The 72,089-nt window shown below is 45.7% G+C and overlaps 2 long non-coding RNA genes across 3 annotated transcripts; both read right to left on the reverse strand.

Moving 5' to 3' along the window:
• Positions 1–5,798: 5,798 nt before the first annotated feature.
• LOC148756834 (uncharacterized) lies at positions 5,799–26,682 on the reverse strand. The gene is made up of 3 exons (XR_016022567.1): positions 26,433–26,682; positions 21,154–23,992; positions 5,799–6,644 (listed from the first exon to the last, which is right to left on the reverse strand). It is a non-coding gene; the product is annotated as an uncharacterized LOC148756834 (long non-coding RNA).
• Positions 26,683–26,740: 58 nt separating this feature from the next.
• Positions 26,741–60,300, reverse strand: LOC141569461 (uncharacterized). 2 transcript variants are annotated; one of them, XR_016022569.1, is made up of 6 exons: positions 59,523–60,300; positions 56,956–57,179; positions 52,335–52,421; positions 50,577–50,678; positions 29,752–30,343; positions 26,741–27,570 (listed from the first exon to the last, which is right to left on the reverse strand). It is a non-coding gene; the product is annotated as an uncharacterized LOC141569461 (long non-coding RNA). The 2 variants fall into 2 exon arrangements; XR_016022568.1 differs by having other exon boundaries at positions 26,741–27,768.
• Between the last annotated feature and the right edge of the window lie 11,789 nt (positions 60,301–72,089).

The raw sequence follows: 72,089 nt of genomic DNA on the forward strand, positions 1-72,089 counted from the left end.
CAATGGAATTGTAACAGCTATATACGATGTCAGAGGGGTAGTAGATTGGGGGGTGGGTTATCACTTTGTGAGGGGTGTAAATGTCTAACTATTATGTTGCTTTGTACACCTGAAACTAAAATTAAAAAAAAAAAAAAAAAAAGTGTGTTTTCTACCAGGCAAGGGCTTTCTGTGCTGTGGGAACAGAGGTTGGCAATAAGAGGTAGTATTGAGGCAAAATGCATCAAAAGCTGTATCCTCAAGAACCAAAGAGGGTACAGTACAGTTCACTCAGCCTCATGGAATAGACACCCAATACCACCTCCCCTCCCCCAAGGAAGTTTGGCTTCCGTTATAGGACCTTGAGTAGGTCCCACCTCCTCTCCCAGCCTCAGTTTCCTCTTCTGTGAAGTGGGTTGCTTTGAGGGATGACTGATTTCCAAGCACAGACTAAGTACTACAGAAATGTTTTTTGAATCGGAACAATGACCACCAAGGAACTGAATTTTAAGAATGGCTTTTGGGTCTGGTCCTACCCGAGAACCCACAGCCTTTTTGGCCTTCTGTACAAATCGGAGCGTTGTTGGGTCTGCACTCTCTGAGAAGCAGAAAGCTCACTGCCTCTTTGGGCTGGAGTGTGGCCCTTTAATTTGCTAATCTTTGCAAATGAGGATTCCAGAGCTTTGCAAAGATGTGGAACCATCCGAGGTCTATACAAGAGACAATCAATTCCTTGATTAAAATCTGACAGCTTAATTAATTAGTGCTTAATAGCTCAACCTTAATTATACTCTACATCATTATTTGATAATATTCGTAGATTTCCCACATGGGTGCCCACACATGTCTTTTATCAACTGATTACAAATGCCTGAACTTGACCTCCATACTCGGGAAAGTGTCGTTGAATAAAAGACTTCATTAACTCTAATGCCACCTCACCAAGGCCTGCTCACAACCAAGAATTCTCTGATTTCAAAGTTCTTTGTGATCCACTGTAACGAGTTCTCTGTGTGATTTGTTCCCTCCCCACTCAGTATTTTTGCAAGTTTTATGAAGTAGTAAATCATATCATTGAAGCTTACTTTCACCTGAAAAAGATACTCATGGATGTTTTTTCTTTTTTTTAAACCCAGAGAACGGGTTGGTTTCTAAACTAGAGTAAGCGTCACCGAAGTTCTTTGGCCATGATGGGAAATACATGAGGAGCACTATATAAACACAGAAAAGGATATGAGCCTTGAAGCCACAAAGACCTGGGCTTGAATCTACGATACTTTTTTTTAGGTTCCTTTTTTTGAGATATAATCAACATATAACATTATATTAATTTCAGGCGTACACCATAATGATTCGATAAATCTCTGGTACTTTCAAGTTGTGTGATCTTGGTTGACCTTCTTCACCTCTCTGAGCCTCGGTTTTGCAAAAGGGGCCTCTTCATTTGTAAAAAGGCATTAATAAGTCCTAATGCTTGGGATGTAGGTGTGAAGTTCTTAGAGATAGAAAGGTGCCTGCCACGTAGTTAATGCTCCATAAATGTTACATGATAAACCATCAGCTGCAAAAAAAAAAAGGGGGGGGGCTTCATCCAGTTGCCATGGCGACCACTCAGTGGGAGGAGGGGATGATACCTCTGCATTTAGGAGCTTCTGGGGAGTGCCTGTTTAAAGGGCTATCAAAGTTGATAATACCGTTACAATCTGCCAAATAAGCCAGCTCTTCCATAGTGTTTTTTGGGCTTTGTGAAGAGTGGCGTAAAACTTTTGCAGAAGTTTCCAGAACTGCTTCACAAGCTGTGGCCTGGCCTGGAGCAGAAGGTCCTACCCTTTGAGTCTAGACACAAGCCTCTAGTTATGGCCTTGTGCGGGTGGCAGTAAGCAAGTCCCTTGCATCAAGGGACTCAGTTTTCTTGCTTGTAAAAGAGACTAGCCCCATTTTCCCAAAGACCTGCTCCTTCTAGAGCATCACCTGGAATGTCTATTTAAATTGAAATATAACATACAGTATACCTATATCACACACACGCAGACACACACACACACACACACCACGTAGGTAATGACTACTTTGACATAGGAAATCTTTTTTTATATACTGATTTCTGGGCCTCAACCTCAAAGACATTGATTTAGTAGGTCTGAAGGAATTTCTAATCATCTCAAAATTTTTTCAATTTTCTAAGAAATTCTGAGGGGCAGCCAGGTTAGAAAACAAATGGGATTGCCAAGCTCCAGTTTCCCATACAACTGGAAATCTTGACTCTGATTCTTTGCCTGAGACTAACCCACACACTATCCCCCTCAACTCACAGAACCTGCCAAGGGAGTGACATAAGGTAATTAGCTGAGCTGCTAAAAAAGGCGGGAATGGTTTACCCACAATCCCCCTCTTCCTAGGCTCTGTGACTAGACAACTATTTAGACTTCTTTGGCATTCCCAATTACTGTCCGTGTTAACCATATTAATCATTGACATTATGGAAAAAATCTACCCAACACAGCCATTTCCAGAACATGAGATCTCACTTATCGGGGATTATTTTACTCCCCAATATTATTTCCCATTAATTTTGAAAAGCATTTTTACCAGATTTTTTTTCCATTGTTTTCCCAGCATGGACCTAATAACCAAGAAGTAACTTTAAAAATCCCATTAACTTTATCTAATGGAAATTCTCACAATATCACAATTGCCAAAGGTCTTTTTTCTTCTGGAATTAACCTTGGGGAGCTTTTAGGTGTTCTCTGGGGCATGCACAGAGGACTGAGGAAAGCTTTCATTTCTGCGTCCTCGGAGGGCTCGACACGCTTGGCTAAGTACGAACGGCTCATTCCTAATTTGTTTCTTTGGGTGAATATTGATTTGATTCCTGTTGTGTATCACAAATGCACACCAACCTCCAGCAATGTGGGGCGCTGAGAGTTTTTGTTTAATATCCAGCTTTGAGCAACTAGAGCACTCACACACACAACAAAAAAAATTTCTTTTTTTTTGGTTGCTTTACCTGTTGCTCCCCCAAATGCCTGAGTTGTAAACGTTGTGTAAAGTCATGACTGTGGCTGTTCAACAATGCAGGGCCACTTCCCCTGTGCTCGGCCAGGTATCTTCAAAATCCCTTGGAAGTCAAGCTTGGAGAAGTTGCCAAGGGGAAGCGCTCATTTGGAACCAGGCACATACAATGACCTCTTTGGGTTTGTAGCAAAGCTGTCTAGGTGTTTCTGATATACTTGTTCTTTTGTGCTTTTGCACTGGTTCAGTCAACACCCGGGGACAGCTGGTGTGCCTTTTTCTCTTTTTCAGCATTCTCCATGTTTACTAGGCAGCCGTCTGTGCTGCATATTGGAGAGAACCTGTGTAGTTCTGAACAGCGTCTCTGGTGCCTAGATGTTTGCAGTCCTGTGATCTGAGTGGAGGTTTTGAAATGATAACGGTCAGGGACATTCTAGTTTAAGAATCCAAGAATGTATTTTTTTTAAAAAGGTGAGATCCTTAAGGACAAACACGTTTGATTTTGGGTGGGGGGAAGATGGGAAATCCCTTGGATATTAGGTACTCCCATCTTCCCTGTCAATATCCTATTATCACGATGGTTCAGTTTTTAGGGTGATGGGAGGGATCCAGCAAAGATGTCACAGTAAGGAGAAGGCGTTGCCTACTTCCCTGGTGCTACTGGGAGGTATTAAGAGGACAGTAAGTTTCCTAAAAGTCTGAAAACCAGGTGGGATTCCTACTTTGTTCCTTCCTCCCAGGGACCCCAAGGAGATCTCAGCTATTGGGGTGGAGGCAGGGAATTCCAGCACCAGTGGCCGTCTGCAGTGCCATGGACATCTCCAAAGTGGAACAAACGAGATGCTGACAGCACCCAGGATTGCACAGGCAAGAAGGAAGCAAAAAGGCAGGTGTCAGGAATTGAAGAGGGCGCAGGATGCGGGGACACTCCTTTTCTGATTGGGGAAGCGAGAGGCGTCTGAGATGTTGGGTGGGGCCTGAGGTGAGGAGGCTCAGGTTGGGGTCAAATGACAAACCATCCTACCTTCCCCGGGATGGGGTGATTTCATAGGATGCTGGACTTTCCATTTTAAAACCAGGAAAATCCCCCAGAAAACAAGCTTGAGTTGGTCACCTTAGGTAAGGGAGACAGTTTAACACAGTTTCTAAACCATGTACTTTAAAGTCAGACAGACTGGGCTTGAACCCCTCTTGTCCTGTGCTAGCTAAGTGACCTTGGGCAGGCTACTTCACCCCCCCTTGTCTGTTACAGGGGCATAAGTCACTTGCCCCCTTAATCAGGGGAGCGAAATTTGCCACCCTGAGATGTATTTGTTTGGCATGAGAATTATTTTAGTCTGATTATTTTTAGGAAACAAAGACTCAGGAAGAACCTTTGACCTTCCACTTGCCCTAAAAGAATTTAGACAGAGGATCTGTTCCTGGAAGGGAGCTATTACCATTGATAACTATCATATAATACGAACTAGGGTGTGATAGACAGAGAGGAACCTAGCAAGTCTGTTTGTTAAAATTCCTCTCTGTGTCCCACTGTTTCTGATGGCACAGCAAACATTTGTTTATGAACCGTTTCCTCTTTTCATCTTCCTGTTCCCATGTGGGATGGTGGGCTGTGCCCCCGGCAACTAAAGATTGAAAACAGTGACTGGACTTGGAGCTGGGCTGCGCCCTCCACAACTAGATTGAAGGACAACGACTTGGAGCTGATGGGCCCTGGAGAAGCACACTGTTCCCCAGTATATTCCCAAAAAAAAAAAAAAATTATAAAAACAATGCATAATTTATAATTAATAGGAGATTTTGTGGCAAAAAAGGGAAACAAAAAGGGCTTGCCTGAGGTCACTCATCTGCTGAGTTCCAGAGCCAGAAATGAAAACAGCTCCATTTTTAACTCAAAACCCATCTTCCTGTGCGCCTCACACCAGGCCACCTAAGACAACGCCAAATCTGCCAATACCCAAGGTTGTCACTATATTTCAGGAGGGCTAACAGGACAGGTCTGGGCAGCAGATAGCAAAGCCAAACTCCTCCACGTCCAGGCCAACCAAACAAAATCACAGCCCAATAGGAAATTAGTGTCACATGAAAGCTGAGGCAGAAGAGTAAACCTCATAAAAGACACGACAGTGTTGAAAACAATGAGAGACGTGAAAATGAGCAAAGCTGGAGTTGCCAAAGTAAGATTTATGGAAGAAAAACAAAACCCATTTACAGCCGATAATCCTTTATCAGATGGGCAATAGAAGTTATTAGCGGGGGGTAATTTGGGAAAAGATAAAGACCTAATAGACGTTCTCTCTCAGGAAATTGTACTTGTTTGGTTTATTTTAAACATCACAAGAGACGCATGCAACTCAACAACAACAGAAAACAAACAACCCAATTGAAAAATGGGCAGAGGACCTGCAGAGACATTTCTCCAAAGAGGACATACAAATGGCAAATAGACATATGAAAAAATGCTCAACATCACTAATCATCAGGGAAATGCAAATAAAAACCACAATGAGATATCACCTCACCCCAGTCAGAATGGCTATCATCAACAAGACAAATAGTCACAAGTGTTAGAGAGGCTGTGAAGAAAAAGGAACCCTCATACACTGCTGGTGGGAATGCAGACTGGTGCAGCCGCTATGGAAGGCGGTGTGGAGGTTCCTCAAAGAATTACAAATAGAATCACCATATGACCCAGCAATCCCTCTCCTGGGTATCTACCCAAAAAATCTGAAAACATTTATACATAAAGACACGTGTGCTCCAGTGTTCACTGCAGCTTTGTTTACGGTGGCCAAGACATGGAAACAACCAAAATGTCCTTTGATAGATGAAAGGATAAAGAAGTTGTGGTATATATATACAATGGAATACTATTCGGCGGTAAGAAAAGATGAAATAGGACCATTTGTGACAACATGGATGGATCTTGAGATTATAATGCAAAGCGAAGTCAGACAGAAAAAGCAGAGAACCATATGATTTCACTGATATGTGGTACATAAACCAAAAACAACAAAAGAACAAGACAAACAAATGAGAAACAAAAACTCATAGACACAGACAATAGTTTAGTGGTTACCAGAGGGTAAGGGGGGTGGGGGGTGGGAGATGAGGGTAAAGGGGATCAAATACATGGTGATGGAAGGAGAACTGACTCTGGGTGGTGAACACACAATGGGATTTATAGACGATGTAATACAGAATTGTACACTTGGAATCTATGTAATTTTACTAACAATTGTCACCCCGATAAACTTTAATTAAAAAAAAAATCACAAGAGAAAGTCAGGGCTGGCTTTTAGGTTTTGTCACAGCAACTGATGGGGAAACTGACCTTAAAATGGTTCCCTGCCACGTGGAACTGACCTAAAATGGTGGCCCCACTTCCACATAACCCCCTCCAAGCCACACCCCAAGCCAATCACCAGACGACACCTACCCCTCCCCCAACTCAAGAAGTCCCCAACCCATAAAAACTTGCTCAAAACCTTGCTAGGGGCTCAGTGTTTGGGGAAGGATCCTGCTGAGCCCGCCGGTGTAATAAAGCCTAACTCTCTGAGTGCCGCTTGGGTTCTTTCCGGTCTTGGATTCTGCAACACAACCACAGACTAAAGGATTCTGAGCAGTAAGGTCCCACAGGGCAGCTCCCTAACCTGTTAAAAAAAAAAATTAAACCATTTAATCAAATGGAAAAAGAAATTGCAGAGCATAGCAGAGCGGTTCCAATAAGAAGTAAATAGACACTCTCCGAAACCTGTTAGACAGGTCGGTAGGAAGTCAGGGGTGTCTGTATACACATTTGTTCTTTGTTGTAAGTCATTCTACACACACATACACACACACACACACACACACACACACACACACACACACACACACACACATAATCATGAAATGTACAATGCAATGCCCAGCACACACAAAAGTACACATGCAGAGGCACATAAACATTCACTGAGACACTTGCATAGCCTCTTATCCAAAAGCACACGGGATCACCTACGCGTGCAAACACATTTACTCCTGCACACATGCACACACACTCACCCTCATCAACCCCAGGCAGGCAGAGGGAAATCCTCCTGCTACTGGGAATAGGTTTTCCCTTCCAGGATTTGTCCTCAGAATTAGAGCTTTTCACCTGCAAATTCTGCCAGGAAAGAATCTTCAAGTTGATAGTTTGACCCCAGCAAGAAAGCTCAGCCCTTCCCCCACCTCCCACCCAAGTCAGGGCCAGTCCCGACTTTGGCAAGAAGGGATTTAAAGAGCCCTGGGCCCACAGCTGGGGCTAATCATGAATTCAGCACTTTGGGCTCCCCTTGGGAAATTATGCTTGCACCCCATCCTTGGGCTGAAATGGGAACAAAAGCAGTTGTGATATCAGGAAGATCAGGGTTCAAATTCTGCCTCTGCTACTTCCTGTCTGTTTGAACTCGGGGCTTATTACAGAATTAAGCTGAACTTCAGTGTTCTCAGTTGTAAAATGTGTTGAGGGATTTGTAAGGATTAAGGGGTGTAAGGGCTTGATTCAGTACCCGGCACATAGTAGGTGTCAGTAATTGCTGGAAAAGGGAGAGGAAATTTTCAAGGACACACGCTCCACCCATTGAAAGTCTTAGTTTTTTATTTCCTCTTCTTCCAAGTATAACATAAACCCAGGCTACTTTGCATTTATATTCAATAACTTTTTATGTATCATTATTACACATTTCATCCAAAACGATTCTTTTTCCTTCAATCCTCTCCACATAAATGTCTCTGGTATGAACAAAGGCTAATTTCTTCTCCTGTCTTTGGGCGCCATCTTTTCCAGGGGAACCATGTATCTGGCTATGATCATTTACACCATTCAGCAAATCGATTTTGTTAAACCCAAATTCTCCGTATAGGCAATGTTTCAAGGCCCAAAGCCTCCTGAAAACAAGAGCTAAAAAGCTGCCATCTCAAAGTCAGAATCAGACTTTGCTCTTAAGAGAAATCTGCATTTAAAGGTGGACCTTGAAAGGGCTGATTGTGAGTTTCCATTTTAATTCTCATTCATTCCGCACCACAAACATTTCTGAGCACCTACTACGCACGGTACCGTGATTGGAAGCCAGCTCACAAAGACAGAGTCAAGTGCAAAAGCAAAGTACCTAAAAAAATTGTAATTCAACACGGCCCGAGAAATTATTTGCCAGATAGTAATCTTTTTTTTTTGTATTACGAGCCCTCCTTTATTTTTAGTACTACCATAAAAAAGAACTTATGAATGTTCATAGCAGAATTATAGCCAAAAGGGGGAAGCATTCCAAATACTCATCAACTGACGAACAGATAAATAAAAGTGATCTATCCATACAGTGGAATATACTTTAATAGTCCAAAGAACTACAGCGCGGATGAACCTTGAACACACTATGCCAAGTGAAAGAAGCTGTCCAAAAGACCATATATTGTATGATTCCCTTCATATAAAATGTCTAGAGTAGGCGTATTCATAGGGACAGAGTGTATTAGTGTTTGCCTAGGGCTAGGGGTGGGGTGGGGTGGGGTGAGGTGGGGTGGGGTGGGGTGGGGTGGGGTGGGGTGGGGTGGAAAAGTGGGTAATGATAGCTAATGGTATGGGGTTTCCTTTTGGATGGGAAAAGTTTGCTAAAATTGGATTGTAGTGATGTTTGCAGAACTCTGTGACTATACTAAAAACCATTGAATATATATATTTTAAAAGTCTGAATTATATGATATGTGAATTATATTGCAATAACGTTGTTAAAAATAACTCATTTCTTTTAGCAGATAAAACATGTTCTTTGTAGAAATTTAGAAAATTCAGATAAAAAAAATTAAAAATTACTAATAATCTAACCACCCTGAAATAGATACAAACTCTACTATATATAGATTTATGTACGTGTGTATACATATATGTATTCTATGTATATCTGTATACATATCCTTCCCATCTTTTTTATTTGCATGTATATATTTTTATTTTATTACAGTGGATCATTCTGTACCTACTACCTTATAACCCAGATATTAATCTTTTAAATGTGCAAAGACCAGAGGAAGAAATCATTAATTCAGCAGCAGAGGTCAAAAAGGTATGGGAGGCGTGTTATCTTTGTTTGCCCAGAATCATTTTCCCTCTTCATTTGTAAAAGAATCGTCATCTCCCGTGGAGAATTCTCCCTCCCTGATTTCCCGAAGTCTTTCTGAGGCTGTCAGTCAGGAGGCATTCCCCAGGGGCGGGCACTTGACTCAAGTCTAACCATCAGTCTCTCACGCCTGGGAATGTTAAACAAAGTGAATAGACAAGGTGACGGAAAAGCAACAAATAGCTGGCAGATGGCAGAGACTCATCCTTAAATCTCTTTCCTAAGATGCCCCAGAGTGGCCCTGGCTCTGTTATTCCAGGTTTTCCAACCCATAGTCTTCTAGTAAATTCACTTTTCTCCTCACATTATGCAGAGTTAAATGATTGTTAACAAAGACATAGAAATCTCCACAGCGGGAGCAATCTGACTTGGGTTTTGAAGAATGAAACGGCACTGGCTGGATGGAGAAGGGGAAGAAAGAGCAGAAAGACTGGTACACAGGGGTGAAGGAAGGCGGTGAAATCCCATTGCAGCCATTAGCATACAGAAGTTGTCTCTGCACGACTGAAAAACGGAAGACGAGAGCTGGCTGCACCTAGAAAACAAAGACCACTTCCCTCCGTATCCCCAGCACCCGACAGAGAGCCTAGCACACAGAGGTACACAGTAAATGTTTGTGGAATGAAAAAGACTGATGGAATGGCAGAAACAGGGCCAGATAGAGCGTCTTGGAACCCACACGGGACTTTGCAATACCCACCAAGGTGGAACGACCCGAGATCCTTTTAGTCAGGGCAGAGACGTAATTCAGAAACAAATTTCTTAAATATTCATTTTTAATTATATGACAGGATAGAGGAGTTAGCGAATGCTATGTTGGCCATCATTTTGTAATCTATAAGTCTATCAAATTAACATGTCATCCACCTTACACTTACACATGACATAGGTCATTGTGTCTCAATAAAGCTAGAAAAAAAATAAAAGTTCCTTTTTAAATCCAACTCTGGTTTCTGAGTGAAGAGCAGATTGGACATGACCAGGGCTGGAAGCAGGGATCCCAACTAGGACAAAGGCAAGAGGGCCTGAAAATTGGCCCCTGGCCGTGGAGATGGACTTGACCGGTCTTAGTGATTGTTTGGATGTGGGTGGAGACGGGGAGGGAAAAATACAAAGATGACCCAAAATTTCTCTCCTGGATGAGTGACAGTGCCATTCACTGGCAAACAGAGAGTGAGAGGAGAAACAAGTAGGGCAGAAATGAAGACCGGGTCTTATATTAATTTTTGCTCCAAAAGACGCATTAGAGCTGGCGGTCCAGCTAGGTCTTATTTTCGGGGAAACACGGTAGTTGTTGCAACATTATTGACTAGATTCTCTATGTTTTATTCCATTGACTTTTAGAGCTGGACTTCTCTGTGGGAGGGGCTCTCCCGGGCACTGTAGGATGTTTAGCAGCCCCTCTGGCCTCCACCCACCAGATGCCAGTGGCAACTCCCCCAAGCGGTGTCAACCAAAAATGTCTGCAAGCATGACCAAGTGTCCCCTGGGAAAGGGGTCGCAAAATCACCTGGGTTGAGACCCAGTGCAATAAACCAAAGATTTGATATCCAGGCAGCCTGACCCCAGAACCATCTCCTCTAATTACATGACACAAAGTCCTTATTGCAAATCCCCACTCTTCAGCCTGAAACAGAGGTTCGAGAAGAAAGCCAGTCCCCACTGTCACACAACATGTGTGGGGCCCAGCGGATGTGAATTCAGGTCTGACCCCAAACCAAGGTCTCCTTCAACCCACCATGCAGCAGCATGTACTTCAAAAGAGGGCTCCTTGGTGCCTTTACCAAATCCTGGGTTTGAATTTGGGCAGGAGCTGTGAAGGCCTCACTCCTTTAGCTATGCTCCAAGTCACGTGGCCAGGAAGTGGCCAGTCCTGGATCCACACCCAGGTCTGGCTCCAGTACACAAACAGATTACACTCTGCTCCCCTGCCCCCCACCATCCCATTTCCTTCTAAGGCCAATTACAGTCAAGTTTCGCATCTAGCAATGCTGCAATCGTCTTTTCTTGTGCAACAGCTAGTTCCAATTGGCAGTACCTGATGTGGGTGGTAAAAGAGGGTGACACGTGGCTGCAGAGATTCAAGTATGGCAGATTGGAAACTTCAATGCTTTGGTGGGTTTTTAGCCATGGTCTGCGCAGGAGGAAATCTGTGGCTTATCAGCTCACCCTGAAGATGGTGATGGATAAGAAAAACGGGCTTGACAGTTCAGTTAGCTCTTTAATTACATGGAAAGCAGAGCCCTCACAAGTCAGTCAGTCAGTTGGGGAAGAAAGAAACAAGTCTGGCTTCTAATCAATGGCTGTTCCAGTCTCTTTCATCAAAGGCTTCATCTGTCATTTTCTATTGTGTGGAGGTAATGAGTCCGTTTGAATTAGACCTTCCAAGGGCTATCTTGGATGACAAGAATTTGCTTAACTCTGGGGACTGCTGTCTCCATGACAATGTTGCTCTGTATATTTTCGGGAGCAGTTGTAACTACAATGGTTGCCATTTACTGAGTATCTACTATGAGTTGGCAGGGCATCAGGAACTCTGCTTGTCTTAGCCATTCTGATCTTCATGTCATCTCCAGGAGAGAGGTTCTTCTGGCCTCCTGGCCCTGCCACTTATCAGCTGCAAGGCTTTCAGCCTCTGTGTACCTCTGCTTTCTCATCCGTAAAATGGGGATACTAATAGTATCAACCTCATAGAGTTGTTGTAAAGATTCCATGAGTGATTTTTGTAAAGTGTGTAGAACAGTGCCTATAAATGTTGGCAACTTGTATTATTGTCCCCATTTACAAGCAAGGAGCCGAGCCAAGGTTCAGAGTTGGCAGCAACAAAGCGAGGACTTAGCCCTGGTCTGTTTGGCTCCAAAGCTAACTTCTTACCACTGGACTGTGAAAGACAGAGGGAGGGGAGAGAGGGAGGGATAAAAGAGCGGGCTATATGCCATGCCAAGGAAGTGGGGACAACAGAACTGGCTGTCACACAGAAGCTACGAGCAGATTCCCAGCAGTTGGTACTGCACCCAACTAACTGGGAGGTTTGTAGCCCAGAGGAGGGCACCCCCACCCCAGGGTCAGGGTGACCAAAAGGGCTGCCACAGGAGCTCCACATCCCCCGAATAAAGTCTGAACCCCAGCTTGGCATGAAGCTTCTCCTGGATGCCTCAACCTTCCTAGCTTCATCCTAGGTACCTCCAAACACACACATACACACACACACTGGACCTGCCTTCTGTAGTCAATTTCCACCAGTCTTTTGAGCTCTAGGTCTGTTTGTACATCCTCTCCATTCCATCTGAAATGCCTTCCTCTTCCCCATCCCCACCTCTCACCCATCCTCTGAAACTCAGCTCGTGTCACCTCCTCCAGGAAGCCTTCTGTGACCACCACCACCCCCAGTTTGGCTAGGCACTGCTTCGGGGCTCCCACAGTGCTCCCCTTATCTGTTCAGACTGTAATTGCAAATTGTAATTGCACTTCTAGATTTCAATTGTCTGTCTCCTCAACAGGCCCTGGAATACCTCCAAGTCCCAGCCCAGAGGCCAGCCCCTAGGAGGTGCTCAGGAAGTGTTTGTAGATGAATGCATGAATGAGTTCTTAAGGGATGAGTAGCCTACCTGGGTGCCCTTCTGTGTGAAAGAGAGACTTCACTAATTCTGTGGCTCCATTCAGAGCATAAAACCCAGCCGTAGCTAGAGTCTCCCAGGAAATACACTGACACATAGTAGGTACACTCGACCACATTTAAAAAGAGGAGGGGCTGCCACAGCAGTCAGTGAGCTCCCTAAGAATGGGGGTATCCAAGCAGAAGGGACACTTGTCAGAGAATTCAGTGAACTTCTGAATTACCAGGATGATGGCTGACGTTCTAATGCCTTCAATCTATACTCAATTAACTCTAAATCTTCTGAGACAAACTTATGGATGAAGATGAGGGTGATGATGGTGGTGATGGTGATGATGGTGATGATAGTGATGGTGATGGTGGTGATGGTGATGATGATGGTGATGGTGGTGATGATGGTGATGGTGGTGATGATGGTGATGGTGGTGATGATGGTGATGGTGGTGATGATGGTGGTGATGGTGATGATGATAGTGATGGTGGTGATGATGGTGATGATGGTGATGATGGTGATGGTGATGGTGGTGATGATGGTGATGATGGTGATGACGATGGTGATGTTGGTGGTGATGGTGGTGGTGATGATGATGGCCATCACTTAAGAGACACCTGTACGTCTCATGCCCTGTGATGGGCCCTTTACATACAGAGCAATCACCATCCCTCCTTACATATGATACACCACTGCAAGCACGCAGGAAAGTTAAATAATCAGTTCCTACGGGGTTGAGGGAAAGATCATCTGTACATACTATCTTTAATGAAACATGATTTTTTTCTGATGCTATCTTCAACCATATATTTCTGGCATCTTCAGGCACTTCTTCCATTTTATTCTTTTATTTCCCAGCTGAGTGACAGGCAGTCAGCTAAGGCCAAAACGTCTTCCAGCTGAAGTGAACGATTTGCTGTGCAAGGTGGCTTTTATCATTTCACCTTCTTTTTTTTTCTCTCTTTCTTTGGCTCAGTTGTATTTGGTTTATGAGACTTGCGCTCCTTCCGGAGTCGTATCAGCAGTTCTTCTGTCCTCTTGGTTTTTGTGCAGTGATCACAGCAATGCAATAAAACAGTCAAGTCCTTCGCACAGACATTGCTGCACAGACCAAGGTGGAGACCCTCCTGGAGAGGAATTACTTGCCAAGAGGCCTCATCATACGCATGTTAAAATGACCTTCCATCAGTTGGTGTACAAAGTCACCTAGAAGAAGCAGCGCACGGGTTGCAGTGTAAATGCCCCAAAAGCACAATTTGCCCCCAAGATGGCTACGTGAAAACCAGAACTTCCAGTATTGTTCTTACATTCGTCTCATTGGATATTGTAGTGCAGAACAGTCAAATAACTTATCCCAAGTCACACACGCAAGGAGAAACACAGCTAGGGGATGAATCAAGGTGAAATCCAGCACCTGCATTTACTAAAGAGAGATGTTGTTTATTGAGCACTTACTATGTGCTAAACACTGTTGTACACACTGTTTGTCTTTGACTCACAATAACCCTGGGAGGAGTGCGCCCATCTTACAGATGAGGAAACTGAGGTGCAGAGAAATTGAGCGACTTGGTCACCCAGCTACCAGACTTTAAACCTGAGGGACCTGGCCCCCAAGCCTCTTTCTCTCTCAAGTGCTTCTCAAGATGCATCAGTAAGCCAAGTTCTCGGAACAGACCCTCAGCATAAAAAGTTCCCTCTCAGAATATGGACTGAGGATGAGCCCAAGGGGGAGTATGGGCCCTGGGCCTGGGTCTGTTGTAGGAGCTGGTGTTTTCCTGCAAGGAAAGGTTTGTGTTTGAGAAGCTGACCTTGCAACACAAGGACATCTGAGCCAGGGTCAGAGCTGCTTTTCAGGAGCATTGCTCTGAGAAACCCCTTCTGAAAATGCTTTTCATGCACGCTCCATTCTTATGAGATGCTGTCAGGCCTCAAAGAGCTGAATCAGGAACTTAATTTAATGCTGCAGAATGTGGTGTTGTGTGGGTCTCTATAGGTTCAATTCAAAGAGCATTTGTGCTTTGATGCTAAAGCACAAAATGCAAACCACTGACCCCTTCATGTAGGAAAAGGAACAAGGGCTTGGAAGTTGGCAGATTCTGGACCAAGTTGGGGCTTTGCTACCAATTCCCTGTGTGACCTGCGACAAGTTACTTAACCTCTCTGAGCCTCAGGCTTCTTTGTGCATTGAGGGTGATGCATTAGCATTTCTCTAAGTTTCCTGCTGCCACCAACATCCAGGGTTCCTGTGCACATACTGAAGGAAATACACATCACGAACCGGCTTGAGCTGCCCTGGTTACACTGAGGTTCAGACCTATATGGCTGAGACCCCAATGGGGAGGGAATTCTGAGGAAACATCAGCGCTCTGAAAGAGAGTCTAGAGAAGGCTCTCATACAGTAGTGCCAGTGCAGTTACCTCAATCGCCCACCATATCTGATTATTTCCGTGAAACGATCCACGCCAGGGCCTTTTCCTAATATTATTAATAGATGCTGCCATAAAGAGAACAATGCAATTCCAGTAAGATACAATTATGGTTCGAATGCGAATAAGATGTTGGCAGACACACAGGAAGCATTCGCTTCCATTCCCATAAAAGAGGACCCTTGGTTGGTGGCGGTAAATGTGTCACAGGGTAGAGCAAAAGAAAATTGTGTTCAAGCAGCGTCCATGGATTTACTGCAAAACGGAAAATGTTTCTGAATGCAATATGCGCTACAGATAGGAAATCGAAATTGAATCACAAACACAAATCATCCCTGAGTTTCAGAAAAGTTTGAAGGTTATCTGCATAAAATGCATCTGGAAGATGGGGAAGATGGGGACGAAGGAGAGAAATATGTGCGTTTACGTGTCAGCATAGAGTATTTATTTCAAAAGAGCACAGAACCTAAGAGCGAATATTTTGAACACATTATTATGAATATTTTACTCAATCATTCCACAGACACTTACTATATTGGGAAAGGGGAATAAACAAGACCCAGTCTCGATACTAAGAAGCTCAGAAATGGACGGGGGATACATACAAATGGATGTACGCCAACTGAAATTGGAAAAAAATATATTAACAAGAAGAAGTGGATGGGAGAGGGGCATGACATATATACTATCATAATATTTACAACATTATAATATTGTAAAGACTGTGGACTCTGAAAGCAGGAAGCAATTAATTCCCGCCTAGTGGAACCCTATAAGTTTTCCTGGCAGTAGAGTCACGTGAAATGGGGCTGGAGGGTGAATATGAGGGTGTCAGGGCAAAGAGAGCGAGGAAGAGAAAGAGTGATCTAGCAAAGGGATTCAGAGATGTGAAGATGGGACAGCATGTTCAGAAATCAGTGAGAGTCGGGGTGTGGTGGATAATGGAAAGATGGAATCGGAGCAGTTTCTCACGGTCAGCACTACTGACATTTGGAGCCTCGTAATTCTCTGTGGTGGGGGACTGTTCTGTGCATTGTAAGATGCTTAGAAGCATCTCTGGTCTCCAACCACTGGATGTCAGTAGCATAAACACACACACACACACACACACACACACACACACACAACCAGTTGTGGCAATCAAAAATGACTCCAGACATTGCCAAATGTCCCCTGGGGGGGCAAAATCACCCCCAGTTGAGAATCGCTGAACTAGAAGCATTAACAGGCCAGATTGGGGATAGACCTGAGGGTCGCACTGCACGTGTGGGCATCACCGTGTCATCGATATTGTTTATTAAGCAAAATACAGAGACCATTCTGATCTTGTAGGGTGATCAATCTATCCACAGATGAGTGGATGGATGGGGTGTGAGGAGACTGAAGGCAGGAAAATGGGCCCTGATGGCAGGTTCAGATAAGGTATGATGAACCACGTTCATGGCAGCAGAAATAAAAGAGGGACTCGGATTGGAGGGATTTTAATAACAGAACCCACAGAATGAGGGAAAAGAGGTCGAGGACATAATGGGGCCACCTGGATTATACATCCAAGGAGACCTGTCCTATAAGCATATGCCAACCAGCAAACTGAAGTTTGTAGTTATGTTATCTAAAAATACTATGTTTTGCACATGGCAGAAGTAATCATACAGCCATTCAACAAACATTTGCTAAGAGCCTCCCATGTGCCGGGTCCTGAAATTTAAAACAAATGACAATGTCATGCCAGGCTCAGTTTGGCATGAGTTATCTCAATAAACAAGGCGGGAGGTATAAACATTACCCCCATTTTAAAGAGTAAAAACCTGGGTCTTACAAAAGTTAAATAGCTGGTTAGTCAATACCACAGTCAGCATTCAAACCAGAGTTTGTTTCTCCTTGAGGCCCATATCTGTCACAGCACTTTATACCATTTTGTTCCAAAGGTTCTAGAAAGCAAAGAACACTCCTCAATCCTAGCTGACAAGGCCAGCGTAAGGAGAGAGGAGGGGGACGAGGCTGGGAGGGGAGCGAGTCGCAAAGGACACGGACGAGAGAGCAGAGTGGAGGAACATTAAAACGTTTCAGCTTTTATGACACATTTACAAGGGCACAAACTCGTACACATTATAGCATTTGATCCTCTCCGCAATGCGTGTGGCGCTTTGGCCTCTGTACCTATTAATTATTCCAGCTCCATGTTAAGGCCTCTTTTTTGGTTTCGTTTCTCTTCTTAAAGTACAGCTTCTGTTCTGCAGTTAAAACATGACACATTACCTTCTCCAGGCAGAGTCTTCCCCACTGTCCAAGCCTGGGTGGGACTCTGCTCTGTGATCCCAGAGAATGCTGTGTTTATCCTCAAGGCAATGACTATCACACTAGTTTATCATTGCCTAGTTACTTCTGTGTCTCCCCAACTAGAAGAGGGGTCAGCGAATGAGATTGGGGGCCAACTCTGTTTTGGTAAATAAAGTTTTATGGGAACACAGCCATCCCCCTCTTTCACATACCGTGTTTCCCCAAAAATAAGACCTAACCGGACCATCAGCTTTAATGTGTCTTTTGGAGCAAAAATTAATATAAAACCTGGTATTATTTTACTATAATATAAGACCTGGTCTTACATAATATAATCTAAGACCGGGTCTTATATTAATTTTTGCTCCAAAAGGCGTATTAGAGCTGATGGTCCGGCTAGCTCTTATTTTCAGGGAAACACGGTATTATCTAAGAACTGATTTACAACAGCAGAACTGAATAGCGGCCACAGAGATCGTATGGCCTGCAAAGTCTAAGATATTTATTACGTGGCCATTTGCAGGAAAAGCTTGCTGACCATCGCACTAGACTGTGGACTCTCTAAAGGCAAGAACCTGTCTTGTACGTCAGCGTGTTGTCTTCAGCATCTAGTGCCAAGCCCGCAAGATAGAGAGAGCTTAATGAATGTATACTGGATGGATGGATAAAGGGATGGATGGATGGATGGATGGATGGATGGATGGATGGATGGATGGATGGACGGGTACATGTTGAGTATGTTTAAGTGTCAAGTTCAATTGACAATGTGGCAATGCTAGCACAAAAGAGACACCTTTGGCTAGATAGTATCAAATCCTAAGAAACAGTCTGATGTCTGAAGCAAAATCAGCTTAGAAACACACACACACACACACACACACACACACACACACACACACACACACGGCCTCTCAACAAAGTGAATAGCTAGTAGCTGGTTTTCACTTGTGGATACCACACAGAGAGAGGTTTGATTAAGGTAACTTCCTGTTATGAGCTTCTATGATTTTTCCTTGAATGTGGTTTTTTTTTCTCTAATGTTTTGAACAAGAACAATCAGGTGTTGAATGAAACTTGAATTTCATCAGCCTAGAAATTTGAGTTGAATAATCCAGACTTTTTTTTTTTAAGGCTTGGAAGGAGGGAGGAAGGGAGTAGAGCTTATATTATCTGCAAAGGATAAGCATGGCCTCAAACTGGCAGCACCCACAAAAAATAAACCCGTACCCCACTTGTCTAGCCAATAAACTACACTGCCTCTCTCAGGTTCTCGTTCATATGTCTTTGCCTCCTTGGAGCCTTCTCTGATTTGTCTCCTCAAATAGTCTCTCTCTCTCTTCCAAACTCTAATAGCACTTTGCTCCCCCTAGATTACAATCCCTCTCAGAACTGCTTGCATATCTGTTCACAGCATTGGGACTTTGAGAATGTAGGGGGAAGACTTCAGGGGAAGAGTTCATTCTCCTATACTCCCAGGTACATAGTAGGTGCTCAATAGATGATTATGCGATGGTCAAAAGAATAGATGAATAAGGCAGAGAGGAAAAGAGAAAGTGGTTGAACCAAATGGGTGAACCAGTGGGTAGGTGAACACAAGAGTGGAGAAATGAATGGATAGGTGGGAAGGTGGGTGGATGGATGATGGATGGATGATGGATGGATGGATGGACTGGGTTGAAGTGACAGGACTGAAGGTATGAAGGAAGTGAATGATACACTAAGAACTCTCAACAGGTGGTATCCTAAAGAGGACTGTCCATGTGTCACGTGGGGTGGCCTGCGGGGCCTCTGATCCCACTCCCCACATAAGAACGCAGGACATGGTGAGGCCAAAAAGGAACACCCAGGAGCCATAGATAAGGGAGTCACACAACTATAGTCTCGCTGGCAGCTGTGTTGGAGACACAGGAAGCAGGAGCCACACAATCCGCAACCTGTCGTCACTTCTCTCTGCCAACGAACCTCACTTGCTAGCTGCAATCCGCAATCCACACTCCGCCGCTTACTAGCTCAGCCACCACCTTCTTGCTAGCCCCCATTTTCCTGCTAGTGTAGCCACAGCAGTTATATTAGTGGCCAATGGCTCCCTGGTTACAGTTGACGGCCAACTAGCCACAGCTGATGGCCATCCAATCACAGTTGATGGCCATTTACTACCCAAGCCAGCACCTTTCCACGTGAGGGCGAGAGCCTGGAAACTGCACTCCTGGTTCTGTCCCCACACCATGTACCTCCCCTATCCCTAACCCCAGGCTCCTCTCCTCCAGGTTTCATTGTTCCAAGCCTTAGAGTGTGTCTTCCTAGTCCCCTCACTGCATCTCCATCATTTCCTTGTTCCTCTTCTCTGAAGGTTGCCCCAGCTCACCCTGACTTAGCAAGTCAGCTTTGCCCAAGGATCCAAGAGGCCAGAGGGGAGTTTGTTCATGGGAAGCCAGCCGACGGCTAGCTTCCAGCCCCCCCAGGAGGACTGGAGGGAGGCCCCCTGCTCACCTAATGGGTCCAATTAGAGCAGATGCTTTTCTCAGTGACCTACAAAGCTTGGTCTGCCTCCCCCGACCCCTGCACTGGTGCAAAACAGTGGGGTCATGACCTTTCTCAGGGACATAGCTGCAATTGTCTGCCCCTAAAGCTGCTTCCTGTCCTCTAACCATCTTTCAGTTCCTGACTCAGCTGACCCAAAGACACAGCCCCCTGTCTCCAGAGTAAACCCTGAAAGCCCAGGCCTCTGGGGAAAACAGATTAAAAATCTTCGCTCTGACGAGAGAGCATCACTTGAAAGGTGGGAAGACAGAGAGGGGAAGTGATTTCCCTGGGGTCACCCCAGGAAATGGGAGCTGAAAGCCAGGCATTCGCCTTCCCAGTCTAATACATGTTACCACTACATCACCTTCACATGTTCAACTTTGCATGATTCCCCTGAGGCCGCTGGATGAAATTCAAAGTCATGTCCAAGGGAGGTGCCCCACTTCAAGCTCACTGAACATCCAGCATCAATTGGAGCTGATTAGAGATCTGATTATAATACTGGAATTTTTATTTCTAGGCTTTGGTAATTTAGTATCAGGTGGGCATTAGTCAATAGGGATTTAAAAGTTATTGTAAGCAAACCATAGCAGGAAGGAAAGTTATCCCCTACACACACACACACACACAGACAGACACACACACACACACACACACCACCTTTCTTTCATTAGCTTTAATTAGGTTAACCCAGATTATCTGAAAAAATTTCCAGACCCAAAATGAATTTCTCTTTTATGATTGTGAAAATCATAAGGTTTTTCAGAGCATGGGACTCCAGAGATAGAGTAGGGTGGTAGCTTTGCGGCTCCTCCAGCATCAGCAGGTCGACAAAGACATTGATTAAACTCAGAGATAACAGCCAAAGCCAGGATTTCCGAGTCAAGCAAATGTGCAGTTTGGATCCCATTGCTGTCCCTCTCTAGCTGTGTTACCTTGGGCAACTTACTCACCTTCTCTGAGCCTTCACTTCCAGTCTTGTACAATGCCCCACGTCACAGTACATTCTTTGCCAAGTCGCCAGGAGATTTATCCAAAACATAAATCATCTCCCTACTGAACTTAAAATAAAACCCACACTCTGTAATATGCCCAACAAGGAATTCCATGCCCTGACTTTGCCTTAGCTGGTTGTATATTAAGATTGCATTTGGCTACATATAACAGAAACTTAGGTATACTTACATAACCAAACGATGGATATCCTTTTCACATGACGAGACGTCCAGGAGGGGTCCAAAGAAGCTCCACAATGCCCTTGGAGATCCAGGCTCCTTCTGTCTTCCTGCTCTGCCATCCTCAAAAAAGCGGAAACCTCATAATCACAAGATGGCTGCCCCACCTCCAGGCTTTGTGTCCAAGTTCCAGGCAGGAAGACGAGAAAGGAGTAAAGGAGAAAAGGCACGTGCCAGTTGGCTCTGTCCCTTTTTAATCAGGAAAGTGGTAACTTTTCTTTAATTGCTGCTTATAAGTCACGGGCCAGAGCCACGTCACCTCACCAATGAGAGCCTGGGAAGCCAAGCCTTCTTAGATGGGCTCATTACCTCCTGAACAAAATCAGGGTTTATTGATAAGCAAGAAAAGGGCATTAAATACCGGGCAGGCAACCTGCCAGAGAGCTCGCAATCTTACTCACAGTGTACCCATGGGAGGTACAATTCTAAGACAGGCCTTGTGCCAATGCCCACAGGCTGCAAATCTCCTCCCTTTGAGGATGAGTGGGACTTGCCTTCGCCAACAGAATATGGCAACAGTAAAGAGATGTTGCAGACGTAATGGAGGTCCCAAATCAGGTGATTTTGAGTTCCTCAGTAGGGACGCTCACCCAAGGTGGGCCTGACTTAATCAGGTGAAAGCCCTTCATAGAAGGACTGGGGGGGGATCCCTGAGCTGAGAGACCCTCCTTGCTGGCTTGATGAAGTAGACAAATCATGTGCAGGAAGCCCATATGGCAAAAGTTTGCAGGGAGATTCTAGGAACTTCAGACTAGCACCTGAGAGCTGCCTCCATCCAACAGCCAGCAAAAAGCCAGGGCTCTCCGTCCTGCATCCACCAGGAAATCGATTCTGCCAACCACCTGAATGAGGTTACGAGCAGATCCTTCCCCAGGTGAGCCTGGAGGTGAAAATGCCATCTGGCCGACACCCTGACTGCAGCTTTGTGAGCACCTGAGCAAATTGCTGACTAACCCTCTCGCCCTCTACGAGATCCTACGTCTGGGTAGTTTCCCGCTGCCAAGATTGTAGGAATTTGTTAGTGAGCAACAGATAACTAACACGGTGCCAAACACACAGGTCTCCTTTCTGTCACTGTGTGTCCTTTCGTGACACACAGGACTTTGGAATCATCCAGTCCCTTGGCGTGCAGGGAACCTAAAGGCCAGAGAGGAGAAGCAGCACAGCCTGGGAGGCCAGGCTCTGTCAGCAAGGTGACGAGCATCTGTGCGTCTTGTTCCTCACTGGGTTTCAGTCCGACATTTTCCATGAGCTTTCCTTCGCGCAAAGAAAGAAACTCACATTTACAAATGACCGCTATTTGTTTTGACCATGCCTGGAACGTTTTCTAAGCAAATGAAGCATGTAACGTTATCTTAAGGTGTGTTCCTTGTGACGATGTTGTACAGATTTGTTATTATGCATTTTTATTTCAAACTATAAAGTCTAACTTAAAATTGAAAAAGCGGATGAACAAAGATCCATTAGGCAAATACGAGCAAAATAAAGGTGGGGTGGCCATATTAGTGCCAGACATAATGGTCTTTAAGTCAAAAAAAAAAAAAAAAAATTAGGGATAAGAGAGGGTCACCACGAAATGATAAAACATTCACCTCACCAGGAAGATACCGTTCTGAGAATACAGACCCCTAATCAAATAACGTGACAGTGTATATGCAGGTGCCTCCTCCACCATCAGCTGAAGGATCGCAGCCGCCCGTGGGTCTTGATAAGGACACCAAGAAATGACTGTGGGTGTCCAGGTCAGTGCTTGGATGCTGGGTCCCCAGCCCGTGAAAATGGACCAAGGAAGGATAATCCCTCCCCATCTGTCCAGTTATAGGAGCTCAGGCTCAAAGCTGCTCCCACTCTCCCCTGAGAGAGCAGGTGTGTTAAGATAAGTACTTTAAGGGCCGGGCAGAAACAAAGAGAATAAGGGAGCAATTGGTATTGTGAAGACGGAAGTCTTGATTTCATTGACACTAACATCCCTCTAATTTTTTTCTTCACATTTAGGACCAGCTACAGAATTTTGGCAAACAGCCACCTCATCTAATCCTTTCATTTCAAAGACCAGGAAACAAAATGAAGGAAGGTGATGTGGCTTGTCCTAAGTCACACAAACAATGTCCCAGCCTGTGCATCTCGTCATTAATATTCACACAGTGACCCGAGAGAGTTTGAAAACAAATGAAGCTAAATGTTAAAATGGCAAATTCCCCCTGAATAAAGGAAAAAAAGCCTCCATCAAACAGCTAAATTAAAAAGAGCACGCCAGTAGGTCTGCGTACCCTCCGCATCAGGCCAGCAAACAGGAACGCAGTAGCACGTCGTGCACAGCATAGAAATGTCAGATAACCACTGACTCCGGTAATTCATCATTGAATTGAAGGCATTACATAGGGGAAGAGCAAAAATCTAATCCCAGCTCATTTCAACACGAATTGAGCGAAGAGTTCATTACATAAATTAATTTTTACAAACATAATTTCCGACATGTCTTCAAATGACAATTGGAACCTTTCCCTTGATAGCTGAGACTCATAAGGGGACATGTGCACAGGCTACGTTGCAGATTCCTTGCGTTCAATTTCACAGTTGTTTGTTTTTAATGTTTGCTTAATGGTGGAGATGAAGGTTAAAGAGAGCTAGCTGGGAAGCTAGAGTTTGTGGTTATTTTAAAAAGGGATCTAGGATCTCAAATCCACGTTCATTTGTCTCCAAGAGCTGTGTGAACTTAGCCATGTCACTGTGCTTCTCGGAACCTCTACTTGTATATCGATGAGAATATCTGTATCTCGTGTCGTCATCTGATAAGGAAATGGATGGAAAGCACTTAGCATTTAAAAGTTAAAGTTCTTGATGAAAGATAGCTTTAGAAAAAGCTCTCCCAACCCCCAGTTTACTAGTCTGTGATATCAAGATAACCACCCCTACCTGGCCAGGTGTCCTGGGTGGAATGCAATTCCTGTTAGATCCAACCCTCGCCCCTTTGGGTGGACGCTTCCAAGATTCAGATCCCCCCAGGATTGTGTCTGGTTGCCATCAGCGATGGAGCTCAGACAGCTAGACCCAGAGACACCCAATTCTTTGAGCAAAGGAAACAATTCTTCCATCTCTCATTAAATAAGCTTTCTGGACCCAAAGAACAAACCTCCGGCCAAGTTCAGAAGTTCTCAAATTTAGCAGCTCTTTGGGTTGGGATGCTTTTAAAAACCCTAGTGCCCAGGCCACCCCCAAACCAATTAAAACAGAATCTCTGGGCATGGGACCCAGATCTCAGCATCTTTACAAGCTCCCTGGTGATTCCAATGAATGGACAGGGCTCAGAACCACCGGAGCTGATGGCTGGGAAAGAGAAAACTGGAGGAAGGACTCAAAATCGTGTGAATGGGTTCTCCCCATGCTTCCGCTCCAAAACTTCTGCTAGCAGCTTGATGGGTCATGTGAATCAGAGGGAAAGAAGCCAGAGGTTTTTCCCCAAAATACTTGCCAATGACAGGGGAGTTTTGGAGAGCTGCACTTCCTAGTTAGCCCAGAGAAGGTCAGAAAACTCTTTTCAGATCATAAAGAAAAGACTTGACGTCCGTGTGTGCTAACAGAGCACACCGCGTGAAGAATAAGGATTTCCCTTCTTTGACTTTCGTCCTTCCAGACATATGGGGACTACCTAGAAAGGGTCAGATCTCAAAGAACCTTTCAACGCTGCCGTGGGTGTGCGGGCAACGGGGAGCCTTGGAATGCTGTAAGCAGATGAGTAAGCTAGTCAGATTGACATTTCTGGAAATTCGCTAACACTACAGAATAAAGAATGGCTGACGGTTCTAGGTTGGGTTTGATGCTGGCTGCACATTAAAATCTCCCCACCTCACCCTCCTACATCGATTCAGTTGATCTGGGGTAAAGCCCAGACGTGGGGAGCATTCAAAAGCCCCACATCACTCCCAGGGGAATTCAGAGGCGAGAATCAATCCTTGCTACTCAAAGTGTGGTCCGGGGATCCTCCAGGAGCAGGATGGAGTCCGGCCCCCAGGGTGACGACCCAGAAATGCACACAGGGGGAGAGAAATCCACTCACTTATTCAAACGGACTCTATCGATTCGCACTGTACGCCCGGCTCTGAGCTGAGTGCAGAACCGCGAGGCAACAAGGACCCGACAATAATAACAGGAGAGGCCTCAGCTGTTGCTTTAAAACCCAAGAGGACTTTCTGATCAGCAGCTGGGCCAGCCGCTCATGAGCTCCCTGGGAGCAAAGACATAACCCAGCACACGACATGCCAGGCCCCTGCTAGTTCCTCCATGAATGCTCACTGAAGGAATGCCGAGTGACGCTGGTAATTTAGGAGCTGGGCCCTGAGGCGGACAGGTCTACTCCCCGCAGAAGTAACGGTCGAGGGCCCGGGAGATGCCAAAGGCTGGCATGTGGGTCAGGCACCAGCAGCATATAGGGCCGTTGGGCTGGATCCAGGACTGGGAGAGTTACCATCTGAAATGGCCAGATGGTATATACCTTACACTCTGCAGGCTGTGGGGTCTCCATCACAGCTACTCAACTCTGCCCTTGTAACGTGACAGCTGCCATAGACAACCTGTCACCAAACGGCTGTGCCGTGTGCCAGTCAAGCTTTCTGTACCACAAGCCGTGGGCTGGATTTGGCCCACCGGCCATGGTGTGCCTCCTGGTCTAGAGTAAGAGGAAGGAGACTGATGGAGTCGCAAAGGTAAATCAGAGGTTGTTGGAAGGCCAAAAGATGCCATAGCCACCCAGCAAAGGAGAGTGGGCCTTGACTCAACACTGCAGGATTTTGGACAGCAGAGCAAAACGGTCAGAGGCTAGCGGGGAGAGAAGAATTTGGCAGAAGTGTGTGGGTGGAGATCAGAAGCTGGAGAGAGGGGAGATGGGAACAGTGAGTGGGACAGTTAGGAGATGTGGGTGGGGATGGTTCCCAAGGGAGCTGGACAACCAAGAACCAGAGTGAGGTTACAGAGGAGGCCTGGCGTTTGAGACGTTTTGGTGGCCAGATCCACAGGGCTCAGGGTATGGAGGGCCAAGGGGGAGTTGCAGACAAACTCCATTTCTGGTCACTGGGGTGAAAGGGTCACTGGGGTGACGGGGGAGATGCTGTGGCCAGAGACAAGGGAGCCAGAGGTGGGAGCTCAGGGACACATGGGGAGCACAACCAAACCCACTGCAGCATGTCACCCTCCACCACCCTCCCACCTCCACCCCCCTCATTCCTGTCATACCTGAGTACCCAGGCAGCTGGAGAAAACATTGGAGAAAAGCAGGACAAAAGGTGAAAATGCAGGGTCTGCTGAACGCGGCTGTTCTGATGGATGCAAATCTGGAAAATGGAGCTCACCCAGCTCTCCTGGGGCCAGAAGGCCTCAAAGCATCACTCCTTGTATCTCAATGGGCAATGAAACCCTTGAAGACACTGTGAAGGAAGATTCTGGTCTCTGACAAGCTCCCCTGTTGCTGGTGCTGCCAGGCCCTTCGAGAAGCAAGGCCTTAGAGATCATACCAACCACCCCGATCGTCTCCCAAATCCCAAACAAGGGCAGTAAGACCCAGTAAGTTGCTGTTTGCTGGGTGGCTACTATATACCAACCGCAGGAAACATAGCACACATTGGAGTGCTTGTTACATGGCAGGCACTATTCTAAGAAATTCACATCTGTGACTCATCTGTCCCTCGCTATGGTCCAGGAGGTGGGTCCCACGAGTGCCCTGTTCCACATACGATTTAGTGACCTGAGAACTAAATCAAGGCAGCCACACTCCAGAGCCAAAATTCCATCCCCAAGGCCCAGACAGAGAAGCAACTGGCCACCCACGGCAGGCTGCTTATAAGCACATTCAGCGCATGCATACAGCACATGCATTTCACCCCACTCTAGCCAGCCTCCCCTGGAAAAGTCAAAACTTCAACTACGACATTGGGCCCAAGGCATATGACCTCCTAAGTCGGTTGAGCTGGAGCGAATACTTCTGTAACAGGCTGCTCAGACAATTCTTTACCTTTGCTTCAGAGGCACTGAGACACCCCTTAGAAGAGATAGTTCCACGGAGCTCCTGCAATGCAAACAAATGCCCCCCACCCACATAAAAGGGGAATCATTTAGTGGAGAATTTTGTGGCTGGTACGTATTTTATGGGCATCATTTTCGGAAGCGGTCCTTTGTTACGGTCCTGGGGCGCGGTCCCCGCCGCGCGTTGCGATGCTGCCACCTAGTGGTGATGGAGAGCGCTGCTGCGGAAGTCGAAGCGTCCAAAGCCCGGTACCGACAGGGGAGGCGGCATCCTGTTAACACCAGTCTGGGCGGTGGCTGTTTTTAGCTGGGTCTCTCCTTCTGTGCCACTTTTATCATGGAAACCGGCTCTCTGGACCAAAAAAAAAAAAAAAAAAAAAAAAAAACCTGCGACGTGCTCTGCAAAAGTTTTTCGAGAGCCAATTTTAGCTGCATTTCTTGGAATTTGGGCTCCCGGGAGCAACGAAGGGTGGGCGTTCCCAGAAATTGGGCTCCTTCTTAAAACCTTTAGAACCTGGAATCTCTTGGGTTCCAGCTTCTGCACTGGGCTCTGCAAAGGAATATAAATTTGGGGGTTTTAGAGGCAGTAGGTGCTGTCCTGAGAGCTTTACCATGTACACTGAAGAGCTTTCTTTATATCAGGGGTGTCCAAACTGCAGCCCGCCGGCCAACTGCAGCCCGCAATCCATTTTTAATTGGCCCGCAGCAAATTCCAAAAATGTATTTAGTTTACTTAAATAAACCAGGTGAGGCAATACGTACTTCACCTCGAGTGAGTGGCCCGGCTGTTTGTGTATTTTACCGCATACGGCCCTTGGTGAAAAACGTTGAAAAAAGTTTGGACGCCCCTGCTTTACATGGACCGTCTCATTGTTGACTCGAAATCACCCCAAGAAGTGTAGAATTATACCGGTTTACAGATGAGGAAATTGAGACTTGGAAAAGTTAGCGATTTGGCTAAGGTCATACAGCTGGACCTAGTAGAGCCCTTTGAATTTTAGAGTCTGTCCGTTAACGCGGAACCCAAAGAAAGCAATGGATCAAGAGCTGAACGTCTTGCATTCATGTACACACTGCTGCCAACTTACTGTGTGACCTTGGGCAAGTCATTAAACCTCTCTGAGTTTCCATTTCCTCTATGCTAAAACAGGTATGGTAATCATAGGTTTTGTTTTACAAGGTTGAGTGAGGAGCCAAAGAAAAATCTGATATCCTTCATTCCAGTGGTTCTGTTCCCTGGTCAGGAGGACCACTCAGACCCCCAGATTCTTCTATAGATTCCAGGAGGGGGTTGGGGATAGGTACAGAACCCCCACAATGGGAAAGAGCCTGAAAGCCCATTGTCCCCTAAAATGGGCATTGCCTTTATTCAGTCACTGGGAATCGATACAGCAAATCAGTCAGGCCCTCCTGCTCTGACGTTCTCATCCCAGCTCTGCCCCTTACTCACCTTGCACCCTTCAGGCCTGGACCTCACATGGCAAAGGGGATGTAACACTGATACTGACTCTATAGGGTTGTTCTGAGAATTAAACAGTGTAATACACTGTAAATATCTGAACCTGGTACCACCACTAGCATAACCAATTCATCCATCTACCCAGGATTTTCCCCGTTTTCACCTGGACATTCTGCATCTCAAGAAACCCCTCAGTTCTGGGTGAACTGAGATAATTGGTCACTTTTCCGGGCATGCATCTCAACCCTGACCACCAGACTAGATTGTCCCCGTTCTGTCTGTGCTCTGACACGCTTTGTGGCCTTTTCTGGGGCTGGAAATGATGTAATTGTGTGTCTGCCTCCCCCCAGGAAACTAGCTCCATGAGCTGGGGACTGCATCATATTTGATCACCGCTGTGCCGGACACAGGGCTTAGCCCCACGGAGGTGATCAGCAAACCACACTGAGTGAAGAGATGACCACCTACTATGTGTCAGGCCCTTATGCTAGTCACTGGGAGTACAAAATGAACAGACATCAGAGGTCATGGCCATGTGGCAGAGACTGACAAGTGACCAAGTAGAACTCAATGCATTAAGGGCTGGGATAGGGTAAGCGTAGGGGGTGGTCTCAGAAGGTCTCTAACCCAGCTTAAGAGGACAGGTGTCAGAGCAGCCTTCCTGGGGGGACTGGCCCAAGTTGGACCCACAGAACTGAGTTAATCAGTTAAGGGAAGGAGAGAAGGGAAGTTCTGGTAGATTTTGCTGACCACATGACAAGCCAATGCCCTGACTGTCAATCTGACCCAAAAGAGGGAGTTTTCACCAGACGACACAATCTCCAAAATCACAGAAACCTCCATGTCTTCCCTCTTTCCCTCCCCCACTCAACACAACCCAGTCACCACTCACCTGGTAACACAATGGGAACATTACATTAGCTGGGAACTACCAGCCTTTGTCTTTGTCCCCCAAGGGCCAAGTTCATGCCTTAAGATTTTGAATAGGTCATTGGAAGAATTCCTGCTACCCCCATACCAGATCTCAGAATCCTAAATTATTGATTTAATATATAAACGGAATGACAGACTCACCTTTCCCAGCTTTTTCTTGTTTACAGGTGGCTGTCACCCAGACAGGAATTGCAGGCATAGCTGTTCAATGGAGTTGTGACCCAGTGGTTCTCAACTGGAGTAATGTTGTCTTCCAGGAAATATTTGGCAATGTCTGAAGACCTTTTTGGTTGTCACAACTTGGGGGATGTCACAACTGGCAACTGGTGGGTAGAGGCCAGCAGTGCTGCTTACAATCACATATATCCAGTACATGCACAGAGAAATACACAGACATACATACACATACACACATATATACATACAATACACACCTGCGTACGGACACACATATATACACAGAGAAACATATACACACATCTTCACACACATACACACACACGCACATACCTATGCAAACACATACCCGTATACTCGGAGACATGTAGAAACATGTATGTACACACATGCAAATATACACACAGAAACAAAGACACACATACATTCAGAGACACACAGCAGGGCCTATTGTATAAGCTTCTGTGGAAAAAGAAGCCTCTACTCACATCACCTGGAATGATGACCCCAAACACATTTTGGTCCTTCCCTCTACACAGTTTTAGGTCCATTCTTCCTGCAAATAAGACCCCTAGTTAAAAAACCAACCGTGTGTTATTTAAAAATGACTGGGTGAAAGAAGGAATAAAAGGACAGATCAAAAGTTACATAAGAACAGATGAAAATACATTGTATCAAAATGATTGGGATGTGGTGAAAACAGTATTAAGAGGGAAATTTATGTCATTACAGGCCTATGTCAAGAAACAAGAAAGACAAACAATCTAACATTTCAGCTTAAAGAAATAGAAAAAGAACAAATGAAAGTCAAAGTCAGCAGAAGGAAGGAAATGATAAAAATTAGAGCAGAATTAAATAAAATGGAGAATAAAAAGACAATAGGAAAAATTAATGCAACAAAGAGCTGGTTCTTTGAAAAGATTAATAAAGTTGACAAACCCCTGGCTAGACTCAGTAAGGGAAAAAGAGAAAAGAAACAAATAAACAAAATCAGGAATAAAAGAGAAGTTATGATAGACACCACAGAAATACAAAGGATCATCCAAGAATACTATGAAGGACTATATGCCACCAAATTCAATAACCTACAAGAAATGGACAAGCTCTTAGAAATATATAATCGTCCTACACTGAATCACAAGGAACTGGAAAATCTAAATAGACCAATCAACAGAAAAGAAATTGAAACAATCACCTAAAACCTCCCCAAAAGCAAAGTCCAGGACCAGATGGCTTCACTAGTGAATTCTACTAAACATTCAGAGGTAATTTAATACCTGTCCTTCTCAAACTCTTCCAAAAAATTAAGGAAGAGGCAATACTTCCTAACTCATTTTATGAAGCCAACATTACCCTGATACCAAAACCTGGTAAGGACAGCACGAAAAAAGAAAACTACAGACCAATATCTCTGATGAATACAGATGCAAAAATCCTAAACAAAATACTAGCAAATCAAATACAACAATATGTTTAAAATATTATATGTCACAATCAAGTGGAATAGAATTGAATACCCCGAAATAAACCCACATATATATGGGCAGATAATTTTCGACAAAGGAGCCAAAAACATACAATAGAGAAAAGAACGCCTCTTTAATAAATGGTGCTGGGAAAATTGGAAAGCTAGACTGCTATATGTCACCAAGTACCAAAATTAACTCAAAATGGATCAAAGATCTAACCATAAGACCTGAAACAATAAATTGCATAGACAAAAGCATAGGTACTAAACTTATGGACTTTGGGTTCAGGGCGGATTTTATGAATTTGACCTCAAAAGCAAGGGAACTAAAGCAAAAATAAATGAATGGGACTATATCAAACTACAAAGCTTCTGCACAGCAAAAGAAACTATCAACAAAACACAGAGGCAACCAACCAAATGGGAAAAGATATTTGCAAACCACACCTCCGATAAGGGGCTAATATCCAAAATATATAAAGAACTCATACAACTCAACAACAAAAAAACAAACAGGTGGCCGGTTAGCTTAGTTGGTTAGAGCGTGATTCTAATTAACACCAAGGTTGCTGGTCCAATCCCCACATGGGCCACTGTGAGCTGCGCCCTCCTTCAAAAACAAAACAAAACAATCCAATTAAAAAATGGGCGGAGGACCTGAACAGACACTTCTCCCAAGAAGACATACAAACGATCAACAGATATATGAAAATATGCTCAGCTTCACTAGCTGTTAGGGAAATGCAAATTAAAACCACAATGAGATACCACCTCACACCGGTTAGAATGGCTATTACCAACAAGACAAGTAATAACAAGTGTCGGAAAGGCTGCGGGGGGAAAGGATCCCTCAGATACTGCCCGTGAGAATGTAAATTGGTACAGCCACTATGGAAAACAATGTGGAGGTTCTTCAAAAAATTAAGACTAGAATTACCATACAACCCAGCAATCCCTCTCCTAGGTAACTACCTAAAAAATCTGAAAACATTTATTCGTTCAGATATATGTATCCCTGTGTTCACTGCAGCATTATTCGCAGTGGCCAAGACATGGAAACAACCAAAGTGTCCTTTGATAGACGATTAGATAAAGAAGTGATATATATATATATATCATGGAATATTACTCGGCCATAAGAAAAGATGAAATACTGCCATTTGCGACAACATGGATAGATCTTGAGATTATAATGCTTAAGCAAAATAAGTCAGACAGAAAAAGTCGAGAACTATGACTTCACTCAGATGTGGGAAATAAAACGGAAAACAACAAATGAACAAGACAAACAAACAAAAACTCATAGACACAGACAACAGTTTAGTGGTTACCAGAGGGTAAGGGGGAGGGGCGTGGTAGATGAGGGTAAAGGGGTCGAATACATGGTGATAGGAGAACACACATGGGTGGTGAACACACAATGCAATATACAGATGATGTATTAGAGAAATGTGCTCTTGAAACCTATATAATTTTACTAACCAATGTCACCCCAATAAATTTAATAAAACGTTTTTAAAAAGATTCAGAAAACCAACCATGTTGTTACTAACTGCCCACCTCCCAGCACAGTCAGTGCTGGCACTGGCTTCTCACATCACCATGGAAAACATGCCACCCCTAGTCCTAGCCATGCAAAAAATGTTGTGGCATTCAAGAATTTGAAATGACATTGCTACTTTGCAGACAGGTGACCCTAATTTTGAACGCAGTTCCCAGGACACTTTGAAGAGAGAATGCAGAATGACTTTGCTTGCCACAGGGTGAGTCGCCAGGGGGGAAAGTCAGTGTTGTCAGTCCATGTGGCTTAAATTTCTATTTTCTGATGCCTTGGGCAGTCCGGCTCATGGAAGAGGAAAAGATGCCCCAAAGGAAACTGTCACCTTGTAGCCTTTATAATAAGTGCCTCGCTTTACATTCTCAACAGATGTCTGTAAAAACATATACTAGAGTCCTATTTTATTTTATGTTCCTGATCAGGCAGAGCATCTTAGGTTATACAATGGAGTTTAGGAATAAATTCTTGACTGATAGCATGGTGCTTTTAGGAAATACAGGAGCTCTGAGGCTCAGGGAAGTTAACGAAGCAGCCTAAAACACACGAGAGCCACGTTGTAAACGCAAGTCTGACCCCAAAGCCCCCACTCCATAACTCTCCCTTCCTGTGATTGGGCAATTGAAGTTTTAAACTTAATGCAGGACTGTTACCTCTTCATTTATGTCCTTGAGATGCCCCCACACCAAACTCGGCACTCCACTCTCCCAAACTGCTTGCATTTCTCTGTGTATTAGTGTCCTAGAGCTGACAGAACAAAGTACCACAAACAGGTTGGTTCAAACAACAGAAATGTGTTGTCTCCCGGTTCTAGAGGCCAGAAGTCCAAGATCAAAGTGTCAGCAGGGCTGGTTCCTTTACCAGGCTTCCAAGGTAAAGACCTCTTTGGGGCCCCAATTCAAGAGAGCCCTCTGGGAAGACCTCCCGGGAAGGAGGCCCAGCTGGCAGCAAAGGGAGAGCCCTGAGGACACCCAAACGACATTGACTCTTGCAGAGTCAACTTCCAAGGCTCCAGAATCTCTTGGGTTGATGAGGTGGCTTGAAATGGCTGGCACCTGAGAAGTAACCTCACGGCTCTCAGGGACGAAGGCAATGAAATGAGTCTGCTCTCTCTAACTCATTCACCACACACACACACACACACACTGCCACTGCCCACACTCTGCCAGCAATTCTCAACCAAGGCATGGTATGTTGCAAGCAGTTGTGAGCTGTATTACAAAGTAACCTATTGCTAATGACAAAGTGCCAAAGGTTGCAAATATATGTACAAGTAGATGCAAAATTATCCCTAGGAAGCGTCAGTTTCACTCACTGCGTTCTGCTTAGGGTTCTCCAGTGGGAGACAAAAGGAGGGAATTTACAGCAAGAACATAGATGTGTCCACACATGATGGAATAGAAAGCCTGGGGCAGCCTCTTTCTACCCTATGTCCTATGAGGTCCATATAGAAATATCAGGCTTTCTTCTTTGTAACAGACATAGAGACACATACCAAGGGTAGGTCCTGGAGGTACATAGGGCCAATTGAGATCAGGAAAAATTCCCAATCTCACCTAGGATCCAGAAATGCAAGTTAGAAAAAGGAGGCAGCATTATTCATCCATCCAACTGATAAAACATGTTGCATTTGATCCTAAAAGGCATTGGCCAGGGTGGGAGGGTGGAAAGAGGGGTTCCACAAACATGGTGGAGAAGAGTTTAATTGACACAACCATTTGGGGGGCTTTGCAGGATATGGATGCCATTGCCTTTCTGACCTCAATTCCTATGACTCTCCCCCTCCTCACTCTGCCCTAAAATCTCCTTGAACTCACCAGGCATGTCCGTGCCTCAGGGCCTTTGCACTTGCTGTGCCCTTTCCTGGAATGCTCTTCTGTATGGCTCATTCCTTTCAAGTCTTTAGTCACATGTGTTCCTAGCCACATGTTAATTCCCACATACATACACACACAATGTCCCACTGTCACTCTGTCCCTCTTCCCTGCCTCCTCTTTTTCCACAGCACCCACAAATCACCGAATATACATTTATTGTACGTATTTCTTTGTTTACTCTCTACCTCCCCAAAACACACCCCCACAGAATGCCAGCCCCAAGAGGGTACGGAGTTTGTGATTTAATGGTTCCCTGCTGTGTCACCAAAGCCTGGAATGGGCCTGGCCCAGATGGGCAATACGTATTTGTTTAAAGGAATTAAGATTTTAAGGGCAGTTAACCGATTCCGCTTTTAAGAAACCATCTGTATTCATTTTCAATCACCATGTAATGAATTATCAACGTACACAACTCCCACTCGTGAGCTCACAGTTCTGTAGATCAGCATTTCAGCTAGTGTGGAGTCCTAGCTCAGACCGAAATCACACTGTCAGCCGCTGTTCTTCTCGGGAGCTCAGGATCTTCTTTCACGCTGTTCCCGGTCCTGGCAGAATGCAGTTCCTTGCAGTTCAGGACCGACGTCCCTGCTGGCTTACTGGTTGTCAGTCGAGAGGCCACTTGAATTCCTTGTCGCATAGACTCTATATTGAAGCCAACAGCAGCATGTTGTACCGTCTCGTGCTTCCAATCTTTCTGGCTTCACTCCTGCTCCCAGCCAGAGAAAACTCTGCTTTTAAAGGGCTCCTGCAATGGGCCCACCTGGATAACCTTCAGATCCGAGGCTTGGGACTATAATTACATCGTGCCTTCCTGGAAACACCTCGTATAGAACAACCCAAGGACTGGACTCTTGAGGGCATCTTAGGATTCTGCCCACCACACCATCCTAGACAAACACTCTGCAATGTGCACTAGGAGACAGACATATGCATGGATGTCGCAGAACTATTCATCCCAGGAAAACATGGGAATAACCTACACAACCATCAGGTGAAACTAGTGGAATAAGCTACGATACAGCCATGCTATGGGATCCTCTGCACTCAGGAAAAAGAATGAGACAGAACCCAGGGCGCATTTTTACCCATGAAATTCACACAATGGGCTGTGCCCTTCTGAGGGTCAGAGCACCAAGCCTGGAGAAAGGCTGCCCGAGTTACAGGCTCTGCTTCGTCACTTCCTAGCTCTGCAAGCTTGGCAATTTTGAAAACTTTTCTGCACCTTTGTTTGCTCATCTGTAAAATAAAGATGATAATAATATTATTACCCCACAGGAATTGTGTGGGTTAATTAAGGTAATACACATAAAGTGTTTAGCACTATGTTGGAATGCAGTACACGCTAAATACAGAGCAGCTATTATTATTATTATTATTATTATTACTATTACCGTTATTTCAGATGTGCCAATAGAGTCTCTTTATTCTGCCTGATATATGCCAACGTGCCAAGCCTTAGTATCTCTGTGCATCCAAATATGACACTTGTTTGTAGATAGAGATATGGGTTTTCACTCTGTTATTTATAGCAATCAGGCAACTGTCATTGTTGGTTACAAATACAGCAAATACAGTTGGTTACAAATAAGGCACCTTATTCTGTTATTTTTAGGCAAAGGTTTCTGGATATTCTGTATGCAGTTTGAAGAGGTGTGTGCTCACTCCTTGCAATCCATACAGACCTGGCATGTTTTGCTTGATGACCTAGGCTTGACTCATATACAGAAGAGACTGGAAAAGACTGAGGCATACCTAGGGGGATAAGAGGTTTCCTTGGACATGAGACTTTTGGGTTTGAAACTAGTCCCAGGCAATATGGGGCAAGTTGGTCACCCCAGACACAACCCCAGCCAATGCACTGCAAACAGCGCTCATCGGTACCCCACAGGCATAACCACTTAAAAGTCAAGGGTCCACCACTTACCGGGCATACCACTTGGCAAGACATCTAAGTCTCTGCACTTCCATTTGCTCCATTGTAAAGTGGGGCTAATAACAGAACCAACCTCAATGGTTGTAAGGATTTAAATGAGTTAAATAGAAAGTGCTTAGAATCATGCTTGGCCCCTCATAAGCATTCAATAAACCTTGGGAATTAATGTTATTATCATATCTGCCACCACCTCTACTATCTATTTGAATGCTTTTTATATCTACACAATGGTAAAAAACTTAAATGCATTTATTGTAAAATGAAATTGTACATCACTACCCTAATTGGAAAGCCAGTATTGTCCACTATAAAGACAAGGTAATCATAAACGTAAATACATAACTATTTCCCAAGCAGAGGCAGCTCAGACCCCATTTATGGGCGGCTGACCCTTTGGAAGCCCAGCTTTTCTGTACAAATGGAAACAAGCTCAGAGAGGGAGGGACAAGATGGGGTGGAATCAGGGCTCAGAATTGATTTGTGACTGGTCTATGGACTCCAAGCCAGCTCTAAACATATCATATCGTTAGGGCCATTAAAAAAGCCATTAGAGGCAGTAATTTTCCATGGCGTGGCCCTTCACAAAGCAGGTATCTAAAATGCCTCTGCTTTGTTCTCACCTAATTTGGTCCTCAACGGGCAGGTTAGGGTTATGGTTAAGGCAACGTTCTGCACCAGCTCTTGCCTTTTAGGACAAGTCATATCACTTCTCTGAGCCTCAGTGATACCATCTGCAAAATGGACATCATAACAGCAGCCTCTCAGGGTTACTAAAGTTACTAAGATGGGACAAAGTAAACACACTCTGTGACCTTCACGCCATTCAAGAAATATATATGCTCACCATCTGGCCTTTTCAAATACCAAGAATTCCTTTCTGGAAGCATGTTATCACTTGGGTGGAAATGATCTCATTCCCCTAGCCTCAGTTGCCTGGATGAACGATGAAGGATAAATAACCAGAAAGCTCTTTAGAAGTCCAATGAAGGGATGTTAATTTTACCCCTTTCAGGTAATTGTTCTGTTTTTGGTTGTTTCTTTTCCTGTACTTGAAACCCTGGGCTCTCACTTAAAAAGACTTCAAACATTGAGCTTGAATCACTGTATAAACTTCAAGTGAAAGGTTCATAATACAATTAGAGCAGCTGCTTTTTATCTCCTGATATTGAATAATATGTCTATAATATGAGTTCTCACCTTCCTTACCATAACATTCCCCTACTAAAAATAAACATGAACAACAAGCCCCAGGATAACTGAAAGCTGAACTTGACCTCAGAGTGGCCAGATGCAACACTGGGTAGGACCTAAATGGTGTGCAGTAAACAAGACCAAATACAGCCTGGGGCCAACCCTCCAATCCACTGATCTGGGAGCCCTCACCCACCAGGCCATGTGGAGACAGCAAGAAATCAAAGGCCCCACCTATATTTTATCTGGTGTCATCTTCACCATATCCCTGCACACCAGGTGTTATTACCATGACTCCCCATTCACAGATAAAGAGACTGAGGGTCAAAGAGGTCCCCTGACTTGCCTGCCGAAGCCAGAATAGTGAGGAAATATCAGAACCAGGATACAAACCCTGCTTTTCACTTTGCAAATGGGCATGTCTATGTTCTTTCCCATGAAATAGTCGTCTGTATCACTTTACTCTACTTCTTTCTTCTTCTTCCTGTCCTGCCTCCCCTCTCCCTCCATTGTGAGCCTCCAAGGCAAACAAGGGGACCTCTCCGTAGGATTATAAGACCGTGCATCTGTGTGCTCAGAGCTTGCACCATAGAGACCGTGGTTTCTCCTTTCTGGGGCTGAAATTGTCTTTGTGGAAGAGCTGGAAAGTCACACACATAACTCCGGCACATGCCAACAGCCACCTTCAAGCTCTGATGTTACGTTTTCCTCCGCTGAGATAACTCAGGGGTTCAGGGAACAGAAGGCCTCGATTTGCAGGGCCTTCCACCCCACGACAGTGAGGACTCTCTGTCCAGAATCATCTCCATCCTGCTCCTGAGCCTGCCCTCACTCACCCCTCCACACTCTCCTGGTCAGTTATTCCCACTTAGAGAGGAGAAGCTTGACGGCCAAGGCAAGGCCTGTTCCACAGTTAACAGATGGGAAACCGAGGCCCACAGACACTGCAAGTGTGATGGTTAATTTTGTGCGTCTGCCTGGCCTGGCTCTGGTGCCCAGCTGTCTCGATCAAACACGGATCTCGACATGGCTGCGAAGGTATCGAGTAGCTCTGACTAACATCTACAATCCGCTGGCATTAGGTAAAGGAGATGTCCCCCCATAATGCAGGCGGGCCTCACCGAGTCAGTTGATGGCCTTAAGAGCACAGCAGAGGTTTCTTGAAGAAGGAATTCTGCCTCAAGACTGCAACGTAAAACTGCCTGAGTTCCCAGCCTGCTGGCCTGCCCTACAGAATTTGGACTTGCCAGCCCCCATCATTGCGTGATCCAAGTCCTTAAAGTATAAAAATTTAAATATATATATTTAAATATACATTCATATATAAATTTATATAGAAATATATTTAAATATAAAAAATAAATATTTGACACACACGTAGTTGGTTCTGTTTCTTTGGAACACGCTGACAGACGAATAGAGCAAGTAAACACTGCCTTTATGGGTGGAGAAGACGCGAGGACCCACATGCATGAAGCACACACTGTGTACAGAAGCTCTTGCCTGCGTTATCTCATTAAAGCCACACCCACCACCCAGAAAGGCAGTGTCAACATTTCCCCAGGATTCAGAGGGCTTAAGGGACTTGCCCAGGGTCACCCAATGGGGAAGCAAAGCCATGCTGTCCGCCTCTGCCGTCTGTGCTTTCCATACACCAGGCTGAAAGCCGACAGACTGGGGACATCAGTCCTTTCCAGGATCCCAAGGGGAATTCTTCCTCCAGTCCTTCTATGAAAAGTCATCGAAAAGGCAGGTTAGAGTTATGGTTAAGGCAATTTTCTGCACCAGCTCTTGCCTTTTAGGACAAGTCATACCACTTCTCTGAGCCTCAGTGATACCATCTGCAAAATGGGCATCATAACAGCAGCCTCTCAGGGTTACTAAAGTTACTAAGATGGGACAAAGTAAACACACTCTGTAACCTTCAAGCCATTCAAGAAATATACATGCTCACCATCTGGCCTTTTCAAATACCAAGAATTCCTAGATGCAAACTATGGAAAACCCAACTCAAACTCCCTTAAGTGTAAAAGGAACATCTTGGCTTGTAGGTCAGAGAAGCCCAGAGAAGCCCAGAGGCAGATCCTCGCGGGTTGAGGACAGGGTGCCACCCGCATTAGCAGGTCTCCCCCAGAAGGCCCCACCTCTCCTCCAGGTGGCACAGCCTTCTCCAGCTCTATGCTGTGGCCATGGAAGCTTCTAGCTTTCATTACCTGAACTTCCGGTGGTTCCTGTGGAAAGAAACGTCCTCCACTATGTTCTGAGGCTTGGGATGAGACTCTTGGGACTGGCTTGGCTGTCTTCTCTCTTACCTGAACTAATTGAGAGGCAGCCCAATGTGATGTAGAGCCGTAGCACCTACGTTCAAATCCCTGCTCCATCATTTGTCTGCTTGGGGCCTTGGACAATTTGTAAAATAGGGAGAATCATTCTCAAAGGCTTGTGGTGAAGAGTAAATGGATTAACATATGTTTGTAAAACAGACTAGTGCAGAGGACACAGGATAAGGAAGTGGTTGTTAAATAAATTACTGGAGCTGGGGTTGAAATGTGCTAAGTTGACCAGCCTGAGGTTTATACCTTTATCTGGGAGGCAGAGGACAGTTCTCTGAAAGGAAATGGATGTGCTGTTAGCAAAAGAAAGGTGAAGGGAGAGCAGAAAGGCCTGAAAGAGAAGCTGCCTAATACCTGGTTATTTTCTTTCTCATTGCATGTAAACCTGAGGTGGAAACTGCCTTAAGTTGGAAAAAAAAAATTTTTTTTTAATCTCCTAATTATGTGCAAGAATAAAATGGAGCAGGTGGTTCTGTCCAACTGCTACGTCTTTCTTTGTTTGTACCCAAGAAAAAGGAAACCAGTAAAATTAGGCATTTAAAATCTACCTTTGACTCCTTCATTCATTCAGCAGATACTTAGTGAGCCCTAGAGATGGGTTTTCCCGACATTAAAGAGGCTTTAGCTTCAGGGACCCTCTGTTAGATGGGTCGCTTCCAAGGCCTTGATTTTTGTAATTCTGTATTCTTTTACTTAAAGAAGTCTCGCCCCAAATTCACAAGCTTCAGGCTCCAAAACACCCAGATTTGTCTTCTATGAGGTCCTATTAAATACCAGGGGAAGACGCACCGCAGGTCCAGAGATGAATAAATGATGGTCCCGTCTTCAAGAGCGCCCCCTACCGAGGGAGACTGAGAAGGAACATGACAATCGTTTCCCAGGCAAAACACTTGCTATTTGTACATTCACCCATTGAACCAGTGTGTATTGAGTACCCGTCATGTGCCAGGCACTGGGGATCCTAGGATGAAAAGGCAGGAAAAGACTCTGTTCTCAAGAAGCTGATAATCAATGAATCAGTCAATCCAAACCAAAAAATTCAGTACAAAAAATATAGGATGGTAAAGAATGGCTGGGGGGGTCCTTTAGATCATTGGTCAGAAAAGGCCTAGTAAAATATACAGTAAGGACAAAAAAGGATCACACACAAAAAAAATCTTTAGGATGAAAAAAAAGGGGGGACTGCAAAAAAAAGTTTTAAACTGTTTTCATGATCAAATCATTAATGGTGGGCCGGCCCGGTGGCTCAGACGGTTAGAGCTCCGTGCTCCTAACTCCGAAGGCTGCCGGTTCGATTCCCACATGGGCCAGTGGGCTCTCAACCACAAGGTTGCCAGTTCGACTCCTCAACTCCCACAAGGGATGGTGGGCAGCACCCCCTGCAACTAACAACGGGCAACTGGACCTGGAGCTGAGCTGTGCCCTCCACAACTAAGACTGAAAGGACAAAAACTTGACTTGGAAAAAGTCCTGGAAGTACACACTGTTCCCCAATAAAGTCCTGTTCCCCTTCCCCAATAAAATCTTTTTTAAAAAATCATTAATGGTGTTATTGATTTTCTGGGATCATTCTCTATGTGTTAGGGATAAAGAAAATGAATGATTATGTTGGTTTCTTTGGGAAAGAGGAGTTTGGATATGGAAGAAAGAAGACACTGGGATAAGAGTGAAGAGGTTACGTAAACATCTACTAGCACTGATTCTGAGTTGGAAGCCTCTGTATAAACTCAAGCTGTATTACATCTTTAGAAAGAAGGTCACTAGCTCTCACCAACAAAAGGACTAGAAATAATGTCCAGCCCAGGAAGGATGCACCAGCCTGTGGTCTCCAAGACCATTTCCAACCAGGAGAAACCAGGGATCAAGAAATGGCTACCCCATGTCTGGGGCAGAGGATGTGAAAAAATCAGAGAGGTAAGGAAAGGAAATTGTACAGCAGCTGCCGATGAACAGGAGGAAAACCAAGAGAGTGAGTGGACAGCAAAGAGGAAAAAGTGTTCTCAGAAGGCGGGAGTGATCCACTGTATGCAGTGCTGCTGCTGTGAAAAGCAAAATAATAGCAATGCTGACCACTGAAGTTGGCAACCTGGAGGCCACCAGTGGCCCTGACAAGTGTGGGCTCAGTGAAGTGGCCGAAGCCTGATTGGGGTGGTGAGAAGGGAATCTAAAGCATAATAATCAAGAACACCAGCAAAATTACAAGATTGTTCAGGGAACTTCTTTGGATGAGATTAAAATAAAACACACACACACACACACACACACACACACAGGCAAAGGAAACAGATCCAAAACCTGCCATCTGCATACTCACCTCTAACAGGAACCTGGCATTTAGAAAAGGTAAATGAAAAAGACATGTGCTTTTCCTTATGCTCCTGATCGAAATGGAGGCGTCATTTCTGCATGTGGTGATGTGTAAGCAGGCGTTCGCCATCTTGGCTCCCCTGACCCCGGTGGGCACCCATCTCTGAAGATCAACTTAAGGAGGAAGGTCATTGTTCGGGGATGCTGTAGCGCTGATCCAGCCTTGGATATTAAAATAGGGCTCTAGGAGTTATGGGCTCCCCCGAGCAGTAAAGCAATATGGCCTAGCAAGCCCCAGGGGTATAATACACGTTCCAGGCTGACCTGCCTCACATCTCCTCCAGCTCCAAGACCTTATAATTCCACGGTGTTTGCTTTGGATAAGGGGACTCCGATTCCCTTTCATGAAGCATCTCTCCAGGTATTTCTCTCCACTGGTATCTCCTCCCCTCCATCTGCCAGGGTGTCTCCTGTGCAATCCGCTGCCAGGATTAGCCACCAAAAAACACAAGCAAAAAGAGCCTTTATTGATACCACCAGCTGCACACTCCGGCCCCAGGCCCTTCTACAGACCTCAGCCAGGGGATGGTTGTGCAGCAAGCTGAGCACGTCTGTGCTTCCCTCCCCTCTTTACTCACAGAGATGGAAAAGGGAAAATGAGCAGTTCTCCAGCACGACCTCCATATTAGGCAGGGTCCTCCAGAGACACAAAACCAGTAGGAGATACATATATATATAAGTATGTAATGTATGTATGTATATATGTATATATGTGTGTGTGTGTGTGTGTGTGTGTGTGTGTGTGTGTGTATATATATATATATATATATATATATATATATATATAGAGAGAGAGAGAGAGAGAGAGAGAGAGAGAGAGAGAGATTATGAGAGATTGGTTCACATGTTTGTGGAAGACGAAAAGTCCTGCCATCTGCAAGCTGAAGACCCAGGAAAGATGATGGTGCAGTTCCTGTCCAAACCCAAAGGCCTGGGAACCCAGGGGACCAACGGCGTACGTCCCAGTCTGAGTCTGAAAACCTCAGCAAAGGGCAGGAGGGTCTCATTAGGGCAGTAGCCACAGGTGCACAACTTGGCAAACTGACTTTAAAAAAAAAATCATTGAATTGTACACTTGCAATGGATGGATTATGCAATATGTAAAATATGCCTCAATAAAGTTATTTAAAAAAAAACAGTTTTGGCACCAAGGGCCAAAATGAACACCTGGGTTCATCTAGACGTATCACTCATTCACACTTCACCCTATCTGTTTATCTCTCTGTATGTTTTTTACTGAATTATTTGAAAATAACGTTCAGTATCATGACCTTTCATCCATAAGGACTTCAGCACATATTTCCTAAGGACAAATACATTTTCCAACAGAGTCCATTGTGTAACAATACCACTGTCACACCCAAGAGACTTAACAGTCATACAATAATACGATCTATATGCAGCCCATATCAAGGGTCATGTATTTCACTTAGTTGTCATGTCTCTTTAGTCGCCTTTAACCTAAAACGGTCCCACTGCTTTAACTTCCATGTCGCTGAGGCTTTTTCAGAGACCAAGCTAGATGTCTTGTAGAAGGACCCCATCTTTTTGAAAGGGGCACAGCTCTTCAAAAAGGCTTTACCATTTCGATTTCCCTGTCATATAAAAGACTCTGCCTCACGCTTCTGCCTGCCATTATGAGATTTCGGTAAGCATTCTATGCATGGCTGATTTAATTCTGATTCTTCAGTTAAGAATGGATTTGAGGCACCTATCTCTTCTCTACACATTTCCCGTTAAATGTGGTTGCCAACTATAAGGCAAGCCCCACTAGTTTAGTCCAAAGTCAAGTTAAGGTCATCTGGCTGGCCACCGCCTACCCAAAGAAGAGAGAAAATTTTGCTTAGGTTTGGGGCTGTTGATACAGTTTTGATGCCTTCCTAAAATAACCTTCTCGCTGCCTTATTAACGCCAGTGGATGTTTCATAACAGGTGACAGCTTTGCCCTTTAATTGTTCAGGGATTTTAATCGTGCACTGCTGTTTGCTGTTCAAAATTATTTACCTTGGTTTATAAACATTTGAATCATAGGGACTTCCTCTACTGTTAGAAAAGTAAATTGAAAAAAAAAAAGTAAACATATAGGGTGTGTGATTTGAACACACACACACACACAGACACACTCGTACCTTTAATTAAGGCCATATCTCCCAATATCAGAATATCTCCCAATATCACCTTTACCATTTAGGGTGAGATCTGTAATTGCTTAATAGTTTTCTTTTAACCAAATTGCTTTTCTTACCTAAATAAATAACTTTTCCAATAAGACCTTTTATCACTATCAATGAAAAACTGGCATCCTTTTCTATAATCAGCTGTAAAACGAAATTTAACAAAAACCTAGGTCCTGGGGCCCACTGAAAGCTCTGAGCCTGAGGCCCGTTCCGTCTAAATGGAAGATCAGTGAGAGTTAAAGACTGATGGTGCCACACTGAAACGTTTGGCTTTGAGAGGCCAGAGGAATGAGAGGAAATTGAAAGAGGATTGATTTTCACTATAGAATTCCAAGTTATTTAATGTCAGGTCTGGTGACCCTCGAGAATGATCTCTCATGACCACAGAATGGCACACACTCTATACTTTAAGAAACATTGGATGTAGGCTTCCCGTTTTGGGTGTTTGGGTTTCTTTTTTTTTAATATTCTATTCAAAGATCAATTCCTATGTTAGAGGGCATATCCTAGGGTTTGTTTGGAAAACCTGGTTATCACATTAGGTTAGCTGGATAGTTAGCTGGTAAAACCCTCAGCAAGAAGTAAGGTTGAACTGTATTGAACCTACCATTTTTGGAGACTGAAAATGGTCTAACATTAGCAAAGTCACATAATCTAACCTAATAACAACAACCATTGCCACGATCGTCATCAGCGGTGTTTGCCGTTTCCAGGTGCCTTCACAAACATTACCTCCCTTTGTCTCAACAGTAAACTTTGGCACAGGTTTCGTTCTGTCTTCCTTTTTTTTCATGTCCCTTTTACAGATGAGAAAATTCCTCAAAGCAGGAGCGGGGGTGGGGGGGTGCCCCAAGGTCAGGCAGGAGATCAGCGGTGGGGGGGGTGGGGGGGGGCCTGACGCTAAAATCAGTGAGGCTGATCCCAGACTTTCCTTTCTATCGCAGCCTCTGTTGTCTCCCTAAGTTATTGCTGTAAATATCATGTTAAATAAGGAATGGGCATGAAATCAGTCACGACGGTTTTCCTGGGGCTCGAAGCCCTTCGTTCTGGACTATTTCTCACAGTCAGAAATTGTGCCTGCTTTGTATCCACACTGCCTGGCATGAGTAAATATCTCAGAAAGGGAGGGACAAAGTGACAGAGAGAGTAAAAGAGCGGGGGCAACCTGAAACACAGAACTTGATTTCCAGCGTGACGTCTTTGGATATCTACGGGAGGGAAATGTGGGTTTGGGATTCAGACAGATGAGTAGTCCGTTCACAGCACCTCCCTTGCCCAGGCGACTTGGGCAAGCTACTTCACCTCTCTCAGCTGCAATTTCGTCATCCTTATAAAGCAGAAAATAACACCTATTCCAAGGGGTGTTGGGAGAATTTGAAGGGAAAGTGAGTGCATGATGAGTGTCTTGCTGTCCCTGTCATTGCTGTCATGGCTGGACTTACCGCCTTCTTTTTGTTCTTGAAACGAACAACACAGCAGTATCTTTATCCTTTGAGCAACCCTCCCAATAGAAGGGCATTTGACGCTGGATTTGTCCACAAAGAGGAGCTGAACAAGAGCCACAGAGACGGTGCCCCTGGACTTGCAGAGGCCACCTGTACCAGGTGTGTCTTAGGCTCTAGTCTGGACAATGTTTCTCAGAAAAAAAACTTAAGCCACAGGCATGATCCTTAGGGCCTGAGAGGAGAAAGCGCCCTCCACATCTCTGTGTTGGTATATCCTCCTTCCAGGCAGTGAGCCCAGCACGGCGGGAGCTTGATAAATGTTTGCAGAGCTGAGCCATTGATTCTAGCAGGGCGGAAGCATTACACACCCCCATCTTGAAGCTCCTGCAGAGCTGTCAGGGAGAAAAGGTTGCAGGCTTGTTCAGCCCAGAAGACAGGAGGAAGGACCCATTGCCTGGAGCTTAGAGAGAAGCAACTTCCGCTCTATGTAAGAAAGCACTTTCTAATAACAGGGGTTTCCAGAAATCCAGTCTACTGCCTTTTATGGCAGAATGAGTCACAGTCAAGCAAGACTCCCTGATCATCTAATTGGATGTCCCCTGGATTGCAAAGCAGATGACAGCAGCTCTTCAAAGACCTCATACCAAAAAAGGACGCAAAATACCTTGTTAATTTTTATATTGGCTGCCATGTCAGAATGACACTATTTTTAATATATTGTGTTAAACAAATATATATTATAAAGATCCATCTCACCTTAGCAAAGCCTGACCTATGGAAAGAAGAATAAGGGTCAACTCAGTTTCCTAAACATAAAAGTGCATGCTGAGTTACAAACAATACATTCAAAGTGTTAAAACACTGAAATGTGACAGTTTTGAATGTTTGCTTTTTTTCTCTCCGTGTTTCGTAGAGATGACGACAATGAAAATCTCAGAGAAACCATTCAAATAAGAAGAGAAATCAAGTCCATAAGGTTTTGGAAAAATGAAAAAGAAGGTTAACAAAGTATGTTGATCTGTTTTATCTGGGGGGGCGGGGACTAAAAACCAAAAATGAATAAATATTGATAAGCGAAAAAAATTGAATGAATAATAACAAATCTCTTATGGGTTCTGTTCTCTGGGGAGCCCTGACTAATACATCTTGCCCCAGGCCTGCTCCTGGGGAGCCCAGCCTGAGACAGCTGGCCAGCTGTGACTTTAGAGAGGCATCTCTACCTCAGGGCCAAGCACTGTGAAGCCTTTCTCCAGGGGGTCTTGTCCATAGTGAAACAGCTGGGCAGCTGGAGAGCAGCAGAAGGAGAAATACCGTGAAAGCCAAGTGGCTGTTCCCATCCTGGCATTGCCTCTTCCACCTGTGGAAGGTCGGGCACTGGCTTCACCCTGCCCAGCCTCCGTGTCCTTCTCCATAACATGCAAGGAGGAACCTCTTTCTCACCAGGCTAGAGTGAGGCTCACAAAAATACAACGTCTTTGTATGTGAAAGGACTTGGGAATTGATGAAGCAGGCGCAGCGTTATTTTATAACTGAGCGTCCCCTTGACTTAGGAGAACAGCAGTCTTTGGGGTCGAACTCAGATTGACTCAGAGCTACTGCCTCTCGTCTGCTCTTGGTCAAGTACCACGACCACTTTGAGACTCGTCTCCTCCTCGGCCAGGTGGGGAAACTGAGGCACAGAGAGGCAAAGGTGCTTGTCCGAGGTCACACAGCAGAGCTGATTAGCACGCTGGCCACAGTCTGGTCCAGAGTGTGTGCTCGAACCATTGAGGCCCAGTGTCACAGTCCCACCAGCAAGGTCTCCTCCTTCTCTTTAATTTTTCACATTCCATTTAGCATGAGGAAGAGAAAAAGGTACTTGTTAGAACTGGCTATGAGCAGATGTCAAAATATTTTCTGCGGCACCAGAAAGGAAAGGAAAGGAAAATCGCAAGGTCTGCAATGTTCAGTGTTTGCCTTTGCGGTGACCACATAACGGGAGTTTTGGCATCTCGCCCAAAATGGTCTGTGTGCTGGAGACTGTGGGGACGAGCTGGGGAAAGCAGTTTATGGCAGTACCGGACTCACAGGGTTGCTGCAAGGTTTACACGAGGGAATATATGCAAAGAGCTCAGAACTATGTCTGATACGTAGAGAGGTCCACATAGGCATTTGCTATTTGCTGTCCTCAAGAGCTGTTCCCAAGGAAGAGTCTGAATTCACAGCAATATCTGACTCACTACCGTGTTTTCCCGAAAATAAGACCTAACCGGAAAATCAGCCCTAGCATGATTTGTCAGGATGACATCCCTGAACATTAGCCCTAATGCGTCTTTTGAGCAAAAATTAATATAAGACTCAGACTTATTTTTGGGGAAATAGAGTAGCTTTTCTCTCAGCACCTTTGCCTCTCTGTTCCTCAGTTTCCCCACCTGGCCGAGGAGGAGACGAGTCTCAAAGTGGTCGTGTTACTTGACCAAGAGCAGACGAGAGGCAGTAGCTCTGAGTCAATCTGAGTTCGACCCCAAAGACTGCTGTTCTCCTAAGTCAAGGGGACGCTCAGTTATAAAATAACGCTGCGCCTGCTTCATCAATTCCCAAGTCCTTTCACATACAAAGACGTTGTATTTTTGTGAGCCTCACTCTAGCCTGGTGAGAAAGAGGTTCCTCCTTGCATGTTATGGAGAAGGACACGGAGGCTGGGCAGGACGAAGCCAGTGCCCGACCTTCCACAGGTGGAAGAGGCAATGCCAGGATGGGAACAGCCACTTGGCTTTCACGGTATTTCTCCTGCTGCTGCTCTCCAGCTGCCCAGCCGTTTCACTATGGACAAGATCCCCTGGAGAAAGGCTTCACAGTGCTTGGCCCTGAGGTAGACATGCCTCTCTAAAGTCACAGCTGGCCAGCTATCTCAGGCTGGGCTCCCCAGGAGCAGGCCTGGGGCAAGATGTATTAGTCAGGGCTCCCCAGAGAACAGAGCCCATAAGAGATTTGTTATTATTTATTTATTTGTTCTTCTTTCCTTCCTTCCTTCCTTCCTTCCTTCCTTCCTTCCTTCCTTCCTTCCTTCCTTCTTTCCTTCCTTCCTTCCTTCCTTCTTTCCTTCCTTCCTTCCTTCTTTCTTTCTTTCTTTCATTATAAGCTATTGGTTCACGCAATTACAGAGCCTGAAGTCCCACATCTGCCACCTACAAGCTGGAGATTCAAGAAAGCCGGCGGTGTCGTTCGAAGGCCTGGGAACCAGAGAGCTGACTGTGTAGCTTCCAGTCCTGGTCTGAAGGCCTAAGAGCCGGGAGCGCTGCGGGCAGGAGCAGAGCAATGTTCCAGCTCAGTAGTCAGGCCCAGTCACGTTGACACCCAAAATGAACCATCACACAGGACTCTAGTGCAAGGATTTTCATTGGGAGGGGATCCCAGATGTATCAGCAGGAAGAGTAGGAAAATGAGACAGAGAAGGAAGGGCAGGCAACCGAGGATGCATTAGCAAGCAAGATGCCCTGTGTGCAAACTGGAGCTCAGGACCACTGGGGATCTCTGGGCAGACGGTGCAGAACACCCCTCAGACTTCCCCACCAAAGAGGTGATGAGTCTGCAGTATTTTCCACCAACTCCCAGCCTTTGTTGGCTGAGGGGCTGCTTCCAGGGTTGTTCACTTCCTGACACGTCTAGCCCTCGCCGTGTGCAGGCAGGCCTGCTGTCAGCCCAAAGGGCCCTCAGAAAAATGAACCAGCACACAAATCACACTGACCAGCTTTAAAACTGGGTCTTCTCCCTTAAAGCAGATTGGTGATTAATGAGTTTTTTACAGAAACAGCACTGGGCGTGTGCCAACCCTGTCTTCAAGATAACCTCAAAACTAAGAATCTTCAGCCTGTGGAACTCAAGTAACAGAAATGTGGCCACCAGAGACCTTTACGAAGTGAGAGGTCCTTTCAATAAGGACAATCGGTGCCTAGACCAAATATGGACAAATATAGAACTGACCGATTAAACCCTGCCAGATTGGAATTCCTTTCTGCTTTCTCTGGCCCCTTGACACAATACCGTAACTGGCCAAGTCCCAAAACTCTCCAATCAACACTTGCCCTGCCAGCATTCCCTCATACCACCCTGGTCTTCCTAACCCATAAAACTTGGCCAGACCCCAGATTCGGGAGACAGCTTTGAGTGGTACCTCCTAGCTCCCTAATCTGGGGTCTCCTGCAAGTCGACTCACCATTAGATAAATAGCTCTTTCTTTTCTCAAAGGCCAGTGTCACCGTTTTGGCTGCTACAGGCATCAGGCAGTGGGCTCTTGCTCAGTAACAACAGACGCACAAAAAGAGGGAGGCACATGGAGATAGACGCTGAGGGATTCACAGGGTGCCGACATCTTCTGCCATAACAGAGCAAGGACACGTAGTGGTCAACTGGTCTACCTCTTCATAGTACAGAAGAGACCACGGAGCTCTCGTGTGGACTCACCATTGATTTGGGCAATGTCAGCTCTGATTCCAAAACCACATCTGCTTGATAGATACCACTGCCTGTAACATGCACACTGGGTATCATAACAGCTTTTCCAGGCTTTAAAAGAAGAAAAGAAAAACGGTATTAAATCCACACAATAGGCATTCTAATTTCAGATATTTTAAGAGGTTTAAAAGAAAGTATCTCAAACTCTAAATGCTATGGCTTTGTCTTGCTGTCCCCATAAGAACACTTGTCCCCTTCTGACCCTCTGTCCCAATTTGGGCTAAGAAAATGGAGTTATTTTGTTTGAAAAGCTATTCTGGCTCTGAAATTCTGTGATTTTCTGTTTCCTTGCAACATCTTTGTCATGACAACACAATGCACATTTGCATTTCAAAATTACCTCGGCTCCTCCACACCTTAAAACAAGAGTGAGGATCCCACCTTAACAACAGTCAGTGCTTTTGGGTCCAGGTACCCTCCTGCAGGCAACCAAAAGAGCTGCAGTGCTTGTTCGCTGTGTCAGTTATCTTTAAAATGCACATTCATTAATTAGATGCATTAGGGGCTGGCTAATTTAACAAAATTAGTTGCAAGGGGGAAGGAGAAGAGCTCACATTTAATTGACTGCTGCACCGAGACACTGCATTCGTGGCTTTATCATCTCATACAAGCCCCACAACCCCTCCAGGAAGGAAAGGAACTAAATGCCAGTGAGTTTATGTCACTTGCCCAAGGTCACATAGCTGACAAGTTGCAAATATGAGATGATGTTGGTAAAATCAAAGGAAGAAGGGGGAGGAAATAGGGGGAAAGGAAGAAGAATTCCAACCCCAGAAGATCTACCCTCCCCCCAGATGTTGGACCACCTGCCGTTGCTAAGAAACAAGGGCATGTACCCTCTGCTTTCCAATCCCTGCAGACAGAGACTGGATCCCCCCAAGAAAAGAGGGAGAAACGTCTCTTTTCCTTTCCTTTACTCATTTCTTCCTCCCTTCAATAGTCTCCAGTTCACATCAGCCAGGCAAACTCCCTGGTTGCGAGATTTATTTTGTTATCTGTTCTCCGGTTGGTGCAATTTAGCGTGTCGTTTTTATCAGTGTTTTCCTTTCTCCTTCACTCTGAAAAAGTTTTAAAGAAGAGTCAATCTCCCCTCTTTATAATCCTACATGAATATCTGCGTCTTCGTTTTCCCACTTTGGGATAATGAAATCGGTAACTGTACATTAAGCTGCATTAGCACAGCTGTCAGGCAAGCGTGGTGTGTATACGGCTAGTTGAGGAGGTCCCAGGCTGCTCCAGGCCCTGTTATCTGTGCAAGCCCCTGCAATAATTCCACCGTTCATGATTCATTCTTTTGACTATTTCAAAGCCATCTGTAAAATCAGATGAATCTGGGAGAAGTGACAGATAACCAATACCCAGTGATCTTTAACCTTCTTATGGTTTGAGAATGTTGGTGGCGGAGGAAGGAAGGTATGGATCCTCTTCCTAGAAAAATTCAGACAAATGCAAAATCCTACAGAACACTTGGACCCCAGCAGGAGAACCCCGGCTTGAAACTGTTATCTGCTAACACCTCAAGAAGCTGATGGGACTATCTCACTGTGGCAAGAATGAAGGCTCCGTAGAGAAAAATTCTTATAAGTTCAAGGAGTTAGGGAGATGGAAGGGAACCAGAGCTAAAGGAGCAAGGAAGGCAAGAAGATGGGAAAGAGAAACTTAGTTTGTTGAAAGACATTCCTGGAATAAGGAGGGAGAAGCAGTTACCAGAATCTGGAGACAAAGTTGCAAGGAGAGGGCTGTCAGGCAGGAGCTATCACCTTCAACAAGACATTCAGTTGACACTGATGGACCCTGCAAGGAGGGAAGAAGGGAATAAATATCTTGACCTCATTCCCGCCTCCTCCTAATGCTATTATTTCCATTTTAAAGATGAGGCTCAGAGAGGTGAAGCCACCTGTCTAAGGCCACACAGCTGGAAAATGGAAGAGCCAAGTTGGAACCCAGTTCTCCTCTCAGCAAGGCCACAGCCTGGATCCTTGACTATCGCTCAGGCCGGCCAAAAGGAGGCTGGGATGAATAAGTCCCAAGAAACCTGGATAGCTCTGGTGTGTTGTGATGCAGCCAAGGCCATTGTGCTAAATTTAGCTAACAGAGCCTTAAAATACTAGAGCACTGTGCTACCAAAGGGACTACAGGAGAACTAGATCTTGCAAATGAGGTTGACCAATGGGGTGATTCGCATTTGGTTTCCATTGGTATGGTTATCATCATTCGCTAAGCAGAGACTATTCCCTGGCAAGTCTGTCTCAGGAGCATAGTGGAATCTACTGAGCCTTTACCAATTGTCCCAGTCTCCCAGGATTGGAGGACGGGAACAAGCCCACCCAGGAGTCTGGCAAGGGACAAGAAGCCAACATCGGTAGCAGGGAAACTTCTTTCTTCTCCCTCTGCTCTCCCCAAGCCGCCCACATCCCTGCCTTCAGTTTCCAATTGTGCACCCTTCCCCAGGATGGGTGCAGGCTCACTTCACAGCCTCTGTGGTCAGCAGCCACCAGTCGTCACCTTGGACCCACGTGGGGATACCTCTCCCCACGTGGGAATGCTGCAGAAGCCCAGACAATGGAGCCTGGCTGCAATCGAAAGCCACCCCCAAAAAGCAAGCATCCCTCCAACTTGGGGCCATTCCTCCCCTAAAGGAAGTGCAACTAGCAGAGGTGGGTTAGGAGAGACAACATTTTCAGAAACAGCAGATACACCCAGTGGTAATTCTCGGGGCTCAAAAAGAACTCAGTGGTTCATTAATATAGGCCTGACAATCAAGTCTTTGTTTCCGGAAAGAAAGGCCTCAAGTCCTACTCAATTTCCAGTAATGATGTTTCCACAGGTCAATTTAACAATAAGGGGTCTTTCAGCCTGATTTCAGCCAAGCTGTGAGGGGTGCAACATCCCCCCTCTTGGGGACCTGGAGAGGCCACTGCTTTCTGCCCAAGGAGAGCCATGCATCCTGGGAGTGAGGCGGAGTCCACACACCTGGGGCAGCCTCAACGAATGGGAGGTGGGGATGGATGGATGATGGCCCCTGCCTCCCATTCTCTGGCAAATCCATTCTAAAGTACGTACGACACAGTTCCTCCAAGAACCCCCAGTGTAACTGTGCAAAAACATTTCACTTCCTTAAAATGACTTTTTATCTTTTCTTTCTCCTTGGTTCAAACTGGCCTTGTCTAGGCTAATAGCACTTGCTTTTCTTTCCTTATTCTTCCACCGTGGCACATACTACCCTGTAGGGAGCAGGCTGTAAGCTGACCAGGGCCTTGCAGCCTGCAAGGTCATTCCCATGGGAAGCCTCACCTCAGCATCTTCCCAGGAAGAACAAGATAACACTAATGCAGCCACAGACATACAAACTTGCCAACACACAAAACAGAATGTTCTACTGATACCTGCTTGTTCTGCTAATACTTGTTTGTATGGACAACTGTTCTAAGACTGTATATGAACCGTATGTGAAATAAAGACTGCACCACTGCTCCGCCATCTGTGGACCGTGGACCTCCCGAGCCCAGCTTTCCTGTCTCCACGTCTTTTCTCAATCTCCTCACCCTTCCCCCTCAGGCTGTGGCAATACACGACCACTCCCTTAATCACTAAGCCCCTAAATCATCACAAACAGTCTTAGGAACAATGCCTCAGGTCTGTTGACGCAGAAACAGTGATTTGGTCAAATTAAAGAACACATCTCAACCTCAGTGGTGTTCCTGCTCCAGACCCACAAAAGCGGATGGCCCCTACGGCATCCCCTGGAAACCAGATAGGATAACGCATGGCTGACCTCAGGGCCTGATGCAATGACCGACTACCTCCTACCCTAGCCACCACTAATCAGTAGCGCTCACGACCCTGAGTCCCTTAACTACCCTGATTAATGAGCTCCCCTAGATAACCCATCCCCTAGAGGCCATTGGGGAGCCAGGTCTTTGAGCGGTAGTTCACTTGTGTCTCTGGGCTTGGTGCCATTTCCTTAAATAAACCTTTACTTTCTTTTCGGTAAACCCCTGCTGGTATCTGGTTTGCCTTTGATACGCGCAAGACAAAATGAACCCCTTTTATTTCAGTAATCCCAGCAAGACCCAGCTCCAATGCCTGTGGCATTTAACCAGCTCAAAACACACGCCCACTCTATGGTCTTTTCTGCCTTTCCGATCAAGGCTTTTAGGAATATCCAAGCCGAGTGAGGCTGTTGTGGTAGAACAGGAGAAATCAAGGGGGGCTTGGAGCGAAGTGACTACGGGGGTTCACCAATGTTGCTTACTCACTGGCTCACACACTAACTCATCCATTAGTTCTCTTGATGACTCATTCATTCACTCACTCCCTCACCCATTCATTTCTCCGTCCATTCTTTCAGTGATTAGAGAACCCATGGAAGGGTTAAAGAAACTCTCCTTCTTGGTTTCTTTTCTTGTCACTGGAGGACACTGTTCCCTTCTGTAGAGGGCGTGAACTAGACATTACACCTCCATTTTTATACGGAAAGATTCCATCCCACTTCCAAGACAATGGAAGTCCGCTAAGGAATCCATTAAGGAGCCTTTGAGAGAGTGACCTAAAAGCACAGGTATCTCCAGGCATCACTCTCCTGGGGAGACCCAGGGGTCTGGAGGGATGTTTTAGCCCCAGGTAGCACGTCTAACCTCAATTAAATAATCAAGCACATTCTTCCACTTGCCTCCTTCCACAGGGGCAGGCTGTTTCTCAGAGGTGAGATTGCATTTCGTACTTGCAAGTCTGCTGTTCACCTCATCTCAACTCTGAAATGTCTCAAAAATCTGAAAAGACATGTCTTGGTGAGATCAGAAAATCATTTTGTTTCTCAGCTCACCGTGTTTTCTATAAGCGTCACTGGATTCATTCTGTCCACTGTCCCTAACTTCTCCTGCCCCATCCACTTCCAAATCTTGTAAGAGCTGCATTTAATGAGCGCCTACTATGTGATAAATGTTTTATATTCATTAATTCACTGACTCTGCAAAACAGTTTCATGAGGTACATACCATTATTATCACCCCTATTTTTGAAATGTGAAAATGGAAACCCAGAGAAGTTGTATGTCATCTGGTCGACCCAGCAGGACGCTGGCGTTTGAACTTAGAGTTCAAGGTCTTAATCATTACACTGTATAACCGCCCTACTTACCTCACTCAAAACCTTCAGGGTCTTAAAGAAAACTGCCAGCAAGGGCAGTTTACACGGGAACTGGGAAAAAAGGGTAAGGTTCCAGGCTGGGGGTCAGGGAACCCAGAATTAGGAACCAATCCCACCTGAGTTCACTGTATGATGAGGGACAGGTCATCAGTTCCTTAGATCTTCTGCGCCTGCAGCAAGTTCTCCAGGATGTGACTCCTACTGTTCATCCTTGTCCTCAACTTCTCTGCCCTTCCTCTTACATGTCAGAATCACCTAACTGCCTCTAGCTCCCCACGCCCACCAAATTCCTTGTGCTCTGATGCCTTTGTCCAGGCAGGTCCTGTCGCCTGCAATGCCTTTCCTACCTTTTCTCATCTGAACTCACTTTTCACGTCTCTGCTTGGGTGTCACTGTGGCGAGCTCTGACGGAGCCTAAGGTCTCATTTGAAAACAGAATTGGAAGTGCCCATGAAGAGGTAGAAAATCCGGGAGCATTCTTCCTCCACAGAGCAAAACTCTTCTTGTTGGGACATCCATTTGTTTGGGTTATTTATCGCCCAGTAGCCAACCACCCCAAAACTTGCTGATGTGAAACAACATCAATTATCCTGGATTTGATATCATATTATAATTATGTAAGATGTAGTCAAAGGTTAAAACTTGGTGCAGGGTATACAGGACCTCTCTGTACTTCCTGTGACTTAAAATAAAAGTTGAAAAGAAATATTTGAAAAAAAAAAAAACACCACTATTCTTTATTGTACTCACCATCAGCACCGCTGGGACAGCTGGAGGAAGGGCTGGACATGACTCCCATGACTGGCAAGTTGGGGCTGCCTACCTACCAGCTGGGATCTCGGCCAGGGCTATGGGCTGGGGATGTCCCTTCCTCCTCCCTGAGCTTCTCCACGGGAGGCTTGGACCTCCTGACAGCATGGTGGCTGATTCCAAGAGTGAGCACAGGTCGATTGAGTTTCTATGACCTGGCCTCAGAAGTCATATACCATCACTTCTGCCATTCTTGTTGGTCAAGACAGCCACCAAGGCCTGTCCAGATTCACAAGGAGGGGACAGAGACTACAACTCTTTCTTCGTGGGGAGGTGGTGACAGAGCTTTATTTACACGATGGTACGTGGTCCCCAGGACAGCTGGGAGGGAGTGCCTGCAGTCACTGAAGAAGTACATGGAATGCATTACCTGCTCCAAGTTGAAGGTCTCTGTCTTGGGTACCAACAGCAGCATGTCCAGCAGCCTGGCAACTCAGACGTTCTTGGACCTGGGGCCATGCAGAACCACTCCACCTGGGGCCACGCAGAACCACTCCACCGGGAACCTGGGTAGGTCGTGCAGAATGGGTTGTCTGTGCAGGAGGATGAACTGCTCACGGCCCACCTGGTCAGAGACTACAACTCTGGATGCGGCTGGTAAGGAGTAAGCAGAGCACGTGGGACAGGAGCTATTGTGACAGCCATCTTGGAAAAAATACCATCTGCCACAATTTGCATAACGGCTCTCCTGTGATTTCCAGTTAATTGCTTTAGAATGTCTAGTTCTTTCCCATACCTCTCTGATAGAAATCAATACCACAAAGGAATAAATTCCAGGTAACCCAAGATATTCGACACACAATGCTGAACTTTCCTAAGAAGTTGGGTCTCAGGGAATATCAAAGGATGTGGCAAACTCCCAGGCAAGATAAGATCAAACACCTTTCCTTCTGCCCTTTTTGTTTTGTGAGTTGCCATGGTGATGGGAAGGGTAGGCTTGAGAGGAAACTAGAGATATGATCATAATATTGGAGCTTATAAAATTTATGCCAAAGTTCTTTCTCTCTCTCTCTCTCTCTCTCTCTCTCTCACACACACACACACACACACACACACACACACACACACACACACACTTGCCCAAGGCATGCAGAACTGGGTAATTGCAGGGACTCAGGTTGTGAAATCAATTAAATCTTTTACGATTCTGCTAGTAACTGAAAGGCCTCTCTTGGGATCCCAAGCAGACAGCTGCTGGGATGGTAGGTGACCTCTTCCAGGTTTTCCCTAGTCCTCCAGAAGACACTGTGTTTGCCTCTCTGACTCCAGAAGTTGCTTTCACCAGCAAATGTATCCAATTAGAATCTGACACCACTGTTTCCTATTTCATTGTATTTATTTTATTTTTGGTGTTGCTACAGTACACTTCTGTTTTTCAACTGGCAACTCACTGTTTCAATGGTTCATATTTATCTAATGATCAAAAGGCTTACAAATATGTATCCACAGTAATTGCATTTTGATTGTTTGCCCATTTCTATGTATATTTTACCAAGGGGTAAAAAGTCAGCTATCAAGTATGTGTAAACCATTGTATTTACTTTCACTTAGATTTATTTATTGTTTGTGATGTTGCCTTTCCATTTGTACTAGTGTTAGAAAGTTTCCTGTTTAAAACTAAATTAATATATTAATTTAATTAATAGATATTATATATGTTATAAAGTTTCCTGTTTAAAATTAAATTAACATGTTAATATAAAGACAACTCCTTTTAAAATTAAATAAATTAAATAACAGAACATGGCTATGGGTATGACAAAAATACACAGGTGGTATGTGAATGAATCAGGTGTAGGTCACCCTAGGACGCTTGATTCTTTTTTTAATACTTGGCTTCCTGAATTTTCACTTTTGGAAATGGAGCCACATCCCCTCTCATGACACGAAGGCTCAAAGGCTGGAGCTGGAGTTGGAGCTAAAACAGGTGTGTGAGCAGAGGGTGCATTACCCCCAGACTCCCAAGTTTCTAGGCCCCTGGAGCCAGCAGCCGGATTGTCAATGTCCTTGCTCTTGGTTCATAAGCAGAGAACAGACGGAGACCTACTGTATAGAGCAAGATGGGCTATTTTCAAGGCAGCAATTCAATGAGCTGCAATTTGAATTGAGACCAATTTTAATGTCTTTTTTGTTTTCCACCAACCCTCACAGAAATTGCCACAGATGATGTGTTCTGTTCCCTAGCAGGTCTCTGATATGGCAAACAATGAATTTTAAATTGTTTGATCAGAATTAGCAACATTAGTCACTGCAAATAGCCTTTTTGTTTTCCCAGAGCTGCCAAGGGGAGCAAAAATAGAATGGGCAAGGAAGGTTCCAGCAGGCAAATGTGTCGGGGGTCCATGAGGCCACGTGACTTGGCTCCTGGGAGGTCCTGGGCTGGCTCTGAGCCCCAACTTTGACGTCCTGCAGGTGGGATAGGTGTGCCCTCCCATGAGCTCTGGAGTTTGAAAATGATGCCTCCTTCCTCGTGGAAGCTACAGTGGGCTTGCCACTCCTGCCAGAACCCAAACGCCATCCTCCCACGACTTCCTGGGTCCCCAGAGGCATCTACCACAAGCCCCTAATGAGAGTGCTCCGTCTCACTCAGCCCACCAGAGTGACCTCTGAACTCCTGAAACAGCAACAACACTCCTCTGCTTAAAACTTTCCAAACAGCTTCTCCTTGCACTTAGACTAAAAACTCAATTCCTCGCCTTGGCCCACAAGGCCCCACCCATTCCACGCTCCCCCTCGCTCATTCCACTCCCCCAGTCTGGCCTCTCTGCTCCTTCTAGGACACCCTGAGTCGTTCTTTCTACAGAGATTTTTCACTGTAGAATACCCCACCCCACCACCACGCTTCCCCAGCTGGTTCCTCCTCTCCCTATGGGGTCAGCGTAAAAGCCACCCTCTCAGAGAGCCTCCCGGACACCACCCCGCCAGCCCTCCACACACCTTCCAAAACAGGTAGTCTCCTTGCCTGCACTGCAGATGAGAAGATGGAGGTTCCAGGAGGTTATAGAAGTTGCTTGGCACCAGTGGCAGAGCCAGGATTCCAACTCGGGGCTCTCTGACCCCAAAGCCCCAATTTTTTCCAAACCGTCCTTTTAGAAAAAGGCAAGACAGGGCTGCCCGGTTAGCTAGCTCAGTTGGTTAGAGCGCGGTGCTGATAACACCAACATTGCCAGTTCGATCCTCACATGGGCCACTGTGAACTGCGCCTCCTTAAAATTAATTAATTAATTATATAAAAAAAATGTGATTTAAGAAAAAGGCAAGACATTTCTGTGTGAGGTGAGACCCAGTGCATCCACAACCATGAAAGTATATCCACTTTGCAACTCATGAGGTACCAGCTTTTTAAGTAGCTTCTGGGTATCCAGCACTGGCCTCTATGAAGAGGGAGATGCCGCTATCGGAGGTGTCATCATTTTTCTCCTTTTCCCAGAAAGAGTGACCTCAGCAAAGCTGCTCTGGGCAGTGGTAGCTGCTGACCGTTATAAACCCCAGCAGTTTCCAGCTCTCCCCAAAACAAATGAGGGCATCCGTCTCGGGCCCTGTCACAGTTACCTGCTGCCTCTAGAGTCACCTGGCTCTAGAGGTGACTAGAACCGAGATGTGGCCATGGCCCCAGTTCCCTGCCAGGTGGCTGGGGGCCCTCTGAAGGCACAGGCCACCTCCAGCCCCTAAACAGAGCCAGTCAGTCAGGAGGGCTCACCCCACTCCCCATGCACTCACCCCAGCACCCAGCACCCTCTGCCTTACTACATAATCTGCTTATCTACTTGGCTCATGGTCTGGTGTCCCCTCTCTAGACTGTAAGCTCCACAGTGACAGGGTCTTTGCCTGTTTTGCTCACCAACGTACCCGTCTGTGATGCATAGTAGGGGTACCAGTAGATATTTTCTGAATGAACTAAATGAATGGTCCTGGGGTCCCACCATTATATCCAAGTATGGGAGTGTCCATTCAGAAATATCTACCTCGTTCCCACCCAGCTGGCAGGTAAGTGGAGGTATCACTCTGTGAACACAGCTTTCCCGGGAGCAGTGGTAAGAGGCCAGTGACACAATTAGTAACCACTAGTTGAGATCGCCCAGATCTAAACCCCAGCTCCTACAATCCCCACCTACAAGCTGTGCAGCTCTGAGCAAGTCACCTAACCTCTCTGGGCCTGGGCCTCCTCACCTCTAAAATGGATATGGTAGACAGAATAATACCCCCGACCCAAAAATGTCCGCATCCTAATATCCAGAACCTCTGACTACATTACCTTATAAGACAAAAGAGACTTTGCAAATGTGATGAAGTTAAAGATCCTGAGCTGGGGAGATTATCCTGGATTTTCCTAGTGGAATCACACGGGTCCTTCTAAGGGAAAGAGGAAAGAGGAGGGTCAGAGTCAGAGGAGGAAGAAAGAAGCAGAGGTCAGAGAGGAGAGAGAGATTCGAAGATGCTACACTGACGACTTTGAAGATGGAGGAAGGGGCCCCAAGTCAAGGAACACAGGCAGCCTCTGGAAGCTGGGGACCGTGGGCTGGCCCGGTGGCTCAGATGGTTGGAGTGCTGTGCTCCTAACACCAAGGTCGCTGGTTCGAGTCCCACATGGCGCCTCCTACAGCTAAGATTATGAACAACAGCTCAAGCTGGGAAAGCCAGGAAACAGACCCCACCTGCAGTCTCCAGAAGGAACACAGACCTGCTGAAACCTTGATTTGAGCCCACAGAGACCATTTCAGAATCCGACCTCCAGAACTGTAAGAGAATCAATTTGTGTTGATTTAGGCCCCTGAGTTTGTGGCTTTTGACACCACAGCCATAGGAAACTAAGACAATGGGTATAAATAATGGTGCCTGCCTCTCGGGGGGGTTGGGGAAACTAAATGAAATTGAAGCCCACCGAGCACTTAGCACGGTGCCTGGCCCAGAAGCTGCTCAGTCAGAGTCACTCAGTAGTTTCACACCAAGACCCTGCCTTCTCAGCCCACCTGCCGCCACCCACCAAGGACGATGCCATTCTCCAAGGATGCTGAGACCTACCTTACATGCCACCTGGGTGCCTGTGTCCTACAATTAATTCACATAAATAAACACCAGGGCTTGGAAGGCAAACAAGGTGGGGTAAACTCCTGACTGTGCTATTTCCTCACAGTGCGACCGTGGGTAAGTTTCTAGATGTTTCTCATCCTCATCTTCATCACTTGTAAAATGGGACCCGTCACAGCCCCCACCGGCTGCTGCTAGGGGGCCAGGAGGCAATAATGCCTATGGAATGCTCAGCATCCTGCAAAGGGTGCAGTTACCAGTACCGTCATCAACCACAGCAAAGCTCGCAGCTGTGCAAAGCTGAGAAGGTAATGAGTTCCCTGTCAGGAGAAGGGGCCAAGCTATGTTCTAACGATTACTCATTCCAGCACCCATGCATTGGATGGCAGGGGCTGGGGGGCCAGACTGATATAACCTGTCAGAGCAGAACAGGCGAGGGGGGTTATCTTCTGAATCACTGATTCCAACCCTTCATGTTATAGAGAGTTAGACTGAGGCCTAGAGTGAGTAAGTGGAGCCGCCTTCAAGAACCTTGCCCCACAGCTCTCTGAGCTGTGAGCAGCCTTTGTTCCGTGGGCATCTCCCCCACAACCATACCCAGAGCCAACTGTCCCCTGTTAATATTAATGCAGTGGAAAATTACACCAGGCTCACACATGCCGCTTTCCAGGCCATCGTCCCTGGCTGTGCAAGGCACTTGTCGACCACCAGGTTCCACTTGCTTAGGACAGATTACAAAGTCCTAAGGCAGAGAAAAGGGTGACATCTGACTGGTCTGTGGCTAGGTGAGGAGGCACAGATCACACAGGGAGAAAGCTCATGAGCCACAGCCGAGAGGGCTGTGCTTTCTCTTGAGAGCATGCGACAGCCTCACCCCAGGCCCTCCGCTCCCTAACGTCCAGGAAGAATCATCATCACATCATTGCTGCCACCACCGTCATCGTCACCATCATCTTCACCCATCACCATCATCATGTCAGCCTCTCTCTCAAACGGTCACTATCCAGTAGGGAAGATTCTGGGATAAATAAAGAACAGAGCAGGATCACGAGCCCTGTGGCAGAGCCCCAGCGAGGAATTGGGAGCACAGGGAGCGGAGGGACCGTCTACCTGGGAGAGGCAGAGATACCGTTGCGTGGAAAGCCAGTAACCTGCCTTGGCACAAACAGACCACTTTTGCTCGGAGTGAGACAAGCCCTGTGCTCGGCGACTGGACACCAGAACACAGGTCCTGGCTTGGCTCTAAGCACATGACCTTCACACAGGGTTTCTCAACATTTGGGGTCAGGTCTGTGTAATGGGGACCGTCCTGTGCACTCCAGGACGCTTAGCACATTCCTGGCCTCCATTCACTAGATGCCAGTAGCATCTACCACCTTCTCCCCAGTTGAGACACACCAAGTTTCTCCTGATATCGCCAAATGTCCCCGGTTGGGGCAAAACCACCCCTGGCTAAGAACTGCAGCCTTAGGAAAATAAGTCACTTAATGTTGAGTCTCGGTGCTTCATCTGTTAGATGGTGGTCAGAGCTCGGGTCCCACAGTCAGCCCGCCTGGGTTTGAATCGGCTCCACCAACTGTTACTTGCGTGTCCTTTGTCTCACTACCCCGTGGCTTCCTCCTCTGTACAGTGGAGACAGTATCGTGCCTCCTGCTAAGAGTCCTTGCACGAATGAAATAAACAGCACGTGGAAAGTGCTTAGCACAGAGCTGGCATGCAATCGGACTCCATAAACGTAAGCTATTATTCTCATTAGTATTACCCCACTCACAGACATGAAACAAGAATTGATGTAAATGTGCTGACTCTCCTAATACAGGCTCCCATTTCAGTTATTGGTCTCTCTGCCCTTTCTCCGCTGCTCTGCCAAACCTTGGTGGGAATGAAAAAGTTCCCACAGCAGGACAGAGTCTCTGAGCGTAGGTCAAAGGCAGTCACCTGATCTGATTTCTAGAGTCCTGCTGACGGCAGACCTGAAAGAGTTAATATTGCAGTATTTTCCAGTCCTAGAAAAGAGAGAGGCACAGCAAAGAATTCAAGGGTTTTAATATCCTTCTGTCTGTTCATGATTATTGTGATGGTACATTTGGCCGGTGTATTATGCTTTTTAATCAGAGACCTGACATTTACCGAAGCTGAGCCCAGCAAAGAGAGTCTGTCGTGTTGAATAGCATATAGAAAATGACTGCAAAAAGTGAACGATGAAGAGAAAGAATGCACACACTCTGGAAAGAGGAAATAATTATTCATAGACAAAAAAAAAATAATAATAATGGTGCTTCCTTTTTCAAGGTCTCAAGAAATTATCTCTAACAAGGATGGATGGGTGTTATAGAGAGAATGTGAGTTTGTGCTCAAAATAATTGGGTTATATGTTAATCATATACATATTTTTTTTTATTCTATATTTTCGATGCTTTGACATCTTAGAGCCTTGCTGACCCAGGAGGGACTAACCCTCCCTGGGTTAGCTGATTCCAAAAGGTAGCAATTGACTCACCTGAGAGCACACATTTCCTATACAAACCGACAAATCCAGAGCCCACACCCCAAACACCTTCTTACACTCTGTCCAGCCACTACGCCCTTGTCTGAATCTCCCCAGGGTCAAGTACGGGACAATTAGGGGCCGTGCCTATGGCCCTGGCCCAGAGCCCACTGAAATCATTCCGACTACTCACCCCTAAGCCTGCTTACCCTGCCTCCCCCAAACAGGTTCTGATCCAGCGAAGTGACTTTGGATAACCATCTTCTAGTGATGCCTCAGTCTCCCCATCTACAAAAGAGAAGTAACAGCCCCTTCCTGTCAGTGATGCGGTGAGGTGTGAAATGGATATAGAGCACTTTTTTTGCACCATGTCTGGTCCATGAAGGGGTTGAGGTCAGTGATTCCCCAAAGCCCCACTAAGGAAAGGTGGCGGTACAGGGTGTGAGACGGTGTGGAAGGAAAAAATGAAGGTGGAGAGAAAAAAAACGAACGGCTTCAGAGACGGGACCACTGACTGGCAGGAAAGAGGCATCGGAGATGTGAAGTCACCGCAGGGAGGTGATTCTCGCCCCACCACCTGATTCTCTGACAAAGAGGGCTCCGTCCTATGAATCCATTCTGAGACCACAGCCAACACCTCCTCCCAGCCCACAGGAAGGCGCCCCAGCATACAATCAGGGCACAGACAGGAAGAGCCCTGTGTTGAACCTGGGCTCTGGAACAAATGCCCCATATCATCACTAGAAACGTCTACCATTTCTATAGTATCACCCCTCTGCATTTTCTTGTCCCTAGAGAGAACCATGAAACATGCAGCTGCTCATATTGCAGAGATGCTGCAGGGCCGAAGGGGATAACACGTGCAAAATCAGTATCTTGGTCAACGGCAACGTGGTCTCCAAGTGAGGGGTATGCAAGCGCGTTGTTATCAAGCACTCCGCCTTCCCCAGATGACCCTCAGGCTGGGCAGTACGGCTTGATTCAACACCCCCAAATTCAACTGTCTTGTACGTGCACTTTCTCCAATCGTGCGTGCTCAGAAAGCATCTGTCTACCCACTTGGCATTCATTTTCTTTCAGGCCATATCTCAAGCCCATTTTCATGAATTAGGTCTGTCTTTCCGACACCTGGAATAGTCATCAAACAGGCACCTGAAAATGGCACAGAGGAATCAGCCACAGCTTAACCATGTGGCACCCAGCGGATGCCCAGGAAATATTGGATTTACGGGCCTGAGTCCCAAACACAGCCAATAATCTATTAGGTTCCTTGTCAGGGCTTGGCAAAATCCACAGAGGGAATTTCTTTTAAAAAAAAATACAAAACCAAAGCAAGAATTCATATTCTTGAAACTTAGGAGGACAACAGATGTCTCCCTGTGCCTACAAACTACAAAAAATGGTGACAGAGCAGAGCAGAAGCAAGACTTATAAAATACATATTTACATGCATACATGTGTATACATACGTTCCTACATATTCAAGGCCTGGAGAGGGACATCGTGGGGGGGAAAAGATCCTTGATCTCCTAGAGTCATTGCAGACGTAATTAGTTAAATTAAGATGAGGTCACACTGGAGTAGGGTGGGCCCTTAATCCAATGACTGGTGTCCTCATAAGAAGAGGAGAGATGCAGCAACATAGCGGGAGAAGGTAGCGGGTGGTGATGGAGACAGAGTCTGGAGCGATACGGCCACAAGCAAGAAGTTAGAAGGCAAAGAAGGACCCTTCTCGAGCCTGAAGGAAGAGCATCGACGGCCCTGCTGACACCTTCATCTTGGACTTCTGGCCTCCAGAACTGTGGGACTGGGACAATACATTTCTGCTGTTTTAAGCTACTGGATTTGTAGTAATTTGCCACGGAAGCCATTGTTAAACAAATACAACATCTCACAGTTCAAAAGGTCAGGCAGAAACTGCGTGTCGTAGTCTGTACGTCATAATCACAGTTCATCTACCCTTTCTCGCCTCCCTGACTTTGCATATCATGTTCCCTCCCCCTGGAACACCTCTTTCTCCCTTAATCCACCCAATAAAATTCTGGTAGTTTTCCAAAGTACAACTCAGATGTCACCTCCTCCAGGAAGCCTTCTCTGACAGCCCGCGCTCCCCCACCACTATTACTGCCCCTGTGCATTCCGCTGCTGTGGCATTTGTCCCAATGGGACAATTGTCTGTTCACAGTTTATATTCACTGGTCACGGGTCTATGAGCCTACAGAAGCCAGACAACTCACTTATTCATATCAGTATCCCTGGTACTGACAGCCAACATGGCACAGAACCACTCACCAGAACCAAAATTCTGCTACATTCTTCATTAAATAGCTTTGTCTTAACTGTAACTGTAATATTTACTGCTCTTATAAAGGAGGGATCGGAAACAAATATGACAAAATGTTAACATCCATTAACCCCAGTGGGTGGGTACACAGGTGTCATAGTATTTCCAGCACTTTTCTGAAAACTTGAATTATTTCATAACGAAAATCTTAACCTTAGAAACACAATGTAATGGGCCATCATGGGATGCCACCAGTCCATTGGAACCTGGCTTCTATTGGAGAAGGCAGTTTCAGTTCCAAGCATGTGCCTTCAAACACAGTTTAGGATTCAACCCACTCGTGTGTTAGGGAGGAGTAATATTTCTGGAGTAACCGCTACGCTCCCTTAATCATGTTAGTCTTGTTTTTGTTGTTACGGCAATCTTATGAGATTCTGTGATTATTCCCTCTTCTCAGAAGAAGAAATAGAATCTCTGGGACTTGTCCGAGGTCATATAGCTAATCAATTTTGGATCTGGGATTGACACTGAGTCTGTGTTATTCCAAAGCTAAATAACAGTAGCAGAAATGTACACGGTCTTACTATGTGCCCAGCTCATATTAGCTCATATTAGCCTCACGACAACGCTGTGAGACAGGTCCAGTCAGCATCAGCATTCCATCTCACAATACCAAGCACAGAGAGGGAGGGTAGCTTCCCAAAGGCACAGCTAGTCCGTAGTGGAACTGGGATTTGAAATTGTGCAAACCGTGTAGCTTAAAACAACAGTGCCATACGCTGCTGTCCCAGTAAGATGAGAACAGGGAATTGACCACTGGTTTTTCAAGGTGAGGTCCCTTTCAGGAAGGTCAAACGCCTGATTGGAGTGGGTGAAAGAGCAGAGGTGAGAAAGTAGAGACCTATGAATATAATAAGCATTTCTTCGGAGAAGACTTGCCAGGAGAAAAGAACAGGAAATGGGATTTTTCACTGAAAATGGATGAAGAATCAGAGAAATTGGAGCAGGGGTTGTATTCTCTGTGTTCTTTTAGGTGGGCTGTCTCGGGCATGACGCTGATGAAAATGATCAAAGAGGGAGGAGCAAGCCATCAACGTAGGACGGAAGGAATCGCTGTAGAAAAGATGCTTTGAGAGGATGACATCTAGGGTCCATGTGGACGCGTTGACCTCCGATGGGAGTACGGAGGACATGTCTCGCGTTGTCTGTCATAGACCAGAAGGCAGGGAAGACGGGGACAGTTGTCAGCGGACTACTGCACTCCAGTTGCATGCCAGGCTCTGTGCTAATGAACAAAACACAGCCCTTGCCCGTGAGGATTTCCACCTCCAGAGGGAGCAAATGCCAAGGCAAAGGATAACAGTATTTCAGCACCATCGGAGCTGTGATGGGGGGAGCACTGGGGAACTACAATGCTAAAGGAAGGTGTCACGGGCTGGAATTCTGTGTCCCTGCCAGAATTCATGTTACAGCACTCCCCTAAATGTGATGGTATTTGGAGGGGGAGCCTTTGGGAAGTGCTGAGGTTTAGATGAGGTCATGAGAGTGGAGACTATGATGGGGTTAGTGTCCTTACAAGGAGGGAGGGAGAGGGGGGAGGTGAGAGAAGATGGGGGAGGGGGAAGGAGGAGGGGAAAGGAGAGAGAGGGAGGGGGTAGAAGAGGGAGGGGAAGGGAGAGAGAGGAAGAGTGGGGGACGTGGAGGGAGAGGGGGAGGGAAGGAGAGAAAAAGAGGATCTCTTTCTAGGTCATGCGCCAAGGAAAGGGCACGTGAGCCCACAGCAAGAAGAAGGCCGTCTGCAGGCTGGGAAAAGGACTCAGACCAGGCTGGCACTTTGATCTCAGACCTCCAGAACCCTGAAAGAGTAAATGTGTCTTGTTTGAGCCCCCCAGTCTATGATATTTTGTCACAGCAGCCCAGGCTGACTAACACACAAGAGTTCCTGGAGGAGCTGACACCTGAAAGATGAATAATAAACAAGCCAGTAAAAGGAGGGAGGTCTACCAGGATCCTAGCAGCATGGCTAGAACTGAAAACACTAACAATGCTAAGTGGTGGCAAAACTGGGAGCAGCTGGAATTCTCATACCCTGCTGCTGGGGGTATAAATTGACACAAGCACTTTGGAAAACTGTCCATAAATGTCTTACAAGGCTAAACACAGACCTACCCTCGACCTGGAAATCCCACTCCTGGGTTTACATCCTACAGAAATCCACCAAATCGACCAAAAGACACACACAAGAATGTTGATAGCAGCTTTTTGGCTTTTAGCCCAAAACTGGAGGGAAAAAACCCAAATATCCATCAATAGGAGAATAAATCGATAAACTGTGGTCAAGTCTTACAGTGGGACGCCACAGAGCGACGAAAAGAACACAATGGCATGGATTAATTTTACAGCTACAATGACAAGTGAAACCAAAGTCCCAAAGAGGACATGTTGTATGATTCCATTTATACCTAGGTCAAAAGCAAGGAAAACTAATTGATGGTGACAGAAGTTGGAATCGTGGTTCTTTCCGGAGAAGAGGATATTGACTGGGAAGTAACTAACATGAGAGAACTTTCTGGTGGAGCTGGAAATAGCCTACACCCTGATCTGGGTGGTGGTTACACAGGTGTATACATATTAATATTCATCAAGCTATAGACTAAGATGTGTACATTTTACACACATGCCATGCATGGTACACCTCAATTTTGTAGGTGTTTTTTAAAAAGAGAGAGACGGGTGATGTGTGTCGGGCGAAAACATCATAGAAAGGCTAGAAAATGCGAAAGGGTGTAGTACATTCTCAGACAGAGAACTACTTCCTTGTGGCCGAAAGAAGGTGGCTGACGGAGAGGGGTGCAGACATGAGGCTGGTCAGCAAATGGGGGCCATGTCCAAAGAAGCCCGGCGGTCACAGATCCAAACTGGGTTTCTCCGTAGCTTTCTCCAAAGCCCTACAGGCAAGCTTCCAACCTCTGAGAGCTGCCAACCAAAAAGGGCCCATTGAGGCAACCTCTTGGGGACGCCCATCCATCAAAGTGTGCAAGGAAGTAATGAGAAGATATACGGTCAGTGGCACGGAGAGAAATGTACTGGAGCCAAGGACAGTAGATGGATGGGGGAAGGGAGAGAGGGAAATGGGCGGCCCTCTCACTGTGTATTTATCCAGCAAGAGAGTCCATCCTGAGCCCAAGGGACAGGAGGACAGAAGATGACCCCATGTGGGAAGGCAGAGGGAGCTCAGCAGGAAAGCTAATGAATGTCTGTTCTTCTCCCATTACCCCGTCCCCTCTACACAGCACACAAAAATCCAGCGAGCATCTCCTCGATGGTAACTCTTTCCGCTCAGCCTGGCTCATTTCTTCATAACTGTGAGATGGCGGTGCAGCATTTTTAATTAACAAGTCGCGTCTATCCCACTGCACATTTATTTAACTGCTCAAGGCACCAACCAGATACCTTGCGGGAAGGAGGAGAATTTTAAGAAGGCGGGAAGGGGGCGGGGGGCAGCTGCTAAAGGGTGTCAAGTGAACAGGTGCAGGCTTGTTAGTCACAGAAAACGCATAAATCTTTGAAATGAATTGCACTGATGGTTCAGTTTTCATTAATGTTTTCCTGGCCATAAAAAAAAAAAGAAAGAAAAAGTAACACTCTATTCTCCTGCACCCCAAGGGACAAAGACGCATTCTTGGAGAGAGGACCAGACTCAAACACTACACGTGTTCTCAAAGTGAGGGGCAGAGCCCATGGGGAGGGAGGTGGCCCAAGGAAGACCCTGGCCCAGGAGCTAGACACATAGATGCAAGTCTCCCTCAAGCCCCCTGCGAGCTGAGGAGCCAACAGCGAGACACTGATCACTGATCTGATTCTCAGGTCCCCCCAATGAAGGAAAAGAAACCATAGGGCACAGGAGTGTTGTAAATACAACACAAATCAAAGGCGAGGGAAACATGCACGCACTGAGCTCGCGTATGTGCATCAAGGTTTGGGTTTTTTGTATGTTCGGTTTGGGCAGACAATAAAAAGTGACTCTGGCTAACCTGGGAGTAATTTTTCAAGCAGAAAGAAAGAAAATGTCATTGGGAGCCTCCAAGGGCAGCCAAGGGCCTGGGGCAACCTACGTTCATGTATTCTTTCTTTCATCCATTCATCTACCATCCAGTAAGTCCTTTAGGAGATCCTGCCACGTGCCGGGTAGAATTTTTAGGTGAAGCAAACAAGACAAACATAATTTCTGTGCACTCTGAACATACAGCCTGGTGAAGATTTTAGAGACGTAAACGGGTCACGGTCATCTTTCTTAGTAAGTATGATCACGGGTAAATATGAATCGGTGATGAGAGCACAGATAAGAAACTCTGTGTCAGTCAGCTATGGCCACGTAACAAACCATCCCAAGAGTCACGCAATAGTAAGTGACTGGTACCCTACTCAGCTGGAGTGGCTCTGCTTCAAGCTGCAGGGCTGCAAAGGTGACAGGACCCAAGGTGACTCTGCTCCACATCTTTCATTCCTCAGGGACCATCAGGGCCCCAGGAGATGGTTTTCATGGCTGTGATGGAAGCCTTGCACCTATTAGAGGGATTTTAAACTATAAAACTTATTAAAGAAATACGGTGTTTTCTCTTTCACGTGTGTGCACTGAGCATCAACAGCAAAGCATTGCCGAGTGGAAACTGGCTCAGGGCTGCTTGCTCCCTCATAATCTATTTACATGTCACTGATCTGCCCCACATCACCAACGTAAAGTACAAAGTGAGCTCACAGTCCTTGTTAATATTCTAATTAAATTATTCCAGGAGCATAAATTGGCTCAATCTTTTCAGAGGGTAATTTGATAGCATCTTCCAAATTTGGAACCTGTTGACCTTTGAACTCAGCCCTTAAACTTGCAGGAAGCTGTACTACAGAAATACTTGCACAAATACATAAAGACCTAACTGTTCGTTCAAATATGTTTGCTGCAGCATCGTATGGAAAAGCTGCAAAAGAAGTGGGACTCACGCGATGCCCATTACCAGGGGACTGGTTAAAAAGAATGAGGTGGATATAGATATCCTTGTTTCAAATAACCTCCAAGGCAATCATCTAGCGATAACAAGTCACCAAACCACACAGACAACACAATCACATGTATATTTAAAAATAGATTACCTATATTACCTCTATAGATATGTGTATCTACACCTATGTTTTTATCCAAATCTATATCTACATACATGTGTATCTATGTTCATATGTAATCTATAGCTATCTAGAGCTATGTCTGTCTATATCTACAGATGACCCTTGAACAAGACGGGTTTGTACTGAGTGGGTCCACTTATATGCAGATGTTTTTCGATGAATACTGGAAATACATTTTCTCTTCAACATGATTTTATTAATAACATTTTCTTTTCTCTAGCTTACTTCATTGTTAGAATGTAGTATATAATACATATAACATACAAAATATGTATGAACCGACTGTTTATGTTGCCGGCCCGGCTTCCGGTCAGCAGCTGACTGTTAGTAGTTAAGGTTTGAGGGAGTCAATAGTTACACTTGGACTTTCAACTCTAGGGGTCCAGGCCCCTAACCCCACTGTGTTCAAGGGTCAGCTGTGTATCTACCAATGTCTATATCTCTATCTGTATTTATATAATAATCTGAGAAAGGAAATATTATCAAGAAATGAAGTAGAGGGGAACTTTCACTTGTGACTCTG

Source organism: Rhinolophus sinicus, chromosome 10, assembly GCF_057876585.1.
Source record: "Rhinolophus sinicus isolate RSI-liver-muscle chromosome 10, RSI-T2T, whole genome shotgun sequence".
Classification (NCBI taxonomy): domain Eukaryota; kingdom Metazoa; phylum Chordata; class Mammalia; order Chiroptera; family Rhinolophidae; genus Rhinolophus; species Rhinolophus sinicus.